Below are 62,185 nucleotides of genomic sequence, written 5' to 3' on the forward strand. Positions count from 1 at the left end.
CACTTTAAACAACTCATAATAATAATAACGACTATTTTTTCATTATTTAAGGATATGCCCAATACTGTCAGAGAGAAAAAATATGTACTTGGAAGCAGAAAGGAAGCTATTTTAAAGATTTTCAAAAGAAAATAAAAATTGACATTTTTGAAAGAGACTGATGCTAGAAATTTCTCTTTGCTTATATGCAATAGGAATGAGCATTTTAGCATTCCCAAATATAAGTGAACTTGAAAGTATTCAGAGGAAATCTCAATTGTTCATGTTTTGATCATTTTAAATTAAAGATATCCTTCCCTGTTCTCTTTAGATCCACATTTGTCACAGTAACTAATGAGGAAGTAATTATAATGTAATTTATCAGAATAATCTGACAGGCAAAGAATTATGTTCTCAATCCTAAAGGACTACATAGTTCTAGTTTTCCAACAGATTGGGTACATGTGGGTGGCATAGCAGAGGGTATTTGTCTTTAAGCAGGATAAAAACTTTAGCACTTTCTATTCTCAAGCAAACATGGACAAAGGCATTGTCTAATTCTCTAAAATATGTTACATGAAGGCATTTCACCTTAATACAGATTAGTAGATCTTATTTTAACAATTTCATCATATAAAACCTACTTCTTTTTACAGTGACTTTGAGATTTACAGTTCAGTTGCAGTAGTTAAGTAGTCACCCACTGTTTCTTTAAGGCAGTAAGTAAACAATTTAGTCATTCAGTCATACTTGCTAAGAGGAAAATAGCTGTCCTCAGAATAAATATAAACTACAAGAAGGCACTGAAGGAGGGAAAAACAAATAAACAAGAAAAAATAAAGACATTAGTTTAAAATCTGTGCTGGTATTCAGGGAGGTGTGATTGTTCACTCCAATAGCAGCTGGGGGAGGCCTGCATTTGCCATTGACCATTTTGGTGTGGGGCATATTTTAGTTCAATTTTTTAGAATAGAAGTTGACCACAGCTTTATCCAAGTTACAGTATCTGTATCTCTGATACATACAGCAGAGGACTCAGCCCACATTACTCCTTTATACTTGTTTTCAGCACTTCCAGCAGATACTGTTCTTAAAGGTGACTTTCTGAAGAAAGGATTTATATTGTACATCTGCTGTTTTAAGAATGTCTTTAAAACCTAGAACTTGCTGTTCCATTTGCATGTTTATATAATTTCGTTTATATTTTGCTTTAGTGGACTTTATGCTTTTGGTCTCCCAGCACTGAATAAAACCCCATCAGTTTCAATGCTAAATTAATCTTAAATCAAATACAAAAATTTTTGTGTGTTTCTGTTCAATTGATGTGATTATAGGAAAAAAAAAAAACAAGCAGCATGTTGTATTAGATTCTAATATTGATAGACAGAGAAGAAACAAATTGCCAGGTATGTTTCATGTCAATGAGTCTTCCAAGAAGAAAACAAAACCCAGTGTAATGCCTAAAAACAGCCAAGAGTTTATCCTGCCTGTAGGTTATGTGAAGCACAAGTAGGTCTTTAAGTCAAGCATATCACAAATTCTTTATGGATTTGGAGATTCTGCCTTCAGAAATGTGTAGTCATTTGGTCCTTGAAAGATCAGGAGTATCCAACCCCACCCATCCACAGTTTTAACAGATTTGAAACTACAAGGACTCCATTCTTCGTTTTGTTTTATGTCATGGGAATTATGAAAAGGAAGCATCTGCTTTTCTCTTTACATGCAATCTATGCTTTCTGTACTTTATTTATGATATAAAGAGTCTCTTTCAGAAATACTATCTTCTATATAGAGGTATCTTTTGAACTCCTCTCATTAACCTTGTGCAATATAGGAAGCTGGACCAAAAGGAAAATAAAATAAATTGCTTGACAGAAGGAAAAAAAGACTAATAAAAAAGGACATGAATTGGAGCGATTCAACATACCTTTTTACTCTAGGAGCTCACTCAATCCTGCATCATAAATTCAGAAACGGGAATATGACTTACCATAATGGTCTGGTGCCAAGATTTCCCTCTGATTTTTGCACAGAAAATCTTGGTTTGTTTATTTGGGGTTTACAGGGATTTTGCAAAATAATCAGTTAATCAGCAAGAAATGACATAATGAAATTGGTCAGACAAACAAATACAATGCCGTGACAAACAGTAAGTTCTGTTGTGTGAGTTTTAGCTATGTGCCCGTTCCTGACTTTGCCTTTCTATGTTTCTGCAATACTGTGAATAATTTTTTTAGAAATTCTTTGATTTACCATTAGCAGAAACATGTACATTATCAGATACACTTTATCCAGATTTGTCAGGAGCAATGGGACATTTAAGCAGGACAGAGTAGACAAGCCAGAGGTGAGCAGCTCTGTGTCAAGAGAAGGGACTGATGACCAGGTCCCAGAGCAGACCAGGTCACCAAGAAAAGCACAGCCTGATGTGGGTGCCCTTGGAGGTTTGCTGTAAATGGCTGGTTTGCTACAGGTCTGTAGCTTTGTTAAACTCCCTCTGCAGTGTACATTATTTCTATCTCCTGGCTTCTGTACCATCCCTGCTTGCCCCCTTCCCTTGCTGTCACCACCCACTCTTGTTTTCCTTCTGGCTACCTCTCTTCTCCTAATTAATCAGGGAAAGAGATGCTGTTCCTGCCAGCTTTGCTTTGCTATTGAGTAGTGGTAGGAGTTCAAAGAACAAGGTTACGCGTGCACCTGCTGCTTGTTCTTTGATGCCCTGTTGCGTGAAACAATTTCCTTCAGAAGTTCCAACAATGTACTAATTAACCAAGGGAAAGACAGGGAGAAACAAGACAAAGACTGTGAGAGGAATGAGGTGAGTAACAACTGCAAGATGTCAGAGGAAAGCAGGGGAAAGAAGCAATTACAAAGGGGGAGCTGGGATAGAAACACAGAAAAAAGGAGAGGGACAAACAATAAAGGAAAGGAAAGTTAAAAAAAAGCAGAAATCAGAAGATGGGGAACTGGAATAACGAGTTGCATAAAAAGAAATTATTTAAAGTCTCCTTTAGATTACAGTATGCAATTCTTACAGAGCAACTCTGAGGACAGTGAGTACTTCTGATAGAGACATCAGTACATGGTATCAGTTCTCCCCTAATGCAGTAAGGAAATACACTGGGGAGGGAGGGCATTCCTACCTGGAACAACAGCACAATGCTTCCCCATCTGGACTCTAAGCCTAACATCTTTATTTAGATATAATGAGAGTTAAGTTGCTTAAAAATTTAATCAGTATGAGCCTGGCATTACTCTCACAGTTTCCAAAGAAAAGATAATGAACTGTAAGTGGGAGTCCCACAATGCCAGGTCAGAGTAGACACCAAAAGAGTCACAAGCAAACTCTGTGATGTGAAGGCATGGACTTGGAAGTACGTGGCTGGTGGCAGGGCTGGCACATAGCAAGGACACATCAGCAGTGGAGAAGTGACAGCTCACTGATACTTCTTGAAACAAAGGAGAGGTCTGCCTTCTTAAGTGCAGGTGGCAGAACAAGCTGCACAAAATGAGGAGTCTCCTTGCAGCCTCTAAGGGCAGTCCAGTACTGCTGAGTCCAGTGCTGAGGGCTTTGAGCACAGGTGCTATGAACACACGCTGAAGCATCATGGGAACCTCAGCCTAGAACCATAGAACTTCCACATCATGCCTGCCACAGCTCTTCATCTATTAAATGCTGCCACGTACTGAACACCTGGAAATTGCAGACTGTGGAACTGGCATTTGCTAGGCAAGTAATGTACACCTAAATCGAGATCGAGAGGCTTGGGACTTTCTTTCTCCTGTCTTATCTCAAATCCATCAAGTGAGCTAACCAAGCCTGTCATGCCACATAGCACAGGGATCTGGGACCTCCAACATTTCCTGGTCCCTGCAGCACTGCTCCAAGGGCTTAAGTGTGATGTAGGCAAGCCCATCCCTTCAATGTCATTTCCCAGACTTCCAGCATGGTGCTGCTGTGCTGCACAGCATTAACCCTGATTATCCATCTGCTACTGTAAAACAGGTATCTGAAAACAAACTGGTTAACAAATTCATCTACAGAGTGAGGTAGAACAAGGAGGCATAGCTTCATTGAAACCACTGGGTTTTCTTTTGCTTTTGCCAGTATTAAATTTAGTCCACTTACTCAATTTCAGGACTGTTAGATGTAATTAATGAGCCATCTGTCCTGCTAAATGCAATTTCTGTGTGAGACATATAAGAAGAGTAACTAAGTAAAAACCCCATGAGTTAAACATACTAGTATGAAAGTGCATTATTACTCAGGTGAATTCTGTGTTATTCTGTAAATCATATTATTTAGGACGTGAAACCTGCTACAAGAAGCTCATGATAGAAATATTGTCACATTTTTCTAGTGTGACAGCACAAAATGCTGCTTTTGCCTTTGCAGCAAAGCCAGTGTCATGGATTCTCTCACAACCACACTGCTTCTACCCTGGTTTTACACAGAGCAGTAAGCATCATCACATCTTTGTGTACACTCTACACCTGAGGAATACACCATGAGGATCTTTATGAGTAATGGAGAGTGAGTGGCAATGTAGTCTTTCAGAAAATAAACTGATCAGTATAACAAATCCAGGGGAGGGCCACAAAGATGACTGGAGGGATTGAGCACCTCTCCATTGAAAGTAGGTTGGGAGAGTTGGGGTTGTTCAGCCTGGAGAAGGCTCTGTAGAGAGCTCACATCAGCCTTCCAGTACCTAAAGGGAGCCTACAAAAGGCTGGAGAGGAAGGTTTTATCACTACAGGGGCCTGTAGTGATAGGAGAAGGGGAAATGGCCTTAAATTGCAACATTATAGGTTTAGATTTGGATGTTAGTAAGAAATTCTTTCCTTTGAGGGTAGTGAAGCACTGGAATGTGCTGCCCTAAGAAGTTGTGGGTACTCTCTTTAGAAGTGTTCAAGGGTAATTTGGATGGGTCTTTGAGTGATCTGGTCTAGTGGAAGTTTCCCTGCCTATGGCAGGAGAATTGGATGATATTTAAGGTCCCTTTTGACTCAAACATTCTATGATTCTATGATATACTGAAACAAGCTAGGAAAAAAACCCTGCAGGTTTCAAAGCAAAAATTATAATGTGAGAAGGAGGCTATTGTAAATAAGATATATGAAGTACTAGGAAAATAAAGAGGAATGCAGAATTCCTTTCACACTCATGAAAGTGGACAAGGGGAGTGCTACAGATGACATTTATCTGGACTTCTGTAAAGCCTGTGAAAGCTCACAACATCCTTTTCTCTTAACTGCAGAGAGATGGAATCAAGGAGTAGGCTGCGAGGTGGATAAGAAAGTGGTTGGATGGTTACATCCAGAGGGTGGAGGCCAAAAGCTCCCGATGGACATCAGTGGTAAGTGATATCCCTCAGGGGTCTGTATTGGGACCAGCACTGTTTAATATCTTCATCAGTGACGTAGACAAAGGGATCTAATGCACCTCTGGCAAATTTGCAGGTGACACTAAGCTAAGAAGTGGGGTTGACACACCTGGAGAGTGGGATTCCATCCAGAGGGACTTGGACAAGCATTAGAAGTGGGCATATAGGAATCTCCAGATTTTTAACAAGACCAAGCACAAGGTGCTGCACCTGGGTTGGGGCAGCCCCAGCATGAACACAGGCTGGGGATGAAAAGATCCAGAGCAGCCCTGCTGAGAGGGACTTGAGGGTGCTGTGAGAGGCTGGACATGACCCAGCCATGGGCACTCACAGCCCAGGAAGCCAAACATGTCCTGGGCTGCATCCAGAGCCCTGTGGGCAGCAGGGGAGGGAGGGGATTCTGCCCCTCTGCTCTGCTCTGGTGACACCCCACCTGGAAGGAACTTTGTGTCCAACTCTGGAGTCCCCAACACGGGAAGGACATGGAGCTGCTGGAGTGAGTCCAGAGAAGGCCCACCAAGTTGATTAGAGGGGTGGAAAACCTCTGCTAGGAAGAAATGCTGAGAGAATTGGAGTTGTTCAGCCTGGAGAAGAGAAAGCTTCCAGGTGACCCGAAGGTGGCCTTGCATACCTGAAGGAGGCCTACATGAAAGATGGAGAGGGACTTTCTACAAAGACATGTATTAGACTTTAGCAAGAAATGATTTACTGTGAGAGAAAGACACAATTTTTACATTTTTTGTGAGGGTGAGACATTGGAACAGGCTGCCTGGAGAAGCTGTGGATGCTTCATCTTTGGAAGTGTCCAAGGCCAGGCTGGATAAAGCCTTGAGCAACCTGGTCTAGTGGAAGGTGTCTCTGCCCACAGCAGGGTAGGGTGGAACTTGATGATCTTTAACGTCCTGTCTAACCCAAGGCATTCTGTGATAAGCAGATTTGCCTTTTTTTTTTTTTTTGACTGTTTCAGGCTGAACCCTCTGCCATTATATATTAGATACTGCTGCAAGTACATAATCTACCACTCCAGTCCACTCTGTCAAATAAAAAAGATCTGCTCCCCCTTTTTAAAATGTCATCCTACTAGTGCTATATCCCATGTCACACTGCCTTCCACTGTTGTCACAACAGCTGATGGCCTACCTGTTGCTGAGGCCATTATGCTCACACTGGCATTTTCCAATCTTTATTTTAAGTTTTGGTTATGAAAAATACCAAAACTGCCAAGAGAGAAGAATCCCTGCCATTTTTCGTGTTTTCTGCTTAGCATTCATCAATGTAGTCCTAAAGGGGCCGTTCCTCTGCAAATTCATTGTTTGTCTGCTCTACAAACAGTGGCCTTAGCATGATCCTTTCCATGGAGGATCCAAGGCTGCCGCAGGAATGGCAGATCCAGGAACTGACAGCACCAAAGGACATGCAGACACCTGGTCTCAGCCTCCATATGAGCAGGTCAGCCTTGGCCAGGGGCTCCCTGCACATCTCCCTGCACTAAGCCAGAGGGACTGGTGGGCAACCCCTCAGCTCACAGCAGATGTCCAAACACACCATCCACACCACCCCCGCCCTCAGCCGTGGGCTTCATAGATGCCCAAAAAAGGGTTAAAGTCTTGTGGTCCATAAGGCCTACGGTATTCTAGGCTGCATTGGGAAGGGCAGGCTGAGGGAGGTGATCCTGCCCCTCTACTCAGCCCTGGTGAGGGCACATCAGGAGTGCTGTGCCCAGCTCTGGGCTCCTCAGGACAAGAGAGACAAGGAGCTCCTGGTGCAGGTCCAGTGGAGGGCAACAAAGATGAGTGAGGGATTGGAGAGGGATTCCTCTCTCTTGTGAGGAAAGGTTGAGGGAGCTGGGCCTGTTCAGCATTGAGAAGAGATGTCTGAGAGGGGACCTAATCAGCATCTATCAGAATCTTCAGGGAGCATGTCAGAGGATGGAGTCAAGTTCTTCTCAGGTATGCCAAGCAATAGGAAACGGGACAACGGCCAGGAACCGATGTATAGGAAGTTCCACCGCAGTGTGGAAGGAGGAAGAACTTCTTTACTGTGCAGGTGACCACACTCCAGAACACATTATCCAGAGAGGCTGTGGAGTCTCCATCACCGGAGGCACTCAGGAACCGTCTGGACACCGTCTGGACACAATCCCACGCCCTGTGCTTTAGGAAGACCCTGCTCGAGCAGGGGGTTGGACCCGATGACCGCTGTGGGGTCGCCCCCAGTCGTTCCGTGCCCCTGGGAGCACCGCACTCCCGGACCCCCCTCACACCACGGCGGCCGCCAGCCCGCCCCCGGCCCGCCCCGGCCGGCGCGGCCCCGAGCGGGGCGGGGCGGGGCCGGGGCCGGATGTTGTTGTTGTTGTTCCTGCCCCGCCCCTCGCCCCCTCCCCCCGCGGAGGGTGACGGGCGCTTCCCCGCCCGGAGCCGCCGCCGCTTCAGCCGCTACCGCGGCCCCGCTGCCGCCCGGCCCGGCCTGGCCCGGCCGGACCCTCCTGTGTGCCTCCCTGGCCGGCTCCCGTCGCGTCGCCCCGGCTCCTGTGGCTCATCGGACGCCCCGGCCCGGCCATGGCGGACTTCGATGAGATCTACGAAGAGGAGGAGGACGAGGAACGGGCGCTGGAGGAGCAGCTCCTGAAGTACTCCCCCGACCCGGTGGTGGTGCGCGGCTCTGGCCATGTCACCGTGTAAGGGCCGCGCCGGGGCCTGCGCGGCCGGGGCGGGCGGCGGAGGAGGCCCGGGCGGCGGGACGGGGGCGGCTGGGAGCGCCGAGCTCGGGAGTACAACTTGGGGCAAGTCGGGGGGTAGGCGTGGGCAGCACCGGCCGGGGCTGCTGCCCTTCCCCTGCGTCCGTGAGGCTGCGAGAGGGCTCTTGTCGGCCCCACTGGGCAGCCGGGAGCCGCCTGGAAACTCGCAGGCGGGTGCCAAACCTCTAACTAGGGCTGAGGAAACAAGACTAGCTTGGGCTGTGACTGGCAGAGGAATGTGAAGTATTTGTCCAAAATGATGAGCTGTCAGGAAGTAAGGTGCCTCAGTTCCTCTGTGTAACAGGTATCTGCCGGCACATGACCGGCTGGACTATTGAACAAGGTTGTTTATGTGCCTGTTACCCACTCCCATTTAACTTGTGGCTGCTAATATACCTCTGAGGACTTTAACAAAGAGAAGGCATCAGTTATTCAGATAGCTATATGTAAAATTATGTTGTGATTGGTGTGTGTTGTTCGCTGTGTTTGACATGGAAGCAACTTTGTGTTGTGTGTGTTTGGTATCTGCGTCTAGCAGCAAGCGACCATGAGCTTGTGTAGTACTTCTCAATAATGTAAGAGATGAGGGTATCATTCCTTCCATCAGTTCTGTCAGGCTCACTCCCTTGAAGTGTAGTAGTTGTCAGTTACAATGTATAATGTCAGAAGCTGAAATACAAACCTGGAGACAAGGCACAGTAGTACGAACTTTTGGTTTCTTTTGTATTCAGTGTTCAGCAGAACTAGGTTTGTAGTGCAGACATGAAAGCTGAAGATACAGTGGTTGGCTTCTCTGAGTCTCATAAACTCTATCGATTTTCAGATACCGACTTGATAAGTTTTTTTGGCACTTGGGTATATTGTTGCTTTATTATTAGGTTGACACAAGTGCTAATAGCTGGGCAGTGCAGTTAGCTGTCTAGTTAAAAACAAGGAGTTATGGATAGACTGAGAGAGATTTGGAAAGCTATAAGGACATAGATGGGGCTGGAGGCCAAGGAGGCCCTGTGAAAGAGTAGAAGCATGTAGTCAATGTGTTCAGCTTATGGATGTTTATTGTGAATAGAAGCTGTACCAGTGATTCACTGAAAATAAGCCAGTAGCCTAGTCTGTTTCTGAAAAACAGAGCAAAACCACAATTAAATAGTTTTCATATTAGCAAATGAAAAGTACAAATAACCGAAACAGAGGCAAACACTGGTTTCTTCTCCAATACTTGAAGGTAAGTTGTGCAAGACAAGATGCAGGCCAGTTAGTGGAATGTTGGGGAAGCTTGTGAGGCATTGGCTGTGACTAGTAAGGGCCTTGTGGTTGAATGATGGCTAACTTGATAATTGTTCATTAATAGTTACTAGCTCATTATTACTTTAAGATCTTCCTTAAAGTACTTGTTCTTTAGGTTTTGAATGAGCAATGAAATACCAGTGTGTACCTCCAAAATTAGGCAATTGATCTTCATCTACTTTCTTCACTGTGCCAAGTGTTAACAGTAAACTACATAGCATCAGCCACTTTTACCTTTGTACAGCCTATAATTTTTTTGGTCATTGATCCAGAAGGTTATTATTAAAAGCTAGATCCCTTTTAGAACATTCATTTGGTGAATATAAGGAATAGGTCCTGTGTACATGATGAATTAGTCTTGCCAGCATAAAAGCATGTGTGCATTTTGAAGGTCTGACAGAAATGATCAGCAGCTAGGCAAATACTGGGTTGATCTTTCCCTGGCTCTGCAGTTTGAAGAGTTGCTGACTGCTTCTGCTGTGTGTATTTAAACAGAAGCTCTCTTTTCATAGTCTGTTGTCATATCCTTTCTGATCTTACATAGGAGTCATAAAGTTGAGTTTGAAATATGTCAATTCTATGAGTACATCAGAAAGACATTTACCATTACTTGATTTCATCCAACAGAGAATGGAAGTGTGTGAGTCTTTTCTAAGCTGAGTAATTAAAATCAGTCAAAGGAAAGCAGTTAAATATTATCCAAATAAAACATATGAACTCTTTGCCTTTTGAGGATGTGGAGCTTTTGGTTAGCACTAAGTTTTCTCCTTTAACTCACTGTTTGAAGCAGGCGGCCGGCAATGCTAATATTTTTTTTAACATTGTTTTTTAAATATTCAGTTAAACTGTTTTCACACCAGCAGAGTTTTGATAGCTTGGTAGACAGGAGTAACATCACCTGGCTGCTGAAAATTTAGGTTCTCTCTTGTAATGGCAAAAATTTGAAAGCACTGTGAAAATAAAGATCCTTACTTAAAACTGAACTGAAAGTCCAAGGTGTTTCATATTTGTTTCTGAAATCTGTATTATGGTAGGAATGGAGGTACATGATATGTTTGACATCCTGAAGAGAATATTTATGATAGGTGCCTGATAGTGTTTTCCAGTCTGTTTCACAGTGACTGTTTTCCTGTTCCTCAACCAGTTGAGACATGTATCATATATATAGCACACTGTATTAACTAGTAATACTGGATTTGTTCTTGCAGTGCTGGAATGGTGGTGAGCTATTGGGATGTGCTGATGAATGCCTTTCTGTGCTGTTGTTACAGCACCTTATATCTTAATGCAAGATAACTTTTTGTGGGAGGAAAAAGAACTTATAAAAATGTATTTATGCAAGTCAGTTCTTTATTATTAAACTGAAGTCTGCTAATGTATTTTTCAACCTGACTCTGTATCAAGGACATGTGAGAGTGAGAACAGGGCTATGTGAGAATCATGTAGCATGTTAAGATTTGTGAAATGTATATTCATTTGTTAAGGGTTGGGAACATGTGGACCTAAAGAGTAGAGTTAAGGCAGTGAAAAAATGGTTTAGTGTCCCCATAAGAGAAGAACAAGGAGGAAGAGGATAGCATGTGTCAATTTTTTTTTGTTAGGGCGATCTGAGCTGCATGCTGGAAAAGGTTCCAAATTGTCAGTGTCCTATACTGTAAACTTCCGTACTTTAAAGTTTCCACCTCTCACCATTTCTTTCTCCACTGTATACAAGGGCAGGAATTTATCTGTACCTTTGAAGTGGAGTCAGTTTCCAGAAATGCTTGTTCAAGTCCAGGAAGGGTAAAGAAAGTACTCATGCATGAGATGAGTGTGGATCTGTTGAGGACATGATGTAAAGTGGGAAGGCATAGAGCAAGCAGAGAAGGATGTGTGTCCCTGGAGATGCAGTATTGTACTAAAGAAAGCTAATAGGACAGCTGTCTGAGGAAATGCATCTCCATAACATTGATTTCCAATATTTTATTTTAAGGCTTACTTTTGCTATTTTTTTGGTCAGAGCAGTTATGTATTTACATTGAATGTGTAGGAGTGTTCTGTGGAGTTTCTAATACTTTAATTTCCAAATTTCAGCTTGCAGTCAGGAGTGAAAATTCTGAGATCACATAACTACTTACAATGTATGGTATGCTTTTTTACTACCTGCTTATGGTGACAAGACTCTGATGTGTCAAGCTCAACATTATGCTGGTAACTGAGTTAGTTTCAGCTTTGCTACCCTGCCATGTATTAAACATTACCACAAGCTTTGAGTACAGGCTCAGTCTCTTTGCTTGTAACTGCATTGGTTTGACGTTTCTGTGCCTTACTCTGCCTCAGTGTTTGTAATTTCAGGTAGCTGTAGAGCTTTTCCAGTGGGAATTGCTTTTGTCAGCCATGACTTTTATGAGCTTTATGAATATTTGTGTTTGATGGAGCTGTCAACATTTGAATACTTCACAAATACTGATTTAATAAGCTAATTATATAGTAAAGTGGCATTACCTTTTAGTTTTGAGACTTGGGATGGCACCTGTGTATCTTGAGCTCAGAGTCATTCTCCAGGCTTGGTTGCTTCTAAAATGTATGTGAATGCAAGGTTTTTTTCAGCCTTGGGTTTCCATTTCAACTTACTAGCAGTTTTAAGTAGGGCATGACACTTAACTGATAGGGCATGACTCTGACATTTATATAACTTTTGCCTCAGTGCTTTCTTTCACTCAGCAGTTTGCAGAAAGGGTGGATGGTCCTCCTGTCATGGAGTATTCAGCAAGATTTTCAATGCTAGCAATGTTTCCAGTAAGTTAAGTTTCCTTTGTTCTGTGTTGAAATAGTAAACTTGCCACAGGTGTTTCTCTGTAACAATTCTCATTTGTTATTTCACCGATTTTGAGAGACTTACAGGCTTGCAGAGCTACTATTCTAGTTAGAAATACTAAAATATGGTAGATAACTTCTGTGTAAATAAGAAGAGATCCTGTGAGATCTTATTGCAGCCTTTCAGAATGCAAAAGAGGCTTATAAGAAGGGTGGAGAAAGACTTTTTGCCTGGGCCTATGGTGACAGGACTATGGGAAATAGTTTTAAACAGAAAGAGCATAGGTTTAGTTTGGATATAAGGATGAAGGTGATGAGACACTGGAACAGGTTTCCCAGAGAAGGTGTGGATGCACCACCATTGGAAGTATTCAATGGAACACTTGGTTCATTGGAAGTGTTGGTTAGATGCAGCTTTGAGCAGCCTGATCTAGTGACAGGGAGATTAGGCTAGATGATTTTTGGTTCCTTCTAACACAAATAATTTTATATTTGTATGATTCTAATGCCTGTAATCACTGATAGGAAAATTACCTGCTTACTTTGCCTTAAGACCTTATGAGAAAGTCACCTGCATCCTCCAGCTACATAGCCCAGTGTGCTGCTGCAAATTTTGGCAGCAGGTATTGCTGTGTATGGACTGCATGTAAGTCTGACTGTTCCTGGTGTCCAGTCTGGTACTCCCTGGCATCGGCAGCTATGTGAATGAATGATACTTCAGCATTGTCTTTGCTTTAGTGTGTTTGTCAGGGAACTTGTGTAATCTTGCTTCAAATCTTTTGGCACTGTTTGCATCAGTCATGTCAAGTGGAAACAAACCCAGAACTTAGCTACTTGCACTTTATTTTTAGCTGCACTTTCTTTTAACTGTTTTAAATCAATTTCTGGCTAATTTCAGTCAACATGCTCTGTTGTGGGATTTGTGAATGAGCACTCCCCTTACCATTGCCTTCCTGAAACTTTGCACTTTAATCATGTGTCCCTCTCAGCCTTCTCTTTTCCAGCTTAATGTCAGCCTTAGTCTATTGAGGCAGCTGCTTTATTCCCTTTATTATGCCAGCCTTCCTTCTCTCTGTCTTTTTCTAGCTCCAGATCCTTCATGAAATGTGGATACCAGAGCTGAATATGTGGGTTTCATGGAGAGTCAAAATTGTTAATCCCTTTCCCAGTGGTTCCCAGTATTTTATTGCTATTTCTGGTGACTGGTGCTTGCATTGAGGTGATGTTTAAGAGAATCATGAGTGGTGATAAAAGATCTGTCCTGTGAGCTGTACCTGTCAAACTTTAGTGGAGTGTCACATAAGCATAGTTTAAGAATCTCAAAATTCACCACCTTTTATGTATCTACAAAGAAACTCATCTGCCACTTTTTGTCCACTGGCTTTCCACAATAGCTTACCACATAACTGCCTATTTGATTACTTGGACAAAGTTCTCCATTGGCATGCAGATCATTCAGTTCAGTAAGAAAAAGAAAAACAACTCTAAAACTCTGGGAAGTACCTAGCTGCTCGATAGCATATTGTGAAAGCAAATTGTGTGTTTAAAGTCTTCAGCTGTCAAGGCTCAGGTAAGCTTTTCTGCATACAATGCAGCAATGTGTGATAGGTGTTGCTGCCAATATTTCAAGTCTTGAGTAGTTTAGTTTCTGATTTTTGTTTGTAGTATCTGATAGACTGCTCTGTCTATATATTCAGAATTTTTTAAATTACAACTTAAATTTTACCCTGACTGCTGTATACCAAAATAGTAGCCCGTCACATTAATGATTTTATAGTCTGTATAGTCTCTACTTGAAGTTATTGTCCAGCCCAGATGCCAGAAAATAATAGGATTTTCTTTGAGATTCATCTGTTTGTGAACCCAACCAAACAACTGTAAGGTAGAAAACGTTTTTAATAGATAAGCTGACACTCTTCTGACCTTTAAGTCTTGTAAAACCCAGTAGATCCAGTACCTCCAGCTCATTTCAAACTGCTTTACACCTTCACATTTATAGTTAGTTATTGTTTAAGCCTTGTTTTGTTACTTAGCATTTTGTGTTTTGAAACTTATTATGTATTTCTTTTCTGAAAATCAAGCTGGTGTTTATTCCATTTTTATGCTTGGAACAGTTATTTAGCACTGGATGAGCTTTTCTTCAAGATACATCTGTACTGGTGCAGGAGAGAGGTAGTTCCAACTGGGCCTTAAATTGCTTCCCTTTCCCCTTAAGTACTTCACTTAGCTCACTTGCCACTATTGCTTATAGGTTTTGCTGACTTTGGGGAAGAGTCAGTAATATCAAGAGAACTTAAGAAGATACTATGGGCAAGATGGTTTTTAGTCTGTGTACAATGGTATTTTTGTTTGTTAGTATAATTTTAAGAATTACTCTTAATAACAACTAGTGTTTTCCTGAAATTAATGCTGTTACTGCTACAGACCCTGAGAGTATTATGAGATGCTTGTAATTTGTGGCATGGCTTAGGGTTATTTATAATTTTGCTACAATCTAAATTTTGTTTTTGCAGGTTTGGACTAAGTAACAAATTTGAAGCAGAATTTCCTTCATCTTTAACTGGAAAGGTGAGTATCTTTGAATAGAAGTTTGGAATTGAAGTTCAGGTTTCATTACACAAACAAGTGTTACAAGTATAGAGTACTGTAAAAGTAATAAAGTACAATGCTGTACTACTAATTTGTTTCTTCTTTTTCATTTCCCTTGTAGGTTGCACCTGAGGAATTCAAAGCCAGCATCAGTAGAGTTAACAGTTGTCTTAAGAAGAATCTTCCAGTTAATGTGCGATGGCTACTATGTGGATGCCTTTGCTGCTGCTGCACTTTAGGTTGTAGTATGTGGCCAGTTATCTGCCTCAGTAAAAGAGTAAGTTGAATTATTAATATAATTTTGATAGTTAGAATTGTACTGGTTTTGTTCTCATTTTGGTTTTTTAGGTTTTTTTTCTCCTTCACCATTAAAAACTGTTACTAGAACTTACTTAAATCACTTTTATTTTGTACATTTTGGTATCAGTTGTCAGCTGTACTGGTTAAAGTTACAGGAGATACCAGCCAGGACTTTGAGCTTGTAACTCAATGAGAGGTAGTATAGCTGAATGCCTCCTAGAGCCATTTATAAAGCTGCTATTGTTATTGAACCAACTTTCAATATACTCTTTAATAGCTGAATCTTCTCTGTGATACCTTGAGATGATCAGAATTTGCCAGTGAATGAGTGGCAGTTTGTTTTTGAGGAGCTTCTGATTACACTGTGGCCCTAAAGAACCACATGTTTTTTTGTTAAAAGAGCAGTTTTTAAAAAGAATAGTTGATTTTTCTTTTTAAATTTTCTTCTAAGCTTAGATGAGTAAGATGCCTTTTTTTTTCTTTTTACATGAAGAACTTGAAAATAGCCTTTTGTCTATGTGCTCTTGGCACTTAGAGCATTGTTCACAACAGAAGCTCATTACACATGCCTGGTTTTCATTTCCTTTTCTCAGTGCAGTTAATTAGACTATCCTCCCACCTTTTCTGTGTGTGTAAAAATTGTCTTTGGCTAGTTCTATTTCACTACTGTGCAAGAAGTCTCTGTGCCTCCCCATCATCTCCTCACTATTTAGTACTGTTCATCTTTCCATTTCATGTCATGCCTTGTATATATTCTCTTGTGTTATCCCTCATAATGCTACAACTTGGGTACAAGTCAGTATATGAACATTGTCATCATTTTCTTTATCAAAATCATAATTTTTTAGACTTAATGAGTAAAGGCATTCTAAAAAAAGATTTATGGGATGAACATTGATTATAGCAAAACAGTATGCATTTTTGTATCATCTGACTATCTGTGTTAAGATCTTAAGGCTTAGTCCCTTTAAGAGATTACTTAAGGCTAATTTTAATTGTATACAAAATAAAGTAGAAAAGCCTCCTGGTAACGTTGGAATCTGTGGAGAAATGAACCAAAACAAAAATATTGGTGTCAGTGTGAATTATATCAAACCCTAAGTTTATCTTCAAGCTGTTGCAAACTGGTAAGTATCCTGTAGCACGATCATATATCCTTAGCCCAAAAATCTGCTAGAAGAAATTAGAATCTGGTGATTGCTTCTACAGAAAAGCAGGTGACTTCACTAGCTTGTAGAGAAGTCCTTTATCATTCAAGGCCTAGCACTGTAGGTAGCAAACACAAGAGAACCATCCATTGCTACTGTCCATGTTTAACTTCTAAATGTGAATGCTTCTGCTGTTATGAAGTTTGACCCAGTTTTCTCACATACTGTGTTGTAGCAGGAAATGATAACAGGATGTAACTTGGTAGGGGCTGATGTCACAAGCTCTCATCATCTAGACTGGGTCCTATAATCAACTTTTTATACAGTGTCAAACAGTGTCAGAAAAAATACAAGGGCTTCTAGCATCTGGAGTCAGAAAACAGTTTGAAGCTGAGGAGAGAGGTTCTGTGTGGGAACCTGGTCAAGCAACAGTTAGAGAAGGTAAAAAGGTAAGCTCTTTCCAAAAGAATAAATCTGGAAAAAAAAATCCCAGCCACAGATACTTTGTTCAGAGGATGCTGGAAAGAGGATAATGGTATCATTGTTGCTTTTATATAGAATGCATAATGAGAGAAGAGTCCTGGAAATAATATGAACAGCAGGAGCATGGACACAGATTTGTGACTGAACTTGTCTAAGTCATCCTAGAGTGTGGCCCAGACTATCAGTGAATGTTGCATTTTTCCTGTTAAAGTTGGCACCAGAAGACATTTATGGACTTTTGCATCTTTTTCTGCGCTTGGATGTCCAGCATTAGTGCAACTTAGGACTCAGCTGCCTAAACAAAGTATCTCTTGCCACTGTAGATGGCACAATGGCACTAGACACTGATAACAGTTTGATTATTCTTCCAGAGTAAAAGTAATTTAAATCAATGTGGAGATTTTGGATCAGCATCACTTGTCCATGTCAGCAGCTTGCCAAATGAACGTGTCTTTACAGGGTTGTTTCTCAGATAGAGAACTCAGAACTTGGTGCCTGTTGGACATCTGAAGAATGTATATAGAGAATTAATTAACTTGTGTTCTAAAAGGGAAAGGGGAGAGTCTGCTTTCCCAAGCTCCTAACTCTTCATCCTGGAAATGGCTGAGAAGGAACATTTTTCTGGGGTGGAGGAGTTTAGAGGGGAAAACTGTGGAATATTTTTCAAGGACATGTTTGGAAATTCTAGCGTAGGAAACAAGCAGAAGAATTTTTAATGATTCTAGTCAGGGCTCCTACTTTTACTTACAGAAAAATGGTGAAAAGTTACTGCCATTTGGGTTGCTTGTACAGATATGGGTGGATTTAACTTTGTCTTGGTAGATCTAGAGCAGGAAAATATGGAGTAATACAAATCCCTCTTACCTGGAATTACAGGGTTTGAACCCTGTAATAATAATCCAGTCAGTATTGAATTGTATCCACAAGCTTCTGCATAAAGAAAAAATCTTAGGACTTTCTATCAGTTTATGTCAAAGTGCTGTGACAAGAGCAGGAAACTAACATTACATACTTTCCTAGAAGCGTAGAAATAAGAGAAACTGCATTGTGAATTACCTGGAGCTGCTCAGCAAAACCATCAGTTGTAAAAAATACCAGTTGTAAAAAATACATTCATCTAGGTTCCAGTCTGTTATTTGCTCAGTAGATTCCAATAGAACTGTGACAAAAAACAACTTCATATTCTCCCACTATCAGCTTGGTTTGCTCCTAGTGCTGCAGTTTTGCTGATGCATAAGACTAATGTGTTTGGTGTGAACTGCTCACATTTGAACTCTCAAACTGCTTGTGTCAGACTTTACCTGTGTCTTGCAAGAGGGTTGTGTTGATCAAATTATCTTCCATGCTTTGACTTCTTTAGCTATCCTTTGCCTGACTGGACTCAGCCACAAGTCACAACAGCCAAGATTCTTGAGGAAACAGGGGTCCATGATGATGTATGCTTATTTCTTCCCTTTAATTTCTAGATACCATCAATTATTTCCCACTTGTACTCATACTGTAAAACAAGTATAATAAATGATCAATAAATAAAAGGCTGCTTCTTTTGCATTACTTGCACTTCTCTGAGAAATGTTACCCTGAGAGCTTTGCTAGCTCAGCCCTGTTCTAAGTGATTCTCAGAGAAAGAACAGTTACTTAGAGCTGACTTCTGTTATATCCTTTGCTGCAATGATCACAGTAGACTCCCAAGACTTTACAATTAGAGAGTTTGATTTCTGAAAGCATGATGGGAGTGTTCCCAACCTGAAATTTGTTCAGATCGTGTTTTAATTTCATAACAAAAATATACAAGTCTTCATATTTGCCCTTTTCTACTGAAACAGAAGACTAAATAATTTGTTTTGTTGAATTACAGATATAGTGAGCTAACAAGTGGGAGGGTTTCTCAAGGATTTTATTAAATGAAACAACAGTTTTAATATGGAAGAGAAATTTTTCTCAGAATGACCAATTAAGAAATGTCTGTTTTGATGAGTCGGAACCAATCTACCCTGGTCTTGAATTGCTGGTATAGTTTGTGGCTCTTTTTCAGAGAAAGGTTTTCTTTGTAATGGTTCATGTAGAGAAAATGTAAATTGCAGCTTCAGAGTTAGAATAATTTTCTTAGTGCTTCTCTTCATTCTGTATTTTTACTGTCTTTCATTGACTTTTTGAGTTTTAACATGAGAAAGTTATCACAAATGTAAGTACAAATTGTGAAATTACTGAAAGTTTGTGTATAATGGGAATACATGCTTCATTTCATGTAGTGAAAAATAAGGTAATGGTTTGTCTCCTTAAATCAACAGGTGCTTCAAACTAGGAATAAATTAAGCAACAAATGTTTGTAAGTTTAATTGTTAATTATGTAATTTTAATTTGTTTCTATGCAGTGAAAGCTTTCCCTTCACTGAATTTTTATTTTCAGTGCTGGTTTTGGAGTCCTTGCATAGTGTCGTTTCCTTTCTCTGTTTGCACTGAGATATTTGGAAGAAGCCTTCTACTCTTCAGCAGTAAAATAAGTGCTTTGTTTGATTCAGTATCTTACTGCTTCTCTCCTTTTATGTGGTCTTAATTCGGTTTTAATGAATAAAAGCTGCAAAAAAGTTGCAGGAAGTACAGTCCCTCATTTGCAGATCTGGATCATAAATGATCTTAAGCAGTTTTACTCATAGAATTCACCATCTTTTCTGGGACAAATTCCAGGTTGTACAAATGAACATTTAGTCTTTAAGTTGTTGTTATTTAAATAAAAAGAATGACATAGTGAATTATAATTCAAAAAGCACTGCAGGCTGATGTGCCCATTTGAAGCCACTTTTTCAAATGAATTGGCACTCATTTTCAGTATTAACTAAATGCTGTAGTTCCTGATGGGTAAATAGGATATATAATTTCAACAGAAACAGTAACAATGAAAGCTATGATAGCATTGCAGTACTGCTAGATTTCTTAAAAGCTGGTATTGTACAAGTAAATTGCATGTTTCAAATGATTCATGGGCAATCTTTTAAAATGAATAGAATTAGATATTTAGCAGTGTGATCTGTCCTAATACTTTCAAGAGTGATTTGTTTGTTTGTGAATTCACACAAAGCTGATGAATGCTGCTTAAGCCTCATCATTAGTTGTCACTTTCATAGCAGTTCACATCTTCAAATTGCTGTATAAACATAGCTAATTACAACTTCCAAAGTATAAATTAAATATGTGGTGCAGGAGCTGGAATGAATTTTCTTAAATTTTATAGTCTTGTTTGTCAGTGGATGACACTAATGTTAAAATACATTAGACCAGTTTATTGAATTTATGAATACATTACATTTATTATCAAAACTGAAGAAAATATATGTTGTTCTCCGGTGCCCATCTGCAAGGGACTTTGCACTGGAGGTACTCTTAATAGTACCTTAATGCTTTTCTGAGGAGTTCCACAAGGCAATTACTTAAGACAAAAGGTGCCTTGTTTTTGAAGTGTTTAGACAGTTTATATTATAGTTCAGTTTGGAAGAATCTTTAAAATTATAATGTATTTATTATGGTTATCCTAACCAGAGCACGTAAAGTTTCTGTGTTGGCTCTAGACAACTTAGTAAAACTTTTTTTAAAGTGGAACTTGTATATATCAAATTCTTGACCGTTGTTTTCAAATGTATTTGGAGGGGGTTTTTTTCAAGTGTTAACTATGAAAGGAAACTTAAAAAATCAGAAGATTCAGGCCTGGTGTATTTTGCTTTAGATGTTTTTAACCATAATTTTGGTCAGAAGAGTCACTAAGTCATCCATATGCTCAAGCAGCTCAGCTTGTAGAACAAATAAATGTGAAATCATGATGTGTATAGCTGTGTGGTTATTTTTTTTTTTCTGTATCTGAAATCAGATTTCATTTCCTTCACAGCAACCTACAAAAGCTTACCAGGTTTTCATGTGCTTTCCTGGTGCACAATGGGGTGTGGGAGCAGCTAGTTTACCATGTCTTTTAATTTGCAGACTTGCTTGGTGGAGGACAGGGCAATAAGATTGGCATGAAGCATACTTACAGATAATAGGCGGTCACAGAATACTAATTTGGTTCTTTATAGATCAAATACAAACCTTTTAATAGTTCAAAAATATGTATTCTGAAGTTAAATTTGTGATTTTGTTTTTTCTTGATTTTATATAAATCTTAAATATTGTGCATCTCTGGGATGTATCATGAATATTCTAAATGCTATTTAAAATTTATTTGCATTTGTAATTAGAATGTCTCTGAACATTTTAATATTAATCAAAACAATCTGGGTATAATTAACATTTCTGTGTTACAGCCTCTTTTATATTGTGATGGCTAAGGTATATAAAGGGATCATGCAGTTACTTGGGTTTAGTGTTGCTTTTGATATTGCTTTTCCTGTCCATGTTGATGTGTTCCTGAAACTACAAGCATGAGTTGGGTGAAATTTGCATAGAGCTATTTTGAAAGAGCGTGCTAAAATGATCTAGTTAGTTGTAAGATTTGGAAATCAGTTTAAAAAGGAACATTTTTAGGGTTCTGTGTATTTAAGCAACTTAAATATAATCCCAAATAAGGAACATATGCAAACACTGTTGAGCAAAGTAGTAGAACACAAAATTACCTGAAACTTATATGATAAAATGAAACTGAGTGGAAAGCACTTGACAGAACTTAACTTTGCTTGTTAGACTTTACTGTAAAACATAAAACCAGAATGGAGTTCTGGCAAGTGTGAAGTACTGACACACTTCTGTGCCTCCCTGGCAGGCTCTGGGTCTGTATTGTGTAACAATTCATAGGCATTATCAGAATGCTTCAGGCACTATGAGTGGTTTGGAGGTTATGAAAACTTACTCATAGAGATGTAAGCTGTTCCCTGCCACCTGGCTTGAAATGAATGGGAGTGTTTCTGGGCACAGTTTCATTTCTTAATAGAGATGTAACCAGAGATTCTTTAGCTTCTCAACCTACATTGGTCTTGAACTATTTTCTGTGGCATACTCCTGGATATTTTGGAAATAAATGACAGGGACCAAAATGAACATCTCTCTAACCTTAAAAGAGGAGATGGAGGTGGAATTTTCATTCATGTTCAGTGTAAAGTTTCCCACAGAGAATGACACCTGATGAGTTCCTTGGTGGACATTTGATCCTATTTTCATCCCTGTTATGGTCAATTCCATTTTACATGTTCATTTTCTGTGGCCTTTTTGGTGGGAATGTCTTTCAGCAGGAGGTAGATGCTTTAGATTGTCATGTCTAGATTTGAATAATTTCCTTGGTGGGATCAGAGCTTCATGGGTTTTGTTTCGTTATGATGACAGAATCAGGCCTTCTTAAGAGAAGTGTGTTATTTTTACCAAGGTCAAGACTATTTCTGCTACAAGGCTTCTCCATATTATGAAATTCTCACTAATGGTTGCCTCTAGTCAGTGTTACCTCCTAATAGAAAGTAGCTAGGAATGCTTAGTTGGTGACTTAGCTCTTGTAGGACAGCTAAAATATCTAGTGGCTAAAATATCAGTTAGCATATTGAATCTTTTGGATTTTGTGTATTTCAGAGGAAACTTACAGAAGACTTTAATCAACTTCTAGGAACTTTCTTTGATACTTTCTCTCTGCTGAGGGTTTCTACTGCAGACCAAAATGCCTTTGGAAAATACTTGTTCAGTATCTGTCAGTTAGTACATGGGTCATGATTCAATACCCTCTCCATTTTACTCCTGGGTAATGTACATGGGCTGTATGTTTCTGCACACCTTCTCTATCCTGCACATGTTTAATGGCTTTACTACTTTCTTTAAACACTCCAGGAATTTGACAATCAAGGCAACCAGTGTAACTGAGGAATCATCTTGAGTTTAGATATTAAAAAGTGTTACCTGCAGTAGTGTTAAATAACACTGAGCTTCTCTTTGTGTTAGCAAATAGTTTGGTGGAAGAGACCTTTCCAGAAAGTAATTGGTGTGATTTGGTTCACTAAACTTTAAGTTAATCTCTTTGTGATGTACCAACCCACAGTTGAGACCTGTACAAATTAGTTAGTTTATGGATCGTGTGAGACCATATCCTTAGGGCTGTCTTCCAGAATGTGAAGTTTCATGAAGTCAACTTGATGTCATCAGTTCTGCTCCAAAATTCTGTTGATTGTATTTCTCTCTGTGTGTTATGGAGTTTTGATCTGTGCTTTAGGCTGACTCACCTTCTGCACAAAGCAATCAATCTAGTAAGGCAAATGCAGCAATAGCAATCTTGTTGGACAAGGCAATTTTTCAAGATCCTGTAAAAAGCACCAGACTGCTGCATTTATTTCCAGATAGTCTTCATTCTATTCAGTATAGATTTCACTTGCTTTCTTGCATGGATGCTGGAGTGGCTTCTGGGATGAGCACTCTTACAATGGTCTAAAATAAGAAATATCCTAGCTACTAATAGGAGAAAGTATTCAAGATCTCCACATTCACCTATGTAGTAGAACAGACACCTTTTCAAACTACTGTGCACTAAAGCAGATAGTTCAGATGCCAGGATCTGAAATCAAGTCAGATTTCACCTTTGTGATTTTCTCCCTTCACAAATGGAGAATTCCTTAGCAACATGGCAGTCTTACCAATTTGCAGTTTATATTGGTTTACTTGAGGTATAGTATTCAAGATGAGGACATTCTCAGCACAGATGTACATCATTCAGTTAAGTGTGTTTTGTGTACTGCTTTGGCATTTTTGTGGTACCAGTATGGGCCTCAAAATTGGCTTGGGGGATGTTCTGGCATGTTGAAAGTGAGCATATGTGACTCTGTTGTCATCTAACTTTCTATTTCACCATTTGTGGTGATAGCTGAATTACTTGGGTATAAATTTTGTAGTCAGAATGAATAGAAATTCCTGCTTCTGTAATTTCTCTGTTTGACTGAGTGGAATGTAGTGATACTATAGCTCCCACCTCTGTCAGGATCCGTTGACTTTTTTCTGTGGTAGATAATACAAATTCTGGCCATGTGAGAAGCTAACAAAAGTCTGCCTAGTGTTGTCTCTTTGTATGTTGAGATTTAAGCATAAAGTATATTTGTTCAGGGTGATATTCAAAACCAATAATACTTGATTGTGGTAAAGTTTTGTATGAAGGAGTTTGAAAATCTCATGCTATTTATTGGGCTAATAGTGCACAAGGTATACATATGTATGTTTTCAGATGAGAAGTCAAAGATCAAATGCACATGGGGAGAGTCTTTGGTTTTTCCCAAACAACTACAAATACAATTGTTAGTGGAGGATCAAGTTGTTGCTATCCATGTTGTTTCCCCACATAATAAAGACAAAGGGAGGTTCTCCAATTAGCACCATTTTGGGAGTCATGTAAGATCCTTTTGTTTGATATTGTACCAGTCATTCACTGATTTACAGCAGGACTTGAGGGGCCTTGGCCCATTTGCTAGTGCGGTTTAGTGCAGTGTGCGTTCCTGGCTGTGCACTGCCAGAGGGGTCCTGTTGCTGCACAGCCTTCCTGTCCAGATCAGAATTCCATCTGGACCTAACTGGATAGACCCTGCAAAGGTGTAACAGAAGTGTCTTGCAGTTGGTAATATATTCAGTGCTATCCTTGTTTCTGCATGGAAAGTTCATATCTAGGCTTAGATTTTTTTTTCCTTCTATGTTTGAGAGAAAAACTTTATTTTACTGAATCAGGAGCGATAAGCATTAGTGAAAGTGTACTCTGTGCTAGAGTTTTTTGGGAGTCTGATTCTTCAAAAGACACTGTTAGACATTAATATCCTTAAAGAATCAGTTATTTTACAAAAATATTTCATTAAACATTGCATCTAGACAGTTGAAGAGGCTATCTCACAAAATTCTGTGGATAGCATTGAAGACTGTTTTTTTCATAAAATATACTACAAAGCATATTTTCTTATCCTTGGTATGCTGAAAAAGTGTACTTGAATTGCAGGTTTTTTCTTTGCTTAAATATTGAACTGGGTTTTTAAGAAAAAAAAAAATGAAAAGCTGGATAGTATTAAATCTTCCTAATAAGCAAGTCTCTCTTCCACTTAATTTGTGCTTTTGTTGTGGCTAACAAATAATTTGCTGTATGGGTTTTTCTGTACACCATTGATAGAATATACAAGCTTGTCATCCTAGTGTGCTGGAAATGCTACACTCAAATCAAGTGTTCCTTTCTGGTTTTGTATATCCTCACCTGCTCCTCACTGTAAATCATTGAGATGTCAAGAGCAGTGATTAATTAAGCTGCACGTGCAAGTGCTTTTTTTCACCTGTCAAGTAGGAAGAAAACTTACTATAGTGAATTGTGTGATGCTGTTTAATGAATTTCTTTTTTATTCCAAGCTCTGAGGTTTGGAGAAATATTTTACAGTCTGATTTTCATTAACATTTCTGTATTATTGATATGGTGTGTTTGGGAGCTATGACTATTCCAGATTATGCTATAGGAAGGGTAAGTAGTATTTAAGGCCCTGGGAAGATAAAGAATCATGGTCTCGAGTCTGCATGTATTTTTATCTCATGCTAGTCAAATGACTTTAAGCTGTCCTTTTGTTTGAATAAACCAATTAATAGTACCTATCAATTTCTTATTTATATTTATGTATTGTAATATAGATGTAATTTTATTGGAATTTGAAAAGCTTGGATGTTTTTCACAGTCTTTAGGGCAAACAATGAAATTAAATTGTATAGTGATCTTAATCTATTATTAAAAGGTCCTGGAAAGGAAGATTACAAGGTAGATTCAGGTTTTGAATCAGTTTTGCCATTGGTTTAGCAGCGGGTGGGCAGGCAGATGCCTGCTCAGAGTAGAACCTATTGCCATTTTTCACCATTGATAGAGTAGCCTTTCAGAGTCAATGAGCTCTGTCAATGTGAGCTTGTCAAGGCTACAACTTCATAGACCTGAGAGGCGGTTTGAGAGGTCAGCCCTTTTCAGGTTTGCTGTGATGCAAATGAACTTTAATGCTTAAACAACTATTGGAATTTTTATGTCTGCTCCTTGTTCTTTTTTCTTCACAAAGTCATTGACGAGACATTCAGTGCTTTTTAAATTGGAAGTTGCATTGTGCTAAAGACCTAGTACAGATTTACGGAGGGCTGAAAGCAGTTAGATCATGTTCTTTTCATGGTGCGATTAGAATCAAATCGATTTCCCTACAGCCTTCAGCATTCAGATGGCAATTTTAACAAAGCTTGGGGGCTAGACAAGGGACAAAACGACTGAACTGAATGTTAATTACACTCTGCAGCCTTATTTTCTTTTGATTTGGAGCTGACTGGCAACTAAATTAACAAAAGTGTGACCATAACTGCTGCCCTATTTTCATTTAAAAGGAGAGCAGACTCTAAAAGGCTATCTTTACAAAGAAACAAGTGAGGTCTACTGATTATTGTTAAAGGGCACTGTCTTTAAAAACGTAATAATAAGAATAACCCCAAAAATACTCAATTTCCAATTGATGTGATAAATTAGTCACTGGTATGTCCACCTTTTGATAATTCCTTGGCTTGTGATTTTGAAATAAAACATAATAAAAAAATTGCTGTAATGAATGCTGATAGCAATGATCTAATTTTTAATCATGTGACCACAGTACATGCTTAGCTGTGTTTCCCTACAACTGCTTCAGTATTAAACTAGTGGATGTTTGAAAACCAAGATGTTAATATTTGTGGGGAAATGAACAATTTGTTGTTTAATTTTTATTTTACTCAGATATTTTTGTTTCTCAGACAGCATTTAGTTTGGTTTGTTAAGGTCCATTTACTGTATTTTGTAGCAATAACAGCAAGATGCTTTCTCATCCTTTCCCCTGACCCCTCTCCGCCTTGTGAGGAAGCTGCAGCTGCACTAAGTTGTATTTGATCCTTGTCATTGCTCCGTCCTTTTGCACCTGCAGCTCTGTTGGTCTCATCTTAACACCTGGCACCATGAATTATCCTCTTTTTATTCACTGTCTGTAGCAAATCCCATTTAGAGCTAAGCAGTATATATTCTGGCAGTCAAATGACCATAAATGTCAGTATGTATTTCTCAAATGTAAATATAACTGAATAATTATACTCAAAATGCTGTGAAACTTTGCAGCACAGAACGTCCTTTAATTCTAGCATGCGTAATCTTAAAAAGCTGTGCAGAACAGCTTTCTGGATTCTCTGTCTGAAATGTCAAGTGTGGATGACACAGGCAGTAAACCTTTCCTTTAGAATCCTAAATACTGGGTTTGTTCTATACAGATCACAAACTTACTAATGCTTATTTGTGGAATATACTGTAACTTTCTGCGTTTGCTTTCTTACTCTCTAAAATCTGGATGTAAATGTAACAAAAATTCCTCATTTACTTAGAGTACTGTGTATTTGCACTTGACATACAGCACTGCAAAATAGTTTGCAACATTTGTGAGTTTATATGCTGACCTTAGAAGCAGTACATTTAGATCACTGATCATGGGGGAGCAGTGTTCCTGCTTTTTATACTTAGATCACTTTGAAATTTCTGTGAATTTAAAGTTAAAACTGCCATAAGAACCAGAGAACATACATATCAACAGTTTTTGTTCCAAAGTGATTGAAGGTACTTACTCAGCTATCACAAAAAGTTGTTTCTGTTCTAGATACTATTTAATACCAGACAAGTTTTGATCATACTACAGACCACCTTGTACTCAGTCACTGTCCTGTACCTCTCTCCTTTTCACACAAAAGCAGCTGCAAAACAAAGTTTTTCTAAAACCAGTCAAGAGTAAAATTCTTTCTCATTTGTCTTCCAGACACGAAGATCGATTGAGAAGTTATTAGAATGGGAAAACAATAGGTTATACCACAAGGTGAGTGCCGCAGGGAGCAGCTTCGTACTGTTGGAGTTTGAATTGCACAGTATGGAAACAGATGCTTTTGTTGAACGAAAAATATGAAAGGTGAACAAATGGGCTAGTCTGTGTGCTGCAATAAAATACAGCTCATTTTTCTTCTTTTTCTTTCCTCCTTGTCTAGCTGTGCTTGCATTGGAGACTAAGCAAAAGGAAATGTGAAACGAATAACATGATGGAATATGTAAGTTAAAGGGCTGTTTTGTGAGTTTCTCTATTAAATGATCATTTATTTTGCTTCTGATCTTATTCTTTTCATGATTATTAATCAGTAAAGGTGTCAGGAGCTTAATCGCCTGAGTGCAAGGATTTTCTACGGTTCACAGATGCATGGTTTCATGTGCAGGACTGATTTATAAAGTTATGAATGACTTGAAAACAACGCTTCACTGTGTTCTGAAAAATAATAAATTAATTGCCAAGATAAAATAGCTTGAACATGTGCTGATGGAGTGTGAAATTTTAGATGCTGTATAAAGAATAACCACAACTTTGGTTACGCAGCAAGTCAGATATGGCTATTTTATATAATGCTAATCAAGTCCAAAAGTATGGAAGAAGACCTTTCAACTAAGCTGTTGGAGCTTAAGAAACCTTTAGCTCCTTTTTAAGATTTTAACCTTTAAACCTTTTTTAGATTTTAACTGCCCCTTACCTCAACTATTTTGAAAGTATCTTTATCTCCAATTGGTGTCACTAAAATATTTTCAAGTCAGTCTCTGGAATTTTAATATGCTTTAGTCTTTGGCTGAGACTCCATAAGCCCATCTTGGAAATATACAGTGAGAAGTTGTGTGGTTTAAAATGAACGATGTGTAGGATTTCAGTTTGTTTAGCTTGCAACTTGTTCTTTTTGGTGCTGTTCTTATTTCCATTTTCAATATATTTTGGATGTACATAGGATAGGATGAAATTAATCTGATAAAATGTAAACAACATTAGAATTTCCATAATTTCTTTTAATGCTTTAGTAGTTACTAAAGGCTGTAGGAAGGTTAGCTTTTTAAAAATAAAGATTAGCTTTGGAGAAACATCCTACTGCATTAGGTCTAACTTATCTGTGATCTTCCATTACACAGGACTTTGTCTGTTCTATAAAATAACAAATCTAAAATGCCTATAAAAATTTTAAATGTGATTCAAAATTCAAAATTATATTAAAATTATCTTTATCTTTTAGTCTTCTCCTTTTCCCTGTCCCTCAACTAGATCTTACCTCTTGCTTGAAATACAAGGTCTTCAAAAAGCGTTTTTAACAGAATGGCTCTATTCAGTTCACTGAATAAATACTTTTTTGTAAAATTTATTTTACTGAATCTTTTAGGTTAGATATATGGGTGTGATTGAAAATGGAATAAATCAAATTTCAGAAAATAGACCTAAGCTTTGCCTAAATGAAGCATTCGTATTTTGCTGAAAACTTCATTTTTCTACAGGAAACATTGTCAAACCCAATGTTCTGCAGATTCAATTGGAAAAAACATAATGTGAGTTTGTAAATACTATGGATGCCCCAGCAACATTTACAGATGAATATTCATTCTATCAAATATAATTTCAAATCAGTTGACCTGCTTACTATAATAATATATGCATGGGCATATAGTTTCACAGGATAAAGGTCAAAGATTTTATTTTCAATTTGTGAAATGTCAGATATCTTTGGGTATATTAATGAGAAAATTTTTACAAAACCTCAGTGTGACATTTTCTCGCTTTCAGTGAACTGATTTGCTAGTGTCTTTAAAAACTGCCCCTAATACGCTTGTGATTTAATTTTAAATAATAGATGCCTATCCTCAACTTTTTGCTAAACAGATGATTAAAATTAGACTTTTGTACCCAAAACTTGGTACTTCACCAAAATGAGGTTTGAAATCCACTGTAGTAGATGACAAATCAAATAAATAATTAATTAAATTAAGAAAGACAAGATAGTCTTATACTTTTGGCATAAAGACAGTGCTTCAGCTTTACCTCTTGCTCCGTTTTTGAAAACTTGCCTGAAAATCAGAAGCCCTGGTATGTCTACAGAATCCAGTGGTTGACTCAGGTCAGTGATCAGTGGATTTTCAGCAGTTTGCATTACTTCTGAAGATAAGTCACTTCCGAATATCTCAAAAAATAAACTTATCTACCTAATTTCAGGATTTATAATTCCAAAAGTACTTGCCTTAGAAATAAGATTGGAGACTTACTTTTATTTTCTGAGGCTTTGTATGCTTGCAGAGATAGAAGTCTTTATTTTCTAAGCAGCTAAGTTGTATTCTCCTTTACAATCACAAACATTGAGAAATAATTTTTAACTTCTTAAAAAGGTGAGTTTCCCTTACAAGTAAATAAAATCCTTATTTATGTTCCAGATGCATTTATTTGTTTATAAATCAGATCATGCTGCTGTGTTATGACTGTCTCCGAAGAAAGAATGTGCACAAGTGAACATTTTCTTCAAGCTTCCTATTTAAAGAGGATAAATACTTGGATTGTGTTCTGGAGTGAGCCCTATAGTGTACTTAGCTGGGAAAAATGCAGTTTAAATTTGAATTGAGACCATAAGAATAATCACACAAAACCATTAGTCAAGTTCTTGTTAACTACTTGAACATTTGTAGATATGGGAGCTTTGCAAAAGTTGATACATTTTTTTACACAGGTATTGAACTATAAACATGATTTAGAATCCTATATTAAGTGGCAACAATTCTGAATTAAGTGAAATTGCAATTGAAAACTAACTTTTCATGCATTGTGCATTCAGGATTTGTTAGTTTATTTTTTTTAGTGAATGCATTTATCTCTTTTGTAATTTTCCCCCAATAAATAAATTACTGTATAATAATTCTTTAACATAATTAGCTTACTTCAGTTTATGTGTTTCATATCAGTAGGCAAACTTTTCCAGTTTTATTCCATAAGTATTGGTTTTCAACCCCAAACCAATTATCATACATGACTTCTCTAATGGTCTCCTACCTGAGACAAGTGCCATGATTTTTGTTTTTCATCACAACTTGATATGCTAATTAAAAAAAAACCAAACCCAAAACCATGTGAATTATAATTGTGATAGATAATAGGATTGCTGCCATCTTTAATACATTTTTGTTTTCTTTTTATACAGGTCATCCTTATAGAATTTTTACCAAAGACACCGATTTTTCGACCGGATTAGCATTCAGTTTATTTATAGAGACTTATTCAAGTATGTTGTCTTTCCAATGGTGCCTTGCTTGGTGCTCTCCTGATAGTGACATAACTTTGGTTCTACAGAATCTTGTGGTGGTTTCATTTGTTTTTTGTTTGTTTGTTTTGGGTTTTCATGTTTGTTTGTTTTGGTTTATTTTTTGTTGGTTAGTTGTTTTCTGTGTTCTTTTTTTTTTAATAAGAGTATGTTCTAAGTGTATTTGGTCAAACTCTGCAAAGTAATTTCACACAAATGTTAATTACTACTTAAGTTATTTTTACTTTTGCTACTTCTGTTTATTAATGTATCTTGGTTTTCAAAGGAGTCTTTTATATGTGTGTGCGCGCGTGTGTACATATATATATTATATAAATACACAGCTGAAAATGATATACAAGTGAACAGGTATTTTTTTATCCCTATATGATACAACTGGTTGACTGTACCTTGTGTAAATTCCTTTAGTCATTCTGAAGTTGCTGAAGTTCCATCGAATATATTTGGAAGCTTCTGTCAGTGACTAGTCAATTGTAAATACTTTTATTTCTTTTTGGGATATTGACTAGTCTCTTCCAGCAAAAGGAGACAAAGTTCTTTTTGAAACTGTGATTTTTTTGGAATCCAGATATTGTTAGTAGAAATCTCTATACTTTTCATGAAGAAGTCCTGTCAACTGATTCTGAAAAAGTTTGGCTTTAAAAAATTTAAAAAAAAATAAGGCAGCCAAGTGGAATTATTTTACTCAGACTAGAAGAATCACTGAGAGCTTTGCATGTGTCTGGTTAGTAGAACTCAAGATCACAAAAGTATATTATTACTGCATTTTATAATGTAGCTGTTTTAATTCAGTCAATTGCCATGTGCCAGCTTTATTCATACTGTTTACCAGATCTTGTACACAGGGGTGCAGAAGGACTTGTTTTAGTAAAACTTAATTGCCCAAGAAAACCTTTCATGGTTGTTTTTGTTTATTTTAAAGCCACAGACGCAGGAAAAAAGTTACTTAATTCTTGAACAGTGCAGTTCCAGATGCAAATGCCATATATTAAAGTAATCAAAGTAAGGTGCACTGGGCAACAGTGTATGTTTAAATGTGTTAGGCAATTATTTATTGCACCCTTTCTTTTGCCCATTTTGGTTTACAAAGTTTATTTTCTGCACAAGTATAAGACTTTTTTTAACTGGATATATGATGTATGCTTGGGTCAGGCCAGTTGTATTTCATTTCTTCTGATTATACTTTAATTTTACATATCTTCATACATAGTTTTTGGGGTTTTTTACTTGCAACTCTCATAACTGTAAAATTTACTTAGGTGTCTGAAATTACTGTACACAAAATTGATGTAAGTTAAGAACATGTTCCTTGTACAGTTGTGTTAGCAAGCAATAATGTGAATATATTAAAAAAACAGATATACTCTGCTTAATATTTGTATGAATGAAAAGTTGATACCACTACAAGAATAGTCTTCTCTTTTTAATCTTTTAAATACAAGTTTTATTTCAAGGTAATGTATTACAGGTACCTTGATGCTGTGAACTATTTTTCTATGTCTTCAAATATTTATTCTCTGTAAAATATTCCCTAGTGAGTATTATATTCCTAAATTGTCCATAGCGGGAGTGGTCTAGGAAGTTTTAAGTTTTCTTAAATCTAAGCCTTCTGAATCTGTTACCAAAATTCATCTTTTGCACAGCTTTCATCTGTGGATTCCTACTGTTCACTTTGAGAATAGCTCAGCTATGCTTTTCAAATGAGCCTACAAGGATGTTTCTTTGACTTGACAGAATATGATTTTTCATTAACAAATTCCAGTTTTGTGCTGGCCTCAGTTGTCTGAGTGCCACTCATGCTTTCTCTACAAAGTAAATGCTTATAATTTTCTAAAAATCAATTTCAACCTCTTCTTCAGTACAAATCTGGGTCTGCTGCCCTCCTCTCACCCAGAAGTATCAATTGTAACCTCAGACTAGTTTCAGCCTGTGGGAGACAGAAACCTAACATTGATGGCAGCAGAGACAGGGGGGGTTGGAGGTGCAGAGGAGAGGTTGGATTTGAACAGAAGTGATAACTGGTGATAAATACTTATGACCAGAAATATAATTGATTTCTTTTGTGTCAGTTTTCAATAAAATGAATACTGGATCATGTGAGGGCTAGATTTTATAAAAAATTTCATTTGACTATAATTTGTGTCATGGATGCAGTTTTCCACTGAAGTGGAAACCTGTCCCTTCACTCTAGTGGAGGATATGGCTTCTGATTTGTTCATAGCAGCTATTTTCCTTAGTTTACTTCTCAAACTTGCCATACTGTGTTCTGTCCTCATCCACCGCTACCTTTCCAGCAGCACCCAAACCCAGGGACAGTAAAGCTGCTTCAGGTGTGATGTGTGCTGAGACCAGAGCAGTGAACAGTGTGGCTTACAGGTTTACAGAGTATCCCATTAGTAAAGCTTCCACATCAACAGTAGTGATGCTTAAGATCTTGTCTACTTCTAGGTGCATCAGCAGTCATAGGCTTGGTTAGCAGGCAATTCTATATTATACCTGTGACTTTTTCTTTAAGAAATAATATAGAGATCCAAAGTAGAGCTCCGAGCAACTAAAACGTTAAATCCCTTTGTAAGGAGGCCAGACTTACTTACTCCCTCAAAAAGTATTTTGGATATTTTATTAATACAATGTCTCTGACTTAAAATATAATCAGGAAATTTGAGAAAATGCCTATATTGAGAGATGAATTTTATCTCAGAAGTGGTACTCTCCTAAAGAAGTAGTACACTCACCTAGTAAGAGTGTTACAAAACATTTTCATACAATCCTTTTCAATTCATTAATTATAGTGATGGAAATTGAAGATGGCAGGAGCTTTAATCAACTGTTTAATGCCTGTGGCAGTTGTCAGGGTTTTCTTTTGATGTTGCTTCTGAAATACTAAATCTATTTATTTTGATTGCTAGTGAGAAGACATATATTACCTTTTTGTCACTTGGCAAAGAACAAAATTGCACAGTTTGAGCAGACCAGAAGCTATAGTAGGACTTCCAGGACACAGCCTACTCTTTGCTAAAATAACTATTACATTATACTAACTTGTTTAGCTTCTTGCAACTCATCAGTTCCTACAAATAATCTTATCTATTTCAAATTTCCTTGAACAGTTAAGTTAGGTATCAAGTTGATAATAATAATTTAGCAAATTATGCCTGTTTCATCTTTACCCTGCTGAACTAATGGTGAAGGCATCAATGAATCTCCATGAGAGCTAATTATTAGTTTTAGATATAGTTGCCTTTAACTGGTGAATAAAGATTTCTTACTGTCATATAATAGAAACAAATTCTTTTAAATTTTTTAGTCATAGGTGGAAATAAGTTCTGAGGGAGGAGGACTTTCTCTCTGACCCTATATGAAGAATTCTGAAGAGCTCATCTGCTGTTAAATAGTTGTGACTCAAAGTTTATATTGGGATTGACAAACTTCACCAGAAATGAAAATGTGTATGGAGATACAGGAAGTCAGTACATTTTTTGTAATAGGTCAGTAAGAGTAATTTTAATAAACTATTTATGCAAGTCCAGAATTCCCCATGGTACTTAAACCCAAGAAAAATAGTTTGTAAAAACTTTCTACAGTACTTAGATGTAAATTATAATCTCTGAATCAATTTGTTAAATTATGTTTTTGTAATTCTCAAGACCATGATGTTTAAATGTAATACACTGTCTCTCAGACACAGGCTTATTTAAAAGTCAGTTTTAATTTTTTTTTTTCTAAAAGTCATTATTTAGCCCCAAAGATTGTGGGAAGAGCTTTAAAATACAATCTGTACCTGCTTAGAAGCCAGGAGCCAAGGAAAAAGAACTTGTCTTTTTTCCCTTCCTTCCACCCCCTACCCTAAAGTCTTAATTTTAAATTGGTCCCTTTGTTTTGTAGCCCTAGTTTATGGGTTTTGAGCAGCTGGCAATAATGCAAATTGTCCACCAAAACCCCCATTTGAATTCTGAACAGTTTAAAGAGATCACTTTAATTGAAGAGGTGAAAGACTTGTTAAGCAAAGAAAATCCATGGTTCTTTTAAGTTCTCCCAGCACTGCTGTTGAGTAATTAAAATAAGGATCATGATGACCCTACATTAGGTCAAAATCCAGATGATTTTGTGTAAAAGAAACACTCAATTAGAGAGATCTCAGAGCCTCAAATGTCTTGGATTCATAGTAGTGACTTATTAAAGATAAGTGGCGCTGGCTACTTTTGTACCTGTGACTAAAATAATTTATGTTGCTCTTCAGCAACCTTACTTATGAAAAGAAAGCATTTCAGAAATCTGTATTGATCACTGCTAATTTGCTGTAATTTCTGTGCTTCTCCCTACAGCCATGTTGCAGTTCCATGACAAACAGCTAAGTGTATGATCATTATAATGCCTTTAATAGCCATATTGTAGGTAGAAATATTAACTTCTCAGGGACTAATAGGAAATACAAACTTGGAATTAATGAGCTGAATGCCTATCTGCATGAAGGCTTATTTTGCAAATATCACCCTAGAAACTTGATTGTAATATGCATGACCATTATGAATGTTATCAATATAAAGTTAAGAAAGCTTCTTTTACCCTGAATTACTAGGCTGCTAAATGACAAAGTATGTTGGATAAGGATAAATGAAGGGGTTTTTTTTGGATTTGGATGGAGTGATTATTTCTAATGGTGCTACCTTCTTAACTCCTGTGTTTATTCTTTGTAAAGTTTTCTCTGTAGGCTGGGTGAATCAGGGGATACTGGTGTACTAAGAAAACAGTATTATTCTTCTTAAGAAAGTAGAATAATTTCAAGGGGCAAAGTACTCTAGAATTGAAAAAAAGTCACTGCTAAAACCATGCATTTATTCTTAATGAGATATCCATTTGGACTGTTTTTTTGCTAACAGTACTTTGCAGTTCATTACTTTTTGAACTTTCATCTTTCTGATAGCCAGTGTAGGCTGAATTAGAAACCATGTTTGAAAAATTAAAACCCCCTGATTCCTTGCATGAAAGGTCATATGTTGACACTTGTGCTGATGTATGTATGTGTCCCTACCACATAACACCTGGGTAATATACATTTTTAGGAAACTACATTTTACTGGTTTCATGGAAGTTGTCCTTTAAAAGAAGTCTTCTGGTTTGTTTAGCTCATTAATATTTCATTAAAATTTATTTTCTTGAAAAAGGGTTCATAAATGCTTGGCTCTTCAAAATACAACAGACCAGTAGGAACAACTTAGTGAAGCAAAAGATGAAACATAAGAATTAGGAGAAGCAACACTGAAAAGATTGGATTTGAAGATTAGGTTTAGAGTTCTGTGAGTATGGCAGAAAATAGTTTTGAACTGAATGAAATTATATTGAATGGTGCAAGTTAAGCAAAAGCTAGCAGTCCATTTCAGTAGTTATGTAGACTGTGTATTAACTTCTGTTCTCTTTTTTTATTTTGGTGTGTGATTGATTTATTTTGGTTATGCTCTAGTTGATAGACAATTCTGCTATCATGCAGAATAATAATGGAGAAGGTAAGCTTCCTTCTAAACTCAGCATCTCTTCATTTAAAATAGCCAGACCAAAATGGAATTGCTGATGAGAGCTGCGCTGAGTGCAGAACAGTCTTTTCCTAAGCTGGAGCCTGTAATGCATGACTAATTGTTTCCAAAGAAAATTCTTGACCTGTCCAGACAGCTCCTGTCATGTGACAGTATATCTAAGGCCCACAAATAGGATCCAGTTAGTACAATTTATGTTCAGGTAAGTAAGACTTTTGTAGTTAATTGTAGTTTTTATGGAGAAGGGAACCATTGACAAATGCTCACTTTGAGAGAACAAATAGATTTTTATAATGTTTATTGAAACATGCTTTTTTCTTGTTGTTTGCTCCTCATTTATAGCTTAATAAATGAAAGTTATTTTGCTTCATGTTGAAAACTAGACTTAGTAGTCAGCTGAAGACTTTTTTTTGTTACAGTATTTTAGGTTTATGAATACATTTTTTAAGTCATGTTTAGAAATGTTTCAAAAAGTCATATCCTGATGCAATGTAACTGATATTTTTAGTGGCTGTATGTTTAAACTGGTTTCATTGTGCTGATATAAATATCTAACTCATCCACTCCAAGTGTGTATCTCTGATCCTTTTATGCTAGCAATAGGCTTTCTAACTTGTTAGGATATGCAGTGTACTGGTGAATATTGTCAATGAACAGTTTGGTTCAGTGAGATAACAGGGAATGTGAAAGTAGTTTGATTTGAAAAGTCTGACCCTGATTTGAAAAGTCTAACCCAGACTCTTGTTTTCATAAAGGATGGAGTCTGGCAATCAGAATATGAACTCATTCCAAACATAAATTTGAAAGAGAATAGTAAACTACAGAACAGTGCCTAAATGTTGTGTGCTAAATTAGACCATGTGTAACTCATGTTGCAGAGAATTTAAAAGAATTTGCAGAGACTTGCATTGGACTGCGTGTGTTTAGGAAAGACCTGTTAAATGTATGAAGCAGTAATGGTCAATAAGTCACTGAAAAAATGTTGCCATCAAGAGGGAAAACTTAAACCCCAATATTTTGGAGTATGTTAAAAATCCATTTCAAGCAGAAAACATGTAAGCAATAATTTAACCTAAAACTGGAAATTAAAGAAGCTGCTACTTATTGAGAGACTTGATGTTAATTTTGCCTGTTGGGCATCTATCCTCTCACAGAGTTTAGAAAGATAGATTTGCTGTGATTTCCACTATTGTAACATTCCTCTTCAAGTATCCTAAGTCCAGATGAGAGACACAAAGCTTAGAAGCCAGCACTGTGTTTACAGGGTGCACAGCTTTGGGAGAAGATAGGAATTAAAGGACTTTTTTAAGGCTGCACAATTGTATATATGCATATTTAAGAATATTTAACCATGTCTGCTAAATTACTGAGGCTAATCTATCGTTGAATTATAGAATAATATTTAATACATCAACATTGGTTTTTCCTGACCTGACCCGGAATTGGAAAGGACTCCAATATAACTTTTTTAAAAGCATTTCTTAAGTTGTATGTATTATAAACTAATAAAATAATTGTTTAACATATCTTCTAAGCCTTATAGTTTTTCATCTGTGTTGGGGGGAGGGTGTGGTAGGAAGAGGAAGAAAAGGAAAAACTTGAGAAACTGCTGTATTGTGCAATGGTCTTATCTTCCAGTTGATACTTTTAGTCTTTTAGTCTAAAGGCGGGGGGGGGGGGGGGGGGGGTGAGAGGGGAGAGAAAACGATTTTGGTCATTTAGGTGGCTCTAGGACTGGAGTTACCTGGAGTTCCCTGCTGTAAGTGTTTCAAACTGGTTTTTCATTAGGTCCGCATTTGGAGTTCTTTAAGCTTTTCAAGCCATAATGATAGTAGGATTTATTAAATGTACTATCATTATGGTTGAATGGTGATTTTGAAGCTGTGTCTTTTTTTGAAGCTTTTATGTTTTATTCACGTGTGCTCTCAAGATAGGGTTTCCATCTAGTTGGGGCAGACCCCACCTATTCAGAAAGGAATCATTCCCATCCATGCAATTCATGTGTTTTTCAGACCATTCAATATGAAATGCTGGTTAACCTGAACCTTATGAACAAAAATGAAGTCTGTGCTCTCCGCCATGCCGAGGATGGCCTTGGTTCTCATCAGCCGGCAGCTTTTCCTTGCATGAAACGTTTTAAGCTCGTTGGTTACTCTAGTATGGCAGTCTTGGCAGTCCCTTTATAAAGTGCATGTGTATAATGTCTCTAGCATGTATGAGAGGTGTGTTAGACATGCTCATGTCCCAACGTGCGGGTGGGGAGGGGTGCTCCTGCCCGGCACTGTGAAGCATTCCGGGTGTTGTAATGTGGCTTGCAAAGCGGTAGATACAATGTTGCTGAGCAGAAAAGCGCACGATAGATTTAATGTAGCCAATTGTGTACTTTGAAAAAAAAGAGTAACTGTTCAGTGTGAGTTAATTTTGGATTTTTTCAGCATCTCTCTTTTAGGCTTTGTGCGGCATTCTTCTAGACAAATGCGTATTCCATGTGGGCCACTGTTCTGCTAAATGCTCTCAGTTCTCCTTTTGCAATCAAGATTATGTTGCTAAGGAGATTTTGCTTTTATTGGTGCCATTGATTTGTGTTAATACGTTTTGAATACCTCTCGGTATTCTTCCGTAGACAAGGCCAAAAGAAAAACTTCCCTGAGTTTCCCGATTTACATCACAAATGGAGCGGTGGTGTAATGAAGCCGATATAAAGTGGGCAGTTGAAAGGGAACTAAAGAAGGGCACTCAAGTGAGAAATGAAGAAATGTGCCGAGAGCGGTCTGCGGGCCGCCTCCGGCCCAGCTGCGGGAGCGGGCCGGGCCCGGCGCCGGGGCAGGGGGACAGCCCGCGCCTCCGGCCGCCCGGACCACCCACTCGCCGCGCCCCGGCCCCGCGGATTACCCGGGTAATGCTGCTGCTGTTTCCGACCGCCCGGCCGCCGGGGGCACGGCGGGCCCTCCCGGCCGCCCGGGGCACGGCGGGCTCGGCCTCCGCAGCCATGTCCGCACCGCCCGTCTTCCCCGTGCCCTCCGGGCCGCACTCTGTGCCCCGGCTCCCCGCGGCTCTCGGATGGGGCACAGAGAAGCTGCGGGCCCCGCTCTATCCGTGCACCGCCACGGGCAGGCTGAGCTGGGAGCCTGCACTCTGGTACTAGGGCTTTGCGGCGCCCTTGGCGAAGGGCTGGTGGCCCTTTTTGGGCACTGCCTCATCCCTGCGAGCCTGCCTGTCCTTTAAAAGGAAACAAACAGAACACTGCCGCCCTGAAAAAGCAACTCCGCCAGAAAAAAAAAACCCAAAATCCCCCAAACTAGGCACAAGAGTTTAAAATAAACAGATTAGCTTTAAACTACCCCAAGCCTTTTAATCTCATGTCCATAGATGGCTCCACTGAAGCCTCAGGAGGACATTAGGTCTTCTGCCCTCATGTACAAGGACAAGGACCTCCATTGCCTGCTCTGGCTCTTCTGCATTACATAGATAAGCTCCTGAATGACCCAAAGTCCAGATAGCTTATTTATATGAGAAGATTATTCAGAGAACATTGACACCAACAGGCCAAAGAGCATTCCCATATTCCAGGGTTTGCCATCAGAGAAATCTGCTGCTGTAAAACTCCTTCCCTGTTTGTTGCCAGGAGAGTAGGGAAGGTCTGTGTCTGTCCACAAACAAGGTAAAGGAGCAGTGTTTATATGTGCAAAGCACAATGGTGGTTGCACATGTTCAAAGATGAGGATTTCTCTTATGCAGCCCCCTAGTGAGATGGGAGGCAGTGTGAGCACTGTGCTGTGTGCTGGTGGATGCACTGGGCTGGTAACTGGTGTCACACACCTCATTTAGATTTTGGTCTTCACCAAGATAGAGGTGACCCAAAGTTGCAGATTCACGTGGCTTCTGATCCAGAGGAGCGAAAGTGATTTATATTTAGAAAGGGTTGCTCTGTCTTCTGTGTTAGGACCAGCAGTCTCCTTTATGATATATATTGCTTACTGTGAAAATGTCCCATTGCATTTGTGAAGGCTCAGCTTGCTTTTTCACGTTGGTCAAACCAGAAGTCTTTATTCGTAGTGTATTGATCATGTTGCATGTAGAATAAGCTTTGTCTTGCATTTTTGCTTTCTGCAGTATTAAGCTCCTGCCAGGAGGATGAGAACAGAGGCTTGCTGAATGGATGGGAGTAGAAGAACTCAGCCTCTTTACTCATTTTTGAGGGGACCTTTTGCAGACTCCAGGTGTTAAGTGACTTCTTCCTGTTTGTGTGCCTTTGAAGATCTGGATCTTGAGTAATTTTTAATAAAATGAGAGAAATAAATAAGATAACTATTCTGTCTGAATGATGCAAAAATCATTTTATCAGTGAGTCTTCCTCAGGATTTTATGCCATTCTGGTTTAATTTCACAGTTCTAAGTGAAATACTTCATCATGTTTCCATAGTGTGTGCAAAAATGCATCTCTAGTTTGTTTTTTTCATAGTTTTTGCAACATACGCTATGGAAAGGGCCTGTTTTTATATGAGATAATGAGTTTTGAGGTTAATGAGGATAAGGCCCAGAATTCGTACTGTATTGTGTGCCATTGAATATACAGTAGAAACAAATTGAGAAGCAGACACTGTTTTAAAATCCTCTTTCATTTAGGCATTTTGTTTAGCATTCAGAACACAGCCACATTACATGATTAGCTGATTTTAATGACTGTCCTCTAATCAGTTAAATGGAACTATGTGAAAAACTCAAAAAGATTATATTTATGGAGACAGCCTGTTTACATTGTTACACCTCAGCTAAAAGGATATTTGGCATGTATGATAGAGCTAAGAGAAAAATGTGAAAGGCTAAGGAAAACTTGAAGACAATTGGATCCAGCCCATTCTTTCTCTCCCCACAATGCAAGCTCTGATGACTTAGTATTTTAATTAATGTCAACCCTTACCATCAGTGCTCATGGGAACAATCATTAAACCAACACAAAAACATTTTAAATGGCTGGCAACCTACCAGATACTGAGCTAAGCATTCCCATGGTAGAGTGGATGGTTTCTTAGCCAATTCTGCACTGGATGAAATAAGTACTCAGTACTGGCTCGAAAGGCTATTATTTTCATATTAAACAGTGCAGTATGGTTTCTAAATTCTGTTATAAAATGTTTTATATTTACTTCCCAACACTAATATCAATGTTATTTATATGGATGCGGTTGAACTTTACTCTTTGTTGTTACTAAAACTGTTTTTTTTCTTTTTCCTTCTGTTCCCCCCTTTTTTGGTTTCCTTGCTGCTAAACCAAAACCATATATGTTTTATTTTTTCTCTCTTAAAATGCACATGATCAGATACAACCTAAACCAATAACTGGTTTCCAATGTAGCTTAAAAAATTGCTGGCCAAATGAATTTTAAAACTGGACAAACTGTAAATTTTTGGTTTTGTATTATGTTATTTTTGCATGGTAGGAACTGGGTCGTGTCTCTACCTGACAGATACTCCGTTGTCCTCACCGCTGCAATATTTGCTTGTCAAGTGTACTAAGTAGCCTGATCTTGCTTATTCCTCTAAGGTCTTTTTCCCTCCTCCCATCCTCTGTTTGCTGTTTGCTCAAATTGTTTAAACGTGGAGCTCAATGACAGGCTATTAGCGCTGACTGGAGCCACACATAATGTGGCCACATGTTGTGTAAGCTTCACAACTTGTCTGCTAATTCGCCTCAGGCCTGACCTGAAATACCCTTGCTATTCTAGCTCTTAGCCCTTCCCCAGCACAGACAGACACTCATGCTAACTCGTAGGACACACTGGTGAGGTCTTTGATGTAAGGCCAAATCCTGCCTCGCTTTCTGCCAAAGGTTGTGCAGCGGCAGTCGGTGAATCTCCCCGAAGAGGAGAGGACAGAGCCAGCTGTGCTGTAAGGATGGGGATGAGGATAACTCTTCCTCCTCAGGAGAGGCAGCCCATAGCTGAAGAACATTGGGCGGGCAGTCCAAGAGGCACTGCCCTCCTCTGCCCATGGCTCTGTGAATCCCACTGATGGATCGCTAGGGAAAATACAATTTCCATAGGAAGTCCACAAGCTGTGAGGGAGTAACATGGCAGGAGGAGCCCAGGCTGGCAAGCAGATGGTGCTCTCTCTTTCGTGCTTGTCATTAGGCTCTCTGATGCCACTATGATGAGTACTAAAAGGGGGGAATATTTTAGTTAAATTGGGAGGGAAAAAAGAGCAGTCTATGTAGGAAAAAAGATAAGGATAATGAAATACGTACTGAGGAGCTCAGAGAATGTACTCATGAGAAGAGGAGCTTATTGGGCAGTAAATAGATGAACCTAGAAGGATCCAAGCCACAGAAAGTGAAAAGATTAATGCAGATGTATAGCATTGGTATCCAAAATGGAAATTAATTGGAGAAATGGATTTCAGGTTATGATATTGACTACAAAGAGGAGTGCTTGGTAAATTAAGCAATAGGACTGATGGGTTGATATGGCTGATTGTAAAATTAAAATATATATAGGAAGACTTAAAAAGGCAATGGAATCCCCAGCAACAGCAACGGTGTTTAAATAGACTGTAAAGCAATAGCAGACTAGAAAAGGGGAATATGAAAGTTTTGGGAGTGTGGAATTTAGGAGGACATGGAAAAGTATAGTTTAGTGAGAATTAGAAAATTATGAGCAAGGAGCACTGAAAGAAAAAGAATAAATTTGAAAGGCCAGAAAAGAAAGATTTTAGAAGTGAGAAGGGGAGAGTTCTGTGAATTAAAATAATGGGAAAAAAGTGACGTGGTAGCAGAGAAAAGTGGGGGGAAAGAGTGGGAGAAGTGTACACACAATGCGCAGTCTGTGTTCTTCTCTTTAGAAATACCTTTAAACCTTCCAAAATGTGGACACCTTTGGAAACTGCAAACCCCAGGATCACCAGCTCTGCTTTGGTGTATCCATCTTCATCCTATAGCATGAAAAATTGAGAAGATCTTTACCATTCCCATTTTGTGAATGCACTTTCCCACTCATGATTTTTAAGTTATAGGAAGAACTCGCACTCCATTTATTCTTCTTTCTGCAACCTGTCACCCTGACACATGTATCTCCAGGACTGAGACCCACAACACGCTATTTTCAGATCTTTGTTGAGCTTTTCCTCATTCACAACCTGAATTTCCTGACTCCAGGAGATACAAGTAGCAGGGGAGGCTACATTTTACCCCTAATAAGCTGCTGCAAACATCTTCCCCCATTGAACTGTGATTTTTTTTCCTAAAGATGAACGGTTGTTTTCAGAAGCACTGTAATGATCTAAGGGTTTTTTTTTCCCACTTCAATTCAGTTTATGACCCATATTACAAATGTGGGCTGTAAAACCTTCAGTTGTTACAGTGTCCAGATAGTTTCTGGCAAAATCATCATCTGTTTCATAAAGGTGAAATTTGCTGTGGACAGATGAATTGTTTTTCTAGCTGAAGCATATAATTAGACCAACAGAATTTTCATGTAAATTCCTCCCCTGGGAATAATGAACAAATATACAGAATGCCATGCCAGATCACGGGCTAAGGACAGATGTTCAAAGGATCTCAAAAAAATTGAAGCCAGGCATATAAAAACAATTTAAAGTTGATGTAAGCAAGTCTGTGACAAAGATTGTCTTTCCTTGAAATGTGTGTACAGAGTGTGCAGTGCTTTAATTTACATAGCAAATAGATGGTCTCGTTTATATAATAAAGCTTAAAAGTTTGAATTAGAAAAGTAAGCTTGTTTCCCTTTGTGCTGTACAAATATGTGTGCTAAAGATGGACCTCATTTCAAAGAATGTGCAAGTAGTTAAACAAGAGAGGCAAACAGAGAAGCTGAATACAAGCAAAAATATCTTGTTAGTTCCCTTAGAAATAATGGTGCTTCTTCATCATTTCCCCCTACTCATTTCAGCCTTGCCAAAACGTGGCCTGCCTGTCACAACTGCATACCAAGCATCCTCTGTCACCCCCACAGCAACGGTTTAGTTGGGGGGGAGGTGTGTGTTAATCAACAGGATTCTTCTGGTTTTTTCCCCCTTCTGAAGAGCAATTGTCTTTCTCAGGTCTGGTATGAATAAAAAGAAGGAGTAAAATCAGCATAGCTGGCAGAAAAAAAACGCGACAAAAAAACCACTCCACCTAGAGACAGTTTGGGTTTCTTTCCAAAATACAAGGCATCTCACCCCTGAAAAGTTTTACTTCTGTCTAGTAGCATATAGATGTCTTGCTTTTTCCCATTCAGGTTAGTTGAATGTTAAAACTGATTTTTAAAGATTCTCTTTCTTTCAGCAGAGAACTGACTCAGCATCCCAACAACAATGCATTTAGAGCAGGCATTAGTTTTGAAAATGTTGTTTCAACTCTGTGAGAGACCATGGCAACAAAGATAGGATGAAGACCTTTGAACAAATCTTTGAATACTGTTTAGAAGAAGGAGAATGGATAGGAAAAGAGAGGGAAAGAGAGTAGGATTCATTTGCTTCTTAGTGATGCTACCATTTTGAGGGGCAGTACTAATTCCTATAATAGATTTCACTCCTGGGCAAAGAATGCTATGGAATGAGTGCCACTTCCCATTGAGATAAAGTCTAGGCTTGTACTGAGGGTTTTTTAGCCCATGTTTGTTTTGACAAGTAGATTCTTTTGCTTTATCTCTCTTAAACAAGAGAAGTTTTAAGGCTGAAAGATTTGAGCCCTCTGAGAAATCAAAACTTCAGTCTTTGAGATTGTGCTAAGTATATTTACTCAAGATTTATGACAAATCCCACAGAAGTAAGGAGAATGCTTAATACAATTCAAATAGGCTGGAACTTACCATCTAAATAAGGACTAATCTACTGCCTGCCTGTGCTTCTCTAGGAAGGGACACCACCACTCCCAGTGTAAAACAAAAGAGGACTTTAGGGAAATAGAAAGTCTGAAAATCCTCATAGTCTATTCATGGGTTGTCTCCTTTTAACTGACATTTCAAAAGTTATGCCCGCTCATGACAAATGCACTTTTCAGGTTTTGCATTCTTTTTATGATTTTCAGTCTGTGCTAAGAAAATCCTATAATACTTCTTCTTGCTCTAGCTATAAACATGGAAGAATTCTGATCAAAGGAGGCTGTTTCAACAGCTGTGTTTCAAGGCAACATGTGCAACTCTCTTGGCAGCTTCAGCTTGTAAGGTTCGAAGAAAGCAGAAGTATTTGCATGTTTGAATTGTCAAAAATATTGAATATATTGTCTTTGCTTGGTGCTTTGTGGGATCTCAGAGCCATAGTCAGGCAAGAAAAAAGCCCTGCAGCAGGAACCTTTAATTAGTTCAAAGAAATCAGAATGATTGCTTTTGTGATTTGAAGTTTTTTGTTGTTTTGGTTTTGGTTTGTTTGTTTGTTTTTTTTTTTTTTAGTGAACATAATCTGCCTTATCCAGCTATTTGTCATCAGAAATAAAATTTTATTTTCTTGGATAAATGGTCTCAGATTAGTTACAGGAGAAAAGGAGGGACTGTTGCTCTTTTTTCCTAAACAGGGAAGAGGGACTCCCCTCCCATTACTTTTTCACAGCCAGGGAAATGAACACTTCCATTATGCTGGACAATGTGGAGCAGAAGTAGCAGGTGGTGATTGCTACTAATCAGGAAGTTAAGTAATAGCCATACTTGAGCCCTTTCTAAAGGATTACTGTTTATGGGAAGATTTGTCCCCTATCTGGGCACCACTGGAAAGAAAACAGAGTGAGAAAGAGAAAGATGCCCATTAGTTTCAGATTTTCCATCTGCTCCCCAGCTCCCCATACACTACACACACTGCCAGCTGCCTTCCCTTCACTGCCCAACCTGTCCAAATGATTCCAGCAGACAACCAATAAATCCATAAAAATAGATCCTTCACTGAATCCTGTCCCTGCTCCTCCATTCCTGCTGAAGGAAAGCCAGCCTTTGGCACAGCATACTGGCTGGTGCCCCTGGGAGCTGTTACTTGGCTGATCAAAAGGGACATTGATTCCCCTGGACTAGGCTTATAAACTGAATCTTCTTTTTTTTAACAGCTTGCATTGTCAGGAAAGGGAAAGGAAGCTTTTCCTAGAGTAAAAGAGCCACTTTTACTCTAGGAATTAGTCCTTTATTGTCTGACAGATGCCAATAATTGCCTTGGATTTGCCAAAGGAGTGTATCCCTATGTCACAAACCCTTCACCATAAGGTACCACAGAGTTCATCCTCCAACACAGAAAAGTCACAGAATGCTTTGGGTTGTAAGGGACCTTCAAAAATCCATCCCTTCTTACAGGATGGACAGGGTGATCATGTTTCACTAGATCAGATTGCTCAAAGCTCTGTGAAATGGCATTGAACACTTCCAGTGATGGGGCATCCACAGTTTCTTTGGGTAGCATGTTCCAGGGTCTCACCACTCTCACAAAACAAATTCTTCCTTATATTTACCTTCTTTCGCACTGGTCCCACTGATCACCAAATCTTGTTGCTGCAGACAGGACAAATCTTCTGAATCCTCAGATAGCTGAGAGTTTGAGTGGTGTTGTTACACACCTCTAGTTTTTCTGTCTCTGACACTTTTCTCTAACATCAACAACGACATGTCATCCAGATCCAAAAGTAGATCAAATTTGATATAAAAAATGCACGACCCAGTACTGCAGAAGCCATGAGCTTCTTCAATCTCCTAGCATGTCACAGGTTGCCCTCAGGACACAGGGGAGATTAGGAAGCCAAGCACTTTGGTGAGCCAGAACCCAGCAGCCATCCCATTAAGTTCACTGCTTTTCTTTCAGGGAGGATGGTAAATGATAGATACAGAGTGATTCAGCACTGCCCCACACCTTGCCAAGGGGAGGCTAACTTACATGTGTTTTATATGCCTTCTTGAATTTGTCCAAAAGTCAAAGCCACCTCAGACTGGTGACACCTAAAACACTCTGCTAATTAGGTCTGACATTTAAAACTTTTTGGATCAATACAGGACATATCATTCTTCTATGCTATGAGCTGCAGATTTTCAGGTCTCCCCTTTGGACTAATGGAATTTATACAAATCAGGTATGACCCCTGGACTTTGTTGTACTGCCAGCATATCCTGGAAGCATAAAAGGATATCCTAAAGATCACCAAGTACAGAGCCCTCTGAATTTTCTGTAATTCCTCCAGGACAAAACCTTCTTTAAATACTGTTTGTTCCAGTCATTTCAGTACCACTGTTTGCTTTCTTATCTGTTGACATGGAGGCTTAGCTTCCTCAGAACATTTTTGTCTGAAAGATCATTATTTTCTTTTCCAAGCATCCCATGAACAGACCAATTGTACTTCATCAATTTTAAATTTTGACTGTCTGCCAACTGCTTTCAAATCTAAAGCCAATCAAAATTTAAGGAGATTCAGAAAACACAGAAAGAGGAGTATATCCACTTCAAAAAGGTTACCCAACTGTTTGTTGTTACATTTTGTCTCAGGCTTTATAATGATGGCTTTCAGCATTTTGGCTCTGTTTATGTATCCTTGTTTAAAAGTCAGGGCTGTGCCTGCCCTTCCTGAGGCTACAGACACACAGTGAGCTGCTGTGCAGTTCATCATTCACATTCAAGCCTCTGCTGACTCCAGAGTCCAGTCTGACAAATTGCCAAGAAAGATGCCTTCTGCATTTACTTGGAGGGACTTCACTTTCACAGCTGCTGTTTATCATAAGTAATGTATCTTGGAATCAGTGGGTTTTTATGGGCATCAAATTTTGCTTAACAGACTACAGATAAGCCTCATATAATTATATCTGTTGGTTACAGATATAATTATGAGTAAGACTCTAACCCAGCTGTATGTCAGGGAAATAATAAATACTGTCAGTACCTAGAATACCCAATGCTACTTAGCTTCTCAGATATGAGATGATCCATGCTGTAACACCTCTGACATCAGCATGACCCCAGAAGGATGAGTTTGCTGAAAGTTTTCTCCTAAAATTTGGAAAATTCTACCGATATCATATGAAACTATGTAAAAAGCAACAGCTGTATCTCAGTTTTTTTACTGACCACAGGGTCTATATCTTCTGAGGCCATCACCTTCAGGAGCAGGCCTGCCACCCTTCATGGTGATTGGAAAACTTTCTACCAGTAGGAGGCAGGGGCAGATAGCTTCCTGCCTTATAGTGACACCTTGATTTCTGTGTTCTATCAGATTGGCATCCTACAGAGAATTTGAAAAATCAGTGCTTCCCTGTAATGACCTGTGGTCCTTTTCATTATCCAAACTAAGACAAAAACATATAATATGGACAGAAAAATACTGGGGTTTGAATATTTGAAGAGTTACTTTGCTTCTCCTGTCAATGTTAGGAATGCTTTGGAAGATATTTTGTCTGTGATAGAAAAACAGAGTGAAAAGTTATCGCAACTCATGTAATCATGACAGACTTTTGCCCCATTCTTCATGTTTAATAAAAGAGTGTGAGAACAGACAGAAGACTGACATTACTGGAGGTTTACTTATGAATAGTACAAAAAATGAATGCTGCCTTTGCTACAGTAGTCAAAGGTGACAACACACTTATAGGGTTTCTTTTTGGGGCCCTAGAAAAGAAAAAGTAACCAAAGCAAATATGTTCATTCTGTGCCCCATGTATTTGGGTAGTGGCAAGGCAATAAGGAGGGCTAGGAGACAGTCTCAGATGTGGTAAATCAGGTTTTGTATGCAGGAGGCAGGCATGTATGCTGAAAGAGTGGAATCAAAGTAGAAAATTACTTTTCAGAAGTTGGCTTAAGCAGTGAGATTGTATCTTGGGAAGGAAAGAAGAACCACAATCCACTGCTCTTCTTCTGCCAAATTTGAAATGAGAAATGTTGCCGGGAGCCAGTGTCTTGGGGAGAGTTTCTGGGCCGTGAAACACAGCCTCAGAGAGAGGAGATTAACTCAAGCTGCAAGGAAGAGTCAATGTCTCAGAGATGGCTGAATTACAACCATATTCCTCTCTCTGTGTTCCCAGGGTGTTGAGTTCAGCTTCTCTCCAGTCAGTCTGCTCAAAGTTGCAACTCCCATTCAGGTACTCCTAATTCTCCCTTTACAATGTATTACATTATTTTCTGCTGGGACTATGGTGTCTAACTCAGGAATTTAACTCTGCAAAACATAAGCTGAAAGTTATGAGTGACAATGAAGAATATAAGTTTTGTGGTTCAGGCTATAAGCTGATGTAGATCTGCTGTGACTGTAGACCATTCATTTGCCTAAGAAATCAGTCTAACTCTTTTCCTTAGTGTTGAAAAGAGAAATTGTGGAAAAGTATAAAATATCTAGGAAAGTGAAGGGCATTTGATTTTAGTTATCGGTTAATTTTTAGTATAATAAATGAAATTGGAATGACTGTAAAGTACCTCCTAAGTAAGTATTCCTGTATTTAAGCTGATAGTTTGTAGGATGCCATTTTGAAGTGCTAAGTTGTAAAGTGCTCAAAACAGTGATTTATAGAAATCTAAACAAAACCCAGAAGGAGAGCTTTTTTTCCCCTAGAATTAATGGACTTTGTTTGGTGGTAAAGAAAGCTTTCTTTCTCTTCAAGAAGCTTTGTGTAATGTGAACAGATTCTGTATAGATGAGGCAGAATGCTGGAGGAACAGAAAGGTTTGGTTTGTTTTCTTCGGAAGTCAGCTTTAGCCTTCTTCCAACAGAAAACCACCAGATTGTTTGGGCTCTTGTTTGCTTACTTCAGTGCTGGGTTTCTATACTCTTGTCCTCCTTGGAGATTCCTTGTTCACTTCCTTATTCCTGTCTCTTAGAATCTTGGTAGCATCCTCAAATGCTGTAACATGGTTTAGACAAAAGAGCAGTGAAGCACCAATTGCAGAAAAAAAATCACATATGATTTTGTAGTGTGCAGTGCAGGGTTCCTGTCTAACTGCATGGCCAAACTAACCAATAAGATATAAAATATTATTTTATTTTTTAATTTTTAAATGCAGGGCTCTTTTAATCAATATTCAGTATATTCTTGTTAAATGATGTTTTGCATATGTACCCTCTAAAGGGTGTATTATAAACACATTAACTGTAGAAGAAAGCTTAGCTTAGTATTTTATGTTTGTGGGAAGTAAAAAATGTAAATTTGCATGTGGTTTAGGTAGTTGAGAGCACAGCATATCTGATGGTGATGTGCAATGGGAGAAGCTCTCTGTCACATATCACAAAAAAAGTGTGAAACCTACACCTACAATCTTAATTGAAGCTAAGGTTTGCTAGCCTGTGTGGACCACCAGCATCATCTAAAGAAGAAAAAGAAACAAATGTTTAAGTCATTGAGCATCCCACCCACGCTCCTGCCCATTAGTTCCACCCAGGCTGTACTAACACTGAGGTTGTGCACCAGCAGCATGCTCCGACCATCTGGCTAACCCCAGAGACACATGTGGGCAGCTTATCTTCAGAGATCAATGCCAGCTTTTAGCCACAGCACTAACAGCTGTATCAAGCCAGAGAATGGAGTATAGATCTCCCAAGTTCCTCTTTTTCCATAAAAGACCAAATGACCCAGGGTTGACAGCGTTATTTTAAGTGAAGACTCTTGGTCAGATTTGCCTATACATTGCCTGTTTCTTTGTAAAATGTGCTGTACAGCTGATTATAGTTAAAGAGCATCAACTATGGTGTGAATCTCCGGTATGTATTAGCAGGTTAATATTTTTAACTTGCTTAGTGGAAATGAGGAATATAGATATAAAAAAATGGGAAAATTACCCACAACAATTCTCATCATCTTTAGCATTCTATTCTTAGGAAATACTACTACAAACTGTTTGAAACTCATTATGGAGTTGTCTCCTTAACCTCTTGCAAGTGTACTTTTAAAACATTTTATAAAAATTCAGGACAGTGGGATAGAATATTTGTATTTCAGGTACCATGTAGCCCATCCAGCAATGAGAAGTGTTACATTGCTTCCTGCTTACCTGTTGTGAAACTAATGTTTACCAGAAAGGATAGAGTTACCTGAGCATCCAAATTCCCACAAGGAACTGACCTGCTGGCAACGTTCTTCCTGATGCACCCCAGCATGCCACAATTCTCCTCATGAAAATGTAGGGTATAGAGATGTTGAATGCATAACTACTAGTCACAGAGAATAAGGATCACTAAGGAATAGTCATATTGGAAACAAAAGTAAAAATGCTTCTTTTTTAAAGGGGAGTCCCATTTACCTGCATGTGTGTGGCTGCAGTATCATATGAGTGAATCCTAAATAGCTCATAGTGCTGTGAGCTCACAGTGGTTTTACAACCACCTTATCAGCCTCCCTACAGAACCCTGTACTTGTAAATATATGTGTTCTCTGTATAAATGGTATTTCCAGTGACAAACTTACAAATGTATCATTATACAGGCAAGCTCAGTCCCTGCAAATAACCAAGAAAAACAAGAAGAACAGAGATAATACTTTGATAAGTGATTCTTTTCATCTTAACCCCTTCCTTTTTTTCAAAGCTCCATTTTTAGCCTTACACATGGCAACTACAGATATACGACCGTGTGCTTGGAAGATAAAGGGCAGGTAGAAAAAATTCCTCTGATCTTTTTTTTCCCCCTCCATCTGCAGGGTGCCCTGGAAGAAGCAGATGAAATAAACAAAGTACACAGATCCACCTCCAGATTGTCTTTCCTCAGTCATGACTACCACCAGGCTCTTACTGATGTTTCCTAAAGAAACCCTGATTAACCCACACATCCACATTCAGTATCTCTACTCGGATAACACACTTCTCTTTTTGATTGAGGCTATACTCTCCCCCACACCACCAGTAACTAACCACAAGGCCCTTCAGACAGCTTGTCCAACTGCACACTAACAGGCTGTTAACCCTACACTTTCCCCAAGTATCACTTGTTCTTCCACCACTCCCAACCCACTTCATTGTATAAGACCCTCCCTCTCCTTGTTTGCTTTGTAAAGATCAGGAACTGAACCCAGCTGCTTCTTGTTTCTGAGGTAATTGCCAGCATTTCCACAGCTGCTTCAGGGATGGGTTGAGGTTTTAAGTGGCTGGGGTGGTTTTTCTTTTCCCTTGTGCTTAGTTTCTGACCTTGTACACTGATATCTGCTGGCAAAGAGATGAGTACCTCACTGATGTGAAAGTGCCTTGGTCCTAAGCAAGATTTTTCACAAAGCAGGAAGGCATTCATCACATCTGCAGAAGAAAAGGTACAGGTTAAAGTTTTATTGTGAGGTGTATATGCTGACTTGTAATCAGACACACATGCCATGTTTCTTCAGCAGGTTAACTTGCAAGCGTTTCAGCAGGGTTTTGGTCACCACCTGGAAACAGAAGAAGCAATCAAACTTTACCTGAATAACACTGGGAAAATTGCACCCTGATTATCAATGTATACTGTGTGGTTTAAGTTGCATAAAATACATGGAAAGAATTACATCAAAACTGCAAAGCCAAGCAATCCAAAGATTGCCTTAAAATTGCATAATAGGGCTTCTAAGTGCATACTTGTTCTGGTGGTCTCTAGTGATTTATTGCCCATATTGTTAATTTTTTTCTTCATCCTTGCTCAGAACACTCTAAAAAATACTTTAGTCTGTTTAGCATAAAATCTTGTTTCATGTCAGAACTTTAGAGACAAAATCTGGTGTTCCCAGAAATATTCAGTAACTTCAACTGTACGACTGTCTTTGCTCTTGCACTTTTCATGTTTTTAAGAGCTACTTTACCTTGGGACTCTGGCACTGCTAGAAAGTGCATCCCATGCACTAGAGGAAGGGCAGGGTCCTATGGACTAAAAATAAAGACTGCAAATATGGATTTACTATGACAGGAAGATTAAAGGTTCTAAATGACTCTATTAGAAATGGCTTATGCTCTGCTGATTTAGAATATGGGCAGATCTGTTGTATGCCTCTGTATCCTTGCTCAGCAGAAATCTTGGCTAGGACAAGGACTACTGCAGGCCAGGCTGTGTGAAAAAGCTTTGCTTACTCAGAACTGCATGTACATCTGCAGCTGCTGGTTCTGTCTGTTTAGCTTTGTAAAAATAAAGATAAGCTTACCTTCTTCTGCAGAGACATGAAAGACCTTCCCTTAGTCTTTCATTCTTGAAGTCTAGATGCCAAGGATGTCACAGTGTAAGAGCCACAGTCAGAAAAAAGCTTTTGTCAAGTTTTTGCACATTTGAGAAAAGTACAAGTGTGCCCAGTCTTAGGTACAGGCTGGTGTTTGCCTGTCTTGGGGCTGGGAAGGGGGAGAACCATGAAGAGCAATGCTCCTGTGGTTCACTCGTCTGACACAGGGAGAATCAACTGTGTACCTTTGTACCTTTGTTATTTCAGTTCTCACACTCTTCTGTCCTTGTTATTAAGAGAAAAAAAAAAAAAAAGCAGGGCATGTTTGATTGTTGGTATTAACTGTAAGGGAAGCATGCCCTGAGAAATGGTTTGAGGTTGAATACTAAAATAAAGAGTTACCATGGACAGTTTCGGGGAAAATTGATAGGCCATTTTCAGTCACAAATGCAAAAGCTCAGAGGAAGTCAGAAAGGTGCATTGAAGACCTGCTTGCCCCCTTTTGTCTGTTAACAGAAAGGTGTTTGATATACTCAGTTTTTGTGGCACTGGCAGGATGAACGTGGGCATGAGTTTAAATATCACAGCAGGATCATCTGACTGCTGATTCTACCAGTCTGAGAAGTAATCCCTGACAGAGAAGTGCAGTGAGTTTAGTGAGAAAGGAGAAGATAAGAGAAGGTGGGGTTTTTTTCCTCTCTTTTAAAATACCTAAGTCTTTTGCCTTGTGATCTCTCTCCCTCTCTTAGTAGTTCTGTGTATTGGTTTGTCTGCTTTGAAAAACGGAAGGGTAAAATGCATGTTTGTAAATGTAATTTCTCTCAAACACTTCTATTGACTTTAAATTATTATTATCAATTTTCTATGCATGGACTTCTGTGGCCTTAGAAAGGAATATTTTCTGCAGATCCTTTACTTCTCAGGGGCTTGTGACTGTGAAATTTTGTTGTCTTTTCACAACAGAACATGAACTTGATATTGAACTCCCGATATTTGTTGAACTGACTCATTGGTACCTTTTTGTACTGGAAGGTTTTCCAGGAACCATGCTTGTGTCAGCTGAAGCATTTCTGGAAATAATAGAAACTACCTGACTTTTTTAATTGATCCAGAAATGGTCTGACTAGCATTGTGGGCTGGTGCCTTATCCTCTATTATTTGAGGAAAAAAAGGACTTTATGTACTGTCTGGTTATAGGATGGCATCTTTTTAGCTTTCACATCCCTCATGTTTTTTTGGTTTTTTTTCCCTTATGGTGGCTGGGAACATAATCTAGCAGTGTTTTAGTCACTGTCTGTGAGCTTGCTGCTTTGGGATACTTTAACAGATAAAGGAGAAGAAAATCTACAGTAGGTGAATTGGTGCTCTCTATGAAGTAAATCTATGAAAAATTGCTTTCATTTCTAGGTAATTTAAGCAAAACTTGGTAATTTATGTGTAAAATTTGGTGTAAAAAATGGTAATTTAATTTTATAGTTATGTAAACAATCTATGTCACAGTATAATTTAGTGCTCAAGTTTCCCTTCTATTTGATTATTTTTAAAGACTCCAGCTACTTTCAGGTCTTAAAAGTTACTTTTCAAACAATGCTTCAACAGTGTAGTTTTACACTGTTTGAAACTTTACCCAATTAGTGTCAATATGAGAAAAAACTAGTGATCATGTATTACTCTTACTTATAAGCACAGGGTAAAGTAAATTCATAGGGATATCTAGTGCGACTTGTCACCTGGTGTCCATGCATCTGTGTGAATCACTCTGCTTGAAGTCAAAGGCTTTCTTTCTCTAGACATATGCAAATTCACCACTGGGGAGAAAAGGGAATTAAACTCCAATACCAAAACCTCAGTAGATGTACTCTTAAGCACAATGTACATCTTTCTACAGAGTAATTTTTAGGTAAACGCCTACTTGGGAATAGTGCAGAAAAAGGCCTTTCAAAAAAAAAAACCCTATGAACTGTGTAAATTTACTCAGCCTCTCCTATTTTTGAAATAAATTGCTTCCATGTGTGTTCTACCATTTCTAGGTGGACCTCCTGAAGCTATTCCAGTATAATTCACTTCCAACTTATTATAATAGAGTAAAAATATCTCATCTGCTAGTATATGTCCAAACTGACCCAGAATTGCACATTCAGGACCACTTTATAAGGAAATCTTGGTTGAGCAAAGAGAAACAGATGTTTCCTGCCTAGTAGCATGAAGTGAGTTAGTGTGTTGGACGGACATCCAGGATTGCAGTTGCTATGATATTCTCTCCAAGCAGCTTCAGCACTAAAGATTTTGATTTTCAGCAGCTTTAAGAGGGGGCCAGCATCCACTGTGGCTGCAATTGCCAAAGCAGAATGTGAGAGGGGAGACAAGGATTACTAGGTGAGGAATCAGCAATGAGTGACTGGGTACATGGAGGTTTTGGTCTCAGTGTCAGCCCCTGGGGTGGCCACCTCACCACACTCTGGGGTGGGCTCTCGGGGGGCACCGAAGCTTCAAGCACAGTGGCTCAGGACTAAAGCACCCCTTGTGGTGGTTCATCAGCTGCCAGTACCCAAGGGAAGTTACTGTAGGCTGCCTTGCATGCCTCTCCCTGATTGGAGGCATGCTGAGAGTCCTCAAAAATCCAGACTAAGGCATTTTATGGCCAGAGAAACAATAAAAGAAGATAAGGGCGTGGGGTGGAGGGGGAGAGTGTGTATGTAAATAATGCAAAGGCCTCCTGTTTCTCCAAAATGCAAGGCAGCTGTGGCTTCTTCTGTGGCTACATGTTTTTCTTGTGGATATTGACTCCCCTTTGTAGATTACTTTTTTTCCCCTCAGGGCCACTTTTTCTTCTTGTGGACTGCTGTTAATATCCCACTTTTCCAATTTCATTTTACAAGCTAGAATAAGTGTCTGGAAACCGAAGTTCAAACCTTGTATGCATAGTACAGGCTGAAATCAGGGTCTCCCACTTGCACAGGGTGCTACAGATGCCTGTCTCTATGCCACCCCTGTGTATTCACTTGACAACATTTTAGACTATTCAGGTTTCCCCAGGCAATATGGGTAAAGTTCATGAGGCAACAAGACATGGAGCCATACATTTGTCCTGGAATGTCAAAAGGCTTGTGTTTCATGCCTACTTTTATGACTATTTCTGGATTTTGTTACATGAATAATTTGAGAAAGGTGATCTTTTATTTATCTTTTATTTACCATTGGATTTACTACTTAACAAAGAAGCCTATGTAGGTTGGGTTTTTTTTGTCACAGAGGGAATTTTTACTCCAGATTATTTCTATGTCAGAACAGTGCAGAGGAGTGATGGGTTCAGAAGAGGTAAATCATTGCTTCATCAGCACTCTGTATGCAAACAAAGTGACTGATGCAGTGTGGAGCTCTTTCCTGAAGGCATCATGCAGGAGGCTGGTTGCTGGAAATGGAAAAATGAGTAGAAAGATAGTGGGCAGATCAGCACCCTATAATCACTGTTTGAGCTGATTTATGATGAGTTTCTGTCAATCTTCTGCTTCCACAAGGTTTCTAGAGAGAGACCTTACAAAGTGATGCCAGGGGAGGGGGGCAGGGCAGAAGTCCCCACCAAAACCCTACATGTGTGAGGGCTTTTATCTACTGATTAACGGCATGGCTTGTGATTGCACTTTGAAAATGGTGACAAGAGAAACTGATACAGTGATTGTGTTACATGGTCTACATCCAGAATAGTCATCTACTTTGACTTTTTACTATTATTTTGATGGGAAAAAAATTTGCTTGTATAGAACATCCGCTGATTTATTATTTTCACTGATTTGTGGTTGTTTCTGGTTTTAAAGAGCGGAACAATAGGCACCTTGAGAAAGTTGTCTATTGCAACTGTGTTACATTGAAACAAAGTTTGATTTAGGAATAAAACTAGGGGTTTTTTGTTTTATCTGTAAAGATTGGAGTGCATTTGCATTAGTCATGCTACTGCATAAGGAAGAGGAAGTTGCAATTGGGAGATTGCTTAGTGGAATTAAGGAACTGGGAAAGTTATTTTTAGACTCAAGTTTTCTGTTTTTTCAATATTTTGTCTGGGCAAGAAAACTGGAAACAAATTGAACACTAGGGATTCATGAAGAGAAGAGGCTGCCTGTAACATCCTCATGGGACTGATGAAGTTTGTAAATTGCTGCCACTCATTTTACTTGTTTGAGTATCCAGGGAAGGTCAATAGATGTGAAGGCACTTTTAATTGGTTGCAGCTCTCCACTGCTGTTACCCCCTCTGCACATATGACCTGAAGGTCTCCCACCCCTGTAGCAGGGAGTTGGTTCCCTCTGAGCTGGCTGATCCATGCAACTCCAGAACAGTGTTCTTTGGCAGATTTCTCTTTTCAACTATCATATAAAATAGACAGGAGCAGATGGGGCATCTTTCAGGTTATGGATTAAGAAGAGGTTGAGAGAGGAGATGGCAGAATATAGGAGAGTTCAGACCTTTATTTCTAACCTCAGCTTTTCAGTAGTGCAGTGAGCAATTGGATGCAGTAGTTACAGTTCTTAGTTTATAACAACAGTAAGCTTGAAATTATATCAATACGAGAAAACTTTTACAACTAATTTATAGAGAAAAATAGAGGAAAGAATTGTTTAACTTCCATTTCCAAACCTTGAGCTATTACTGTGATTGCACAGGCGCTGTTCTCAAAACAATCCAGTAAACAATTATGGTCGATCCATCAGAGTCTGTTTTTCTGCTTCTGATGTTCAAGCCAGTGACTGAAGACATTGGTAGCCTGTGTTAGAAAAAGCTTGTATTTTGTTGAAATGCACTGTGCTTACTCCTACAGGTTTGTTCCCAGGAATTTCTGTAATGCATAATCTCAGTACTGGTGATTTAGCCACTACCTTGACAGGTTGGTGGTGGCTCATTTTTGAAAGCCACTCTCCAGACACAGCTGGGATAACTCTGGTGTTCTCCAGCTATTTTCTGCTACTGTATCCTAGGGTGTGACAGCTCTCCTGAATTTTGATTCCTGAAACTTCTTAAAGCATTTCTCACTTCTGTCCATAAGCCTGCTGAGAAAGTATTTCTAAAATAAGGGCAGAATGAATTTATTGACTTCTTAAATATTTCAGTGACTCTTATACTAACTTGTTTCTGTTGGCATGATAAATATGTGCTTAACAGTAAGGAAAAGTCCCCATCTGAACTCTCCTGGGCTGTCTGAGCCCCAGAGCACTCTGAGGCTTGTATAATACTTCTCAGTGGACTATGCAGCAGCTTAGTTAGAAGTTCATTGACACTGTGCTGGATATGTGTCATCCATCTTGATGTCAGAAAAGACACCCTAGGCTGTCAGTATTGCTGCTGCTGTTTTTGTGTAGGTAAGGATACAAGCTGATTCCACTTACAGCTGCTGGCAGTGAGCATGAGGGTCCATGGGGATGCAGTGAAGGAGTTGCTCAGAACACAGCTCAGCTTCATGTGGCAGCTGCTGTCCAGCCCTTCCCACACAGGCTGGGAATGGCACTAGGCATCACCTGAACCCAGCACACACAGATCCAGTGGCTTGAGACCATGCCTATGGAGGACAAATGCAGTGCTGAGAGGAGGAAAGGGCTGTCTAGGAGAACTTTTGCTGTTAAAAATGTATTGGTGAAGGAAATGAAAGTTTTGTATTACACAGGTTACATGAAATCATTAAGTCCTATGCACCATCTGCATTATTCATCTCTAGAGCCATCGAGGTTGTGGTCACTTAACATGGTAATAATGCTGCATTAATAAGGAACAGCTTAAACATAAAAGAGAGAGCGTTATATTTATGGCAGTTATATAAGTCCTTCAACAGATTACTGCAGTTAAATGAAAGCTACTGCCACTTAATCTAGTCACAAAACTGTATAGTAATTCTTAGATTTATCATAATTATGGTGAGTTTGTGTCATTTCTGTTTGTTCTTGTTTCTTTGCAAATGAGATTGAAGTATACCTTACAAAGATGGCATTTCTAGCTGCATGACTTCCAGGTGCACGAATTCTGTTTGTCTGCTAATCCCTTGCTCGCTCTGGACTTTTTTGGCAGCTAAACATTTCCTGGGGTGCACTGTAATAACAGGCAGCTGTCCTGTCAGCTCCACTGAAAAAGGAGATAATATGGCAGACAGCATTTGCTTTTTCCCAGACCCATTTCTTACAGTTCCCTAAACTGGTTCAAGTAACTGCTCTTAGTTGATGATGTAGTCTGTGTAGAACAAGGATGGATTTCTTTCTATCTGCTGCAGAGAAGGCATTATGAAGTAGTTTCCAATCAAAACACTTGTAAGGAGTTGATACGTTTGTATGGAGGAATGGCTACTTCAATACAGCTGAATATTCCCACAGACTTTAATCTGCAAGAAGGCTCCATGCAGTGATGAACAGCCCCTTCTGGATTTTCATCTCTGCCCCAGTTGTCTTGTCAACCTGGGGATTTAAACTAAAGAGCCTATCTAATGAGGTGTTGAGTTTTCTGGGTAACATTTGACTTAGTGTCTTGCTGAAGTCTTTGGTCTCTCCTCTGAGAGGCTGAACATCCTCAGCCACCCCTGAGAGAATTCAGCTTTTTGAGTCTGCAGTGGAAGTTAATGTTCATGCCCACAGTGGCACTGAGCACTCTGTGCTGGGACGTGTTTCACGTGCCAGCATTCTGGCTTGAACGTCCCTGCTTGAAGCATCTGTGTGAAGTAAGAGGTGCCTAAGGATAATTAGGCTGATTAGAGCAGTTTAATGCTTTGATATGTCTAGACAATGTGTTATGGGGAGATATATTTTAGAAAGGCTCAATACTCTGAAGCTAGCCATTCTGGGATTGATGTTCCATGGAATCAGTCCTTCAGTTTATGAGTGCTAAGTGGCTAATCCAGACTACAAAATTTCTTCCCAAGTAAACCTTTTCATTAAAAACAATCTTCCTACTTTTATTTTCACTTGCAGACACGAACAAGTCTTCTAAGTGAAGTAATTATGATTCATTTGCAAAACATATTTCCACATCCCGCATCCCAGTCCATCTAGCTTTTATGTTTCTCTCTAAATCTAACTATATTCTTTTGCACTGAAGTTGCATTATCCCCTGGGCTGGTAACCTTTGGAAAGTTATATGTGAATCCAGTTTATCTCCAGAGCTGCAGCAAAACAGCTGCATTCTTAGGTCTGTACATGGGTAAACTGTTGCTTTACGTAATCTTGGATCACTGGGATGGAAACCATGTGATGAACTGCTGCTCAGTGTTTATTCTTTTATCAGCTCTTTGATGCTTGCACTTTTATCCATTTACTGCTCTTCCCTAAGTGAGATGGGTAGAGTGGTGTTCAGTGTCGTTGTAACCTTTTGTTGTGTGGTACCTGAAATCAGTAAAACCATGGTGTTAGCTTTGTGGCTGTTCAGTAGGAACACATTTCTGTCCTTTGGAAATGAAGAACTATCTTGGTATAAAACAAAGTGATGCTCAAGTTTAAAAAAACAAACCACCTTGTAAGCATACCTATGGTCAGGATATGATTCCTAGAGGGAAGAGGGAGGGATTTTAGCCGGAAATTTTCAGTTTCTGAAAAACGGTGGAGAAGGGAAGCATAGCTGACTTCCCAGCTACTGAAGCCCTTGAAGTTGATTTAATGAGTGCCTGATGTCAGGCACTCTTTCCAACATGGGCAAACAGCCCATAATGTAAACTCTGGGGATGAGACTGAATTTGATGGTCACTTGCATGTCTTGAGGCATGAGAGCAAACTTGTGGTTAAAGCATCTGTCAGGGGATTAGGAAGGTCTAAAGTTGAAAGCAATGATCTTCTAGGAAAGCATAGCAAGCCTCCTCTGGGCAGAGCGCGCGTCTGGCTGCTCCGCTGAGCGCTGCCCGTGCAACGCTCCCCTCACACCCAGTGAGTCACCCTGGGGTGCAACAGGGCTCTCTGGGCTTCCATGCTGCACTGCCACGTTATGCCACCACAGCCTGCTAATGAATGTGGGTCTGGCATGGGCTGGGGGCAGGTTTCATCTTTCTAACAGTGCTGCACCACCCTTGCTAACAGTATCCCCATTTGATGAGAGACTGAAAGAATACATAACCCATTCTTGGACAGGAAAGGGGTAGTGACTTCTTGTTGCTCCTGAAGCAAGGGATATATTGCCTCCTCCCATTATGCAGATAACTTTTGAACTCTGCTTGTAATTCTGACCAAATTGGCTCAAATGTGAAGTTGAAATTCACTTTTTTTGAGTGCTTATTTCCATTTTGTTTTATCAAGCTCTTGGAGGAACTGAAAAACAACTCAGGGAAAAATTTACCTGAAAGTTTCAGAAATTTGGTCTCTGTATGAAATGAGGCCCAAAAGATTCTAGATACCTCAAACTTGCATGTAAAAAACTTCCTTAATAACATGGGCTGAAACCTTTCTGTGCTTCAGTCTTACTCCTGCATGAATCTGAGTTCTCTGGTCTTCAAATTTACAGTTCAAGATTCTTGGAAACCTCACAGTGAAATGTGTGATGCTTCTGTTACCGGCTCCAGTACTTTGTAAGGCAAGTAGGGAAGCAGTTTGGGTGGAATTCTTGGGTCTTTTTCTCAGGAGAGTAACTGACAGCAGTGGTGGCAGTGAGTTTGAGACACAAATACAGAATAAGGATTTCCTTGCTTCTTAATTCCTTATGGCTATTCATGCAGAGATGCTGCTCAAAATCTACCTTGGATTTTTTTTATTTTCTTCAACTTACCATCAAGATTGTGGTTGTTAATTTGTTGATACCATGTTGTGTGGCCCTTAGGAATTCATGAAAAAATTTATTTTGTTTGCACAACTACTAGTGG

The 62,185-nt window shown here is 38.9% G+C and overlaps 1 protein-coding gene across 2 annotated transcripts; it reads left to right on the forward strand.

Annotated features, from left to right (window-relative positions):
• Positions 1 to 7,768: 7,768 nt before the first annotated feature.
• Positions 7,769 to 40,595, forward strand: CHIC2 (cysteine rich hydrophobic domain 2). 2 transcript variants are annotated; one of them, XM_066548429.1, is made up of 7 exons: positions 7,769 to 8,040; positions 14,694 to 14,748; positions 14,891 to 15,046; positions 27,461 to 27,517; positions 27,684 to 27,743; positions 30,681 to 30,761; positions 40,445 to 40,595. In XM_066548429.1, the coding sequence occupies exons 1-6, from the start codon at positions 7,922 to 7,924 to the stop codon at positions 30,729 to 30,731; spliced, it is 498 nt and encodes a 165-aa protein (XP_066404526.1). In that variant the 5' UTR covers positions 7,769 to 7,921; the 3' UTR covers positions 30,732 to 30,761; positions 40,445 to 40,595. The 2 variants fall into 2 exon arrangements, with proteins under 2 accessions (XP_066404526.1, XP_066404525.1); XM_066548428.1 differs by lacking the exon at positions 40,445 to 40,595 and having other exon boundaries at positions 30,681 to 37,857.
• The last annotated feature ends 21,590 nt before the right edge of the window (positions 40,596 to 62,185 follow it).

Source organism: Molothrus aeneus, chromosome 4, assembly GCF_037042795.1.
Source record: "Molothrus aeneus isolate 106 chromosome 4, BPBGC_Maene_1.0, whole genome shotgun sequence".
NCBI classification, from domain to species: Eukaryota; Metazoa; Chordata; class Aves; order Passeriformes; family Icteridae; genus Molothrus; species Molothrus aeneus.

Coding starts and splice junctions, on each gene's coding strand:
- CHIC2 (XM_066548429.1), top strand. CDS start 7,922: ATGGCGGACTTCGATGAGATCTACGAAGAGGAGGAGGACGAGGAACGG. Junction 8,041..14,693: donor GGCTCTGGCCATGTCACCGT/GTAAGGGCCGCG, acceptor TTGTTTTTGCAG/GTTTGGACTAAGTAACAAAT. Junction 14,749..14,890: donor CTTCATCTTTAACTGGAAAG/GTGAGTATCTTT, acceptor TTTCCCTTGTAG/GTTGCACCTGAGGAATTCAA.